This window comes from Borostomias antarcticus (assembly GCF_949987555.1).
Source record: "Borostomias antarcticus genome assembly, chromosome: 6".
Lineage (NCBI taxonomy): Eukaryota > Metazoa > Chordata > Actinopteri > Stomiiformes > Stomiidae > Borostomias > Borostomias antarcticus.
Window position 1 is genome coordinate 19,718,646 of NC_140239.1, and position 72,089 is coordinate 19,790,734.

A 72,089-nucleotide genomic window follows, 5' to 3' on the forward strand; every position below is an offset into this window, starting at 1 on the left:
CTACGTGTGTAAACGTCCGCACACTAGCAACATAAAAAATAACAATAGCTACCGTAAGTAGTTCCACTTCCTGAATCCCCTCTGCGGATTGATCTAAACATCTACAATGGTCGCTTCAATACAAGTCAATGGATTTCATAAAATGATCAATAAAACCCTACAGGATCCATACTTTGCAGTGCATTTGATGTCGGAACACCAACGGACACCAATTACCCCCTCGGTGAGCTTCTTGTCTTTGAAATTGAGAGTTTAACATGTTTTTGAAAGATTTTTCAAGGTGCCCACCCACATCCATTGTATGACCAAAACGGTGGTAGAGCAATTATCAGACTTTCTCAAAAGTCCTAGTTTTGTCAACGTTTTGATCTGAACCATTGTATATGATCATAAGTAACCTTAAAACAGGGCTAAACATGATTTTCCCCTTTCCTCCTTTAAGTCAGGGGGTATCAAGTCAGAGTTTTTACCATTATCTAAGGTGTTCCACAAGGATCTATATTGGGTCCTATACTTTTTATTATTTACATTAATTATAGGCTATTGTGTCTTCTGTTATTGGCTGTCATATTCATCTTTATGCTGATGACACTGTTACTATTGTGTTGCTGATTCTGTGCAACTTGCTGTGGAGAACTTGCAACTGCTCTTCAGGATGCTTTTATCAAGCTCAAATTGGTACTTAATTGAAGTAAAACGAAATGCATGCTGTTATCTAGAGCTAGTAGTATTGAGCATAGTAAACCTAATTTAACTTTTTTTTTTAAAAATCTGTTAGACAATGGTGACTATATAGGCCTACATGCTGCTGCTTCTACTCAGAAACCTTTAGACGGTTTATCATTCTGCTCTCAGATTTATCACTGGCAATATTTATAACACTCATCACTGTTCATTGTACTCTAAAGTAGGTTGGTCTTCCCTTGAGGAAAGGCGTAATATTGGTTATTTTTTAAACACTTGTTGCTCTTGGATGCTCTTCCGAACTTTGCACAGTTTAAAACCCTGGTCACTAACCACTGCACTTTAACTTGTAATTGTTTTAGCTGACTCGTTTTATATTTTATCTTCTGACGCTTGTTTTTTTATTGTATTTTATTTTAATGTTTTATCTTTTTAGCTCAATATTTTACCTGTCTATTTAATGTAGGCTATGTGATCATGTTAACCTTGTTTTATCTGCTGTTACTTTTACCCCACTCGTCGTCACTGCAAATGAGGGAAACCCCAGTATAAATATTATATAAAAATATATAGTAGGCTATAAAGGTTGAAAAAAGAAAAAAAAACTAATGGAAGTCACATTGACCCAACTAATGGCAAACAAACATAGGACATGGCTTATTCTCAGCTTCCATTCGAAGCTTACAGACATACTGTGCAAACACTGTACAGACGCACATACACGCACACCCACAGTGTGCAACCACCTCTGAGGCCGCTCGCTCCTCTCATAGTTAAATAAGTGAGGTCAGGTCAGTGACCGTCTCCCTCTCTCTCTCCAGTCAGAGTCTGATAACCTACTTACTGACAACCCTGCGCCATTCCTCAGTCCAGGGCTGTAGACACACAGGCCCCGGGTAAACAAGGACAAAGTTTACACAGGGACATGTCACCCAACGGTTGACGCCCCCCCCTCCCCACAGCCAGCCCGAGACTGATGTTGAAACCCATCTGTACCCCTGGGTGACTGGCAGGGCCGGACAGGGAGGGGTGTGTGAAGCTGTCCGGAGCCGGGGCGCTGATGGACAGCTTTGACCTGCGGCAGTACCGGGTTCCTGACCTGTGTCCGAGAGCGTGAGTATGAGTGAGTGAAAGACCGACGGAGAGAGGGAGGGATGGAGGGGGAAAGACAGGGAGGGAGGGAGGGAGAGAGAGGGAGGTGGGGTGCTTGGCATCCCCTGGAGGAATTCCTGCTTCACTCTCACACCGTGTCATATAGTTTCACTGTCCATCTCATCAGCGCCAACATCTGCCTGGGCCGATCGCTGGCTGCGAGCGGGGGACGCTGCTTCTCTGGGAGAGCAGACGCATAAGACGGCCCGCCGCTGAGTTAGCCAGGCCTCTCTGGCGGTAATAACAGCTGTCTAGGACCGTACAGGCTCATTCAGCAGCGCCTGTGTTTATAGGTGTAATTACGACCCAGTCTGCTGCCGTGACTCACACAGCCTCCGGAGTGTGTGCGCGCGCGCGTTCTGCTTACAGGGCCTGGCCTGGCTCACAGACCACCGGGGAGATCTGGAGAGGTAGCCTACAGCAGGCGATAAGAAGGAAACACGGAAACCACAGAGGAAGAGTTTACTTTCAGCTAATCATGTCCGCCCCCCTCCCCTCCCCTAGTCCTGCGAGATACGATGGATAATGCTTTTTCTAGTCCTCCTCCATCCCAAATTCCCCCTCCCCCGTTTTGATCCCGCCGTCTGAATGACTCGGCAGTCCCGGTCGGAGGTCCTGCGGGGTGTATTTGTTTGGAGTGCAGCAGTCCTGACCAGCTTGGAATGCAGTGCAGGCTCTTGGGGAAAGAAACATGCAAGGGGGGGGATAGAAATCAAATGTTGCCGGGTGTATGAGCTCAGCCCAACTCTGCTAAGCTGAGCCCAGCCCCTCTAACCAACAGCCAGGCAGAGCAGAACCAGAGCAGACGCCAGCGGCACAGACAATTAAACAGGTGTACCATTCGTTATTTTAAAACCTATCCTTTGAACAAAGCCCCTCAAGATTATTTTCATCTCATACTCTGAGTGAATGAGTTAGTGTGTGTGTGTAATGGAAAGAAAAAACAGACAACGTCATCATGTTTAAATTACTTTATAATCATACAGTACATCTTTCATACGGGATCTGAGGCCTGTGGCAGCATGAAACACATGAACTTTAAAGTCGCACAGAAACGGACGTTTGAGATCTAATTTCCGTAGTTTGACGTATTTCCGACGCAAACAAGCTATGAGGGTGGGACATGCGTTTAGAGGAATTTGGAACATTGACAAGTGGACGGGTTTTAAGAACTTCAGACAGATTGGATAAAAGGATAGCGTTGATCAACGGGTGGATGTCGTGAGATTATTGGCCTAAAATCTAAGGTAGGCTACCTGTTGTCATTGCACGTGACCTACCGTTTTCCAGGAAGTAAGAAATGATATACTGTATTTTGATATAATACAACAAAAGTAGAATTTTGTAATTTTTTTGGGCATACATCGTTGAATAGGTAAACACTTTGACCAATTATGTGAACCAAAATGGGACAGAATGCTTTTTTCATTTCAGTGCGACTTTAACAGAGGACGGTGTCTTCCAGAACCAAGACAGCTGCAGTGGTTCGCCAGTATTTAAACTGCCCAGGGCTGACTTAACAGACTGTGTGTGTGTGTGTGTGTGTGTGTGTCACATATATCTGACAGGTCACGCAGAGTATCACCTGGTGAATAAAAGCAACATGCTGGGTCATGATTTCACACCAGACACATGATGAGGCACTTGGCCACCAAGACATCCCGAACGTTTTGATTGCACAGGGACACTGTTGCACACGATAACTTAACATGGTCAGACACGGTATATTCTTTAGATAAGTCTCTGTAATAATTGTCTCTTTACTGTCAACATAAACTTTCAGATGAGGGGTTGGAGTTTATTGCGAGAGCAGGCACATTGGCTTCAGTTTTTGGCACGTTAAACTCGACAGAATTGCACTTGACTTTCAAAGTCCTGTTAAAACAGTACAGTTTCTTAGGAGAGGCAGAGGACGCCCTCGCCTTTATGGGCTTCTGTTTACACTTTCTGACACCATCTTCCCGCGTCGAGGGGGTGGGTTCAGTCTTCTCCTGGCTGCCAGGTATCGTCGTGGCCGCAGACACCTGATTGTCCACACTTCGATCACTGTGAGAGTTCGCCGCTTTGTCCCCCACTCTGTGTGTCTCGTGGCAGGTCATGGAGCGGCCAGTGTGTGTGTGGGTCACGGTACCGCCCATAGTGGGTGCGGACTGCGAGGGGCAGTGTGACTGGGCAGTGGGGCTGATGCTGGGGTGGACCATGGTGCTACAGGAGCCCCCACCTCTGTGGGTCTCCTCTGGGCCCGAGGCGTCCGTGTCTGGGGCAGCTACAGGCCGCTGGTCCCTGGGCTGGACCCCCTGATGGGAGGCGCCGGTGTGGAGACAGTAGCTCTGGAGGTGGCAGCCGTGGGGGGGCCCTGACCTGGGGACTCTGCCCGGCGAGCAGGGGTGGAAGTGGGTCGGGGGACAGTGGACGTAGTGCATACGGCACTCCACGGGTTTGTAGACCGGGTCTAGAGTAGACAGCAGGGCCTGGCTTTTGCCCCCGGTGGCGGGGAACGGAGGGGCCTGGGAGGCGGGGGGGGAGCAGGGGAGCGGGGTCCACGGCACGGCCACGGACTGCTGAGGAGGAGGAGGATGATGGGGAGACGGGGGGTCCCTGCAGCTGCAGGCGGCGTTATGGGGGTACTGGCAGCAGGGCGGGGCGTCCGAGGTAAGCAAGGCCAGCCCGTTCTCCTGGCAGGGCGCCCCCCCTCTCCCGGCCTCGCCCTTGTGAGGGACGCGCGGGCAGGGGGTGGTGCGCGGGCCACGTCCGTTGCACAGGCGGGCACGCGCCTCCGGGTCCTTTGCCGGCTTCTCCTCGTTCCTGGGCCCGGAGGCCAGGGGCTCCAGCTCGTAGTGTTCGTGCTCCACCTCCCCGCCCCGGCTGTCCAGCTGGTACTTCCCCGCCGCGGGGCCCTTGCCCTGGGGAGAGGGTGCGCCAGACGAGGTGCCCTCGGCAAACGCCTGGCACTGGAGCCTCTTGGGTAGGGGGATCTGGCCGCAGCTCCCCTGGGGCCCCAGGCAGCGGCACATCACCTGGAAGAAGAAGGTGGCGAATGCCCAGCTGATACACATGATGAGCATCATGAAGGTGCCCAGCTGGGTGTAGGCCAGCACCGTCGACGGCATCATCATCGCACCGGCGACAAAGGTGGTCAGCGCCGCCATGGCGATGGCGGAGCCCATGCGGCCGAGGGAGAAGACCACCTTTCCCTCGCGGTCGGGCTCTGGCGCCAGGCGGTACGCCACACCGTAGTGCACGGCGAAGTCCACCGACAGGCCCACGGCCACCGAGATGGTGACGGACTCCAGCACGTTGAGCTCCCAACCCAGCAGCACCAGCGAGCCCACGGTGACAAAAATGGTCCCAGCGATGGAGAGGATGGCGTAGAGGCTGATGATGATGTTCCAGGTGGTCAGCAGCATCACGCTGAAGGCCACCACCACCGACAGCGCCATGGCGATCAGCGTGCCGTCCGACAGGCTGTCCTGCAGGTCGTAGAACTCCAGGTTGCTGACGAACCAGCCGTGGTTCAGCCCGGTCGGGGCGTTCCGCAGCTCATCGCGGACCCAGGTGTCCACCTCGCTGTAGAACTGGTGCATCTTCTCGTAGGCCAGCGTGAAGAGGTAGGTGCTCTGGAACTCCAGCACGATGGCCCGGATGGTGTCGTTGATATCAAAGCGCGGCCCGGGGGTTTTGCTGTCCAGGTGGTAGATGGTGCTGCGGTCGAGCTCCATGATGGCCCTCTTGATGCACAGCTCGAACACCTCCTGCTTGTATGGGAAGGTGGACTGGCTGCAGCAGGGGTAGACGGAGGCCTCTTCGCAGTCCTGGTTCTCCATCCACTGCTTGAAGGTCTCGATGAAGCAGCTGGTGAAGTCCTGCTCCTCCGACTGGAACACGAAGCTCTGGTTCCTCAGCTTCTGGCAGAAGTTGAGGATCCACAGTTGGGAGGCCGGGCTGGCGATGTTGAAGGTGCTGTCCAGCATCAGCTTGCCCTTATTCTTGGGGTTCAGGGGGTCCCCGCTGTCGATGGGGGTCACGCCCCAGATGATGGTGATGGGCATGTGGAGGTCTTCCCCGTGGTGGACCCTCTCGAACATGAAGAGCTTCTTGTACTCAGCGTCGTAGCGCTCAAACGGGTGAGAGGACCGGAACACCTGGAACTCGGAGAGCTCCAGGGACGGGAGCTTCATCTTGGGGTTGACGCACACCACGTAGGCCCCTCCCACGGTGAAGGCCAGGAACCAGAAGAGCCAGAGGTAGCGCAGCTTTATGACGATGCAGGGCAACACCTTTTCAAAGAAGATCCTGGAGGCCTCGGACACGGTGAACAGGCACTTGTTGGCCCTCTGACACAGGCTGTACCAAAGGGAACGGGTGCAGAGCCCCCTCTGCTGGGGGGGAGGTTTAGTGCAGGGGAACAGGTTGGGCAGATATCGCTCGTGGAGCACCACCACCGCCGGCAGCCAGGTGACCATCAGGATGTAGTTGACCAAGATGGCGGTTCCGGCGTAGACGCCGAAGCAGCGGATGGCGGTGATGTTGCTGACGTAGTTGGCGTAGAAGGCGGCGGCGGTGGTGAAGCTGGTGACGAACATGGAGAGGGCGGCGTGCTGGAGCGTGATGCTCACCGTCTCCGACAGCTCACAGTTGGGCTTGTCGAACTTGGTGTAGTTCCAGACGTCACAGAGGACAAAGGCGTCGTCCGCCCCGATGCCCACCAGGATGATCAGCGCCGTCAGGTTCATGAACGGGAAGAACTGGAAGTTGAAGACCATCCGATACAGGAAGTACGACACGGTGAGGGAGCTGATGATGGCGATCATGGTCATGAACGTGATGAACACGGACCGCGTGTACACGCACATGACTACCAGCACGATCACAATGGCGATGCCGGGATACACGGTGTCTGTGAGGAGGTAGTCCTGGAAAAGGTTGTGTTTGATGCCGAACTCGATCCCCGTGACAGTGGTGACTCCGTCCGAGGCGTTCCAGTTCTCAAAGTTATCCAGGTAGATGTTCATCATGGTCTCGCCTTTCTCCGTCGGCGAGAACAGCATGCTGTATTTGAGGGCAGGGGGGAGGTAGTCCGTGTTCTTGGGACTCAGGAAGTCCTTGTCCACCAGGAAGTGGAGGATCTGGTAGACGGCGTTGTACTTGGTGCACTTCCTGGGCACGTTGGCACATTTCAGCTGGTCCTTCCTGCGCGTGGTCATGTCCCAGCAGTCGGGCCCCAGCGTGCCGTTGTGGTAGTATTTGGAGCAGGAGCGCAGGATCTTCAGGGTGTGGGAGACGTCGCGCTCTGTGATCTTCTGGCATGAGGACTTGTTGGTGAGGACGGCGATGTAGTTGCCCAGCGTCCAGCTGGGGCAGCAGGAGGCGTCGGTGGTGCGTTGGCACAGGCTCCAGTACTGGGGGTGGGAGCGCACCTGGACACACACACACACACACACACAAGCACACACACACACACACACACACACAAGATTAGGTCAGTCGAACATGAATTATTTGGAGATGAGGTTACATTTCAAGGTATTCAGCTACTCTCCGACTAACTACATGCACGGTTGTTGTTGCCGTAACTGTGTTCTCTTACCCGGGTGTTGTCCAGATTGCACATGGATTTAATGGCTTGTATGTTCCACAGGTTCTTCCCCTCGGCAGAACTGAACACGAGTCTGGAATATCTGTCACCTGCAGAGAGAAGAAAAACGTCAGTATTTCAGGATAAGACAATTAGACCAATACTAGAGGAGAGGAGGCAACATATTGGAGGCAACAAATTCCCTCCTTAAGGACATTAAAGTTTTCTAAGTCTGAGTCTAAGAGGAGAGGAGACAGCATGTTTGTACCTGGGATGTCACAGAAGAAACTGTCTTTGCTGAAGTCCCATTCTGCTTGTCTTTTATCTCGGTCAAAGTGCTCCTCAGCCCACCTGTCCTCTTGGTGACTAGAACCACAGAGAAAAAAAAAGCATGTTTAATAAATACTGCTCAAGTCTTATACATATACAGTACACTAAATGGTAACTGGACTGCCTCTCATTCACCCACTCACACACTAAAGGCGGCAGCTGCCTGCAAGGTGTTTAGCCTGCTCATTGGGAGCAATTTGGGGTTCAGCATCTTGCCCCAAGGACACAGCCGGGATTCGAACCGCCGACCCTACGATTAGTGGACGTCCCACTCTACCTCCTGAGCCACAGCCACCTTCCGCCTGGAGTGTCGGTAGTATACATGCAGTAAGTGTCTGACTGACGACATTATTGTCTGACATGTTGTGCGGCACTTGTCTTTTGAAGCATAAACTGGTCTTTACGATTAACAGTTGAAGTCCACCCATAGCCTACAAGCAGCTATGATTTATCATCACTTTGACATTTTAGGGCCAAACAGAATGGAAGTGCGCTGAGGGAGGATGCTGAGGGCTCAGCCTCACAACAAACGAAGGAAACGACTCCTGGAAACCCAGGAAGTGATGACAGAGAGCCCATGATTGTAGACCAATGAGGGAAGAGATTACTATCATACTATACTCATCATACTACACAAATAGCCCTGGCTGTGATGAGTAGAGGGAGGGAGGGAGGGAGGGAGGAAAGGAATGAGGAGTGCAGACAGGTCTCCCTCTCACAGAGACAGGAAGTGTGTTAAATGAGGACCCCGGTCAGGGTTAGACACTGAGGGGTCAGAGCAGGACTCCCAGACTGACTGACTGACTGACTGACTGACTGACTGACTGACTGACTGACGCACGCACGCACGCACGCACGCACGCACACACACACAGATCTGGCTTTGATTACTTGCTGTCCAATCCCAGTGATGAGGATAGGTAATGGACTGACAATAGAAGGTAGAAGCTTTCTCCCTCCCTCCCTCTCTGTCAGCAACCCTCCCTCTAATCCTCCTCCTGCTCACCTCCCTTCAGCAGAGATTAGCATCAATCTAACCATCTCTCTAGGGGACTGGGAGAGAGGACATCTGATGGCCCGGGTTTGTGTGTGTGTGTGTGTGTGGGGGGGGGGGGCTACCTCTTGGCCTGCTCGTCAGCATATTTGAAGGGATAGTTGGCCAGTGTGGCTTTGTAGCCCGTGTTCTTCACCATGTTGTTCCATGTGACCAGGCGCTGGCCAATGGCGGTGCCCCGAGGCTCAAAACCCTGAGACAAACAAAGCGTTGGAAAAGCAGTCATTTTCATGTCTGAGACTCAACACGGCTCTATAATAAAAACACCCTAGCACCAGGACGGCCCACTGGGCCTGGTGAGCCTCACCAGTAAGGGGTCAGAGAAGTCCGGCAGGTCTGGAACCAGGATGCCCACCAGGGCACACACCACGATCAGCACCGTACACACCCCCAGCACCACCACGGGCCAATCCGCTATCAGCTCAGCATAGCTTGGGAGGAAGAAAACATGGTTGGTTAATCAAACCTGTACTGATATGTTAGGCTATTTTAATAGCCAAGGATAAATACAGTGGATTACTGGGTGATGACAGAGTTTTCGTCAGAAAGGAACGCTAAGATTATTCAGCTAGCTAACAATAACAGCTAGGCCTGTTTGCTTTTTGCACCCATAGGTGACACAGTGCCTATAGAGCTATAGGGGCCCCTCCAAATAAAGTGTTGCCAAATTATTTTCCTGCTCAGGCTTGGAGAGGGAATAACACATGCAAACAAGTATGGAGCCTTGCTAGCTGTACCAGAGAGGATTGTGGGAGTTGGTACAGTGAGACATTCTCCGCATTGATAATTTTGATGACTCACTCCTCAGGAATGACAGTTCCGCGGGAGTTTGACGGACGGACAAGAGGGGATGGGAGAGAGCTTTCGCAACGTACACACACACACAGACACACACACACACAATCGCATGCACACACACACACGACAGAATGAGAAAACGATTTTGGCAGGTCTCACCTTTTGGGGAACCGAAAAGGCCTTGCAGGGCTGAAAAACAAAAAGAGATAAATCGGGTTTACATTTGGAAGTCAAAGCAACAGCCAATCAAAACCAGATTTGCCCCAGCTGGTATCCGTGCGAGGGGGAACATGTTTTTTCATGAGGCATTTCTCCTCAGAAGCGGCAGCAGAAACGCACCTTCTTCTGTGGAACAACTGGCTCTATTCAGACTGACATAGCCAGGGGGATCACAACCTCTCTCTTCCCTCTCAAAACCCCTTTCAGGTGAGTCAGCCCAGCCATCACTCAAGGCTGTGTTTCTAATATACGGAAACACACTTATACACAGGCACACAACACACACTTACACAACACACACACACACACACACACACACACACACATACACACACACACACATACACACACACACACACACAGGCACACACACTGCCAGTGCATGGGGACTGTGAGGCTAATCATTTTTTAGGCCGATTAGTGAGTTCTCTCTCTCCTGCTCTGCCAGAAGGGGAGAAAGAGAGAGTAGGAACCTGGCCTGTCAGATGGGGTGGGTCCCTGGGATCCTGGCCTGTCAGATGGGGTGGGTCTCTGGGATCCTGGCTGTGTCAGATGGGGTGGGTCTCTGGGATCCTGGCCTTTCAGATGGGGTGGGTCTCTGGGATCCTGGCTGTGTCAGAAGGGGCGGGTGTCTGGGATCTGGGCCTGCCGGGTGGGGTGGGTCTCTCCCTCCACTGCCATTTGAAGCCTTCAGCTGCTGGGGATTAGTCTGGGCTTCCCATCAGCCGGCCTCCCCAGAACAGTGGGGCGTCTGTGGGCGGAAGGCCGAGCACGGCAGCAGTACCCAGCAGAGGCAACCAGATACAACACTGGATCACACACCAGTCAGTCAGCCAGCCAGTCAGCTAGCAATCCAGTCAGCTAGCCAGGAGCGGTGGGCCGCCATCATTCATGGCGCCCGGGGACCAAGTCCAAGCGCTCAGTCCAGGTCTTGGTCAGGGACTGGACTGAAGAGCATCTTCTGCATGTTTTTCATATTGGGCTCTTTTGGGAGGAAATCCTTGGGAACACGGGGAGAATATGCAAACTCGGCACAGAAGGGCCCGGAGACCTTGCTGTGGGGCGACAGTACTAGGTACTGCGCCACCGCGCTGCACGTGAGGGATTTTGGGGTTCAGTGTCTCGGTCAAGGACACTTTGGCACACTGCCGGGAGCTGGGATTGAACTGAGCACCTCCCCCAGCCAGCCGCTCTACCTCCCGAGCTACGTGCCACTCTGTCTTCATACTCTTGTCTACTTCCACAGACAGCAGATGACAGAGGTGATTATGTCCAGAAAAGAGATGCCTCATCCAGAAACATTGCACTATTGCTGCCTGTAGCATCTAAATTCTGAAACTTACAAGAATATCAATCTTCTGCAAGTATGTATAACTAAATCTGTGCCCTACCAGTAAAATAACTTCAGAAACGCATTAAATAGACTGTTTGAGATTGCCACCAAGCAACAAGGAAGTCAAAACAGCAAACAGGAAGTGAGCTCAGAAGACTCTCTCCCCCAGCCAATCGGTGCGCGCACACAGGATATTTGTCTGTGATTGGAGCAATATGGCCGAGGGGCCAAGAGGTCGGCTGTATTTTTCCCCTTTAAAGGGAATCCATGGAATGCTGTAATTAGAGGTTGCCATGGTAACTAGAGGCACATATGAACAAAAGATATTGGCAGGAATTCTTCACCACAGGGGAACTTGTGGGGAGGCAGTAAAGTCCTCCAAACTTCTTATGGACATGTTGATACGACAACCAGATGTCGTAGGGCACGGGCCTTTAGAACAATCTGTATACATAAGGTGAGGGTCATTAACGCTTGCAAAGAGACATGAGGAGTCCTGTTCTAGAGGGTCATAAACGGAGACAGCCACTCACCTTTCAATAGGGCTGTCTGCTACTCACCGACAACACCTAATGAAAAGCACATTGGACCATTCTTTCTGAAAACTTGATATTGTTAGCCAAGGAAAAATCGGTAAGTTAATTTATTGCTGTTCGCTGTGCTCTGTCTGTTGGGTTTCCTTGTATGGGCCTCGACCTGAGGAATTTGGGACGGAGATATGGTCCAACGTGGAGAAGCAGAGTTATGGGGAATAGTTGGACTGGATTCATACAGCATCCTCAGTTCAGTTCTCAGCACTGAACCATCAGAAGGAGCGCGGGGGCCGATCTATCTGACCAAAGGTCTGGTTTGGATTTGTTTGCAACTTTCCGATCCATGATTACATTTCAGAGTGTAATTTAGAAGATCCATAAAGCAGAGAGGTAGTCACCGCACTTTCGATTTATGACAGGACATGGGGAAACCTCGGCTACTATTTCAGCTTTTGACAAAACGGAACTTCATAAAAAAATCCATAAAAAAACAAAAATCCCCAATAACATTTTCTTGGCGACTGCAGATGTTTTCAAACCAAAGATCAATCTTTCTTCAGGTCATCACTATAGAAGACATTGTGTTCCTAATAATCGAGCTAAGGTAACATTAAATAAACATGAAAAAGGCTTTGTGGGTGACCTCTGTCAGAGCCCGTCTGTCAATGGCAGCAGAAATATTAAGAAACACAGACTCATGTCCTTGGGAAAGACTAGAGGAGGAGGGCAAAGGGGTGTGTGTGTGTGTGACTGTGTGTGTAGGGGGGTGGAGGGGTATGCTGGGGAGAGCAAGCAGCGAGCAGCGTTGACTGATGATCACACAAGCTCTAAATTCAGCAGGATGACAACCCACAGAGTCAAGTTTCCTCCCCCCCCCCCCCCCCCCCCCTTCCCCTGGTCTCTGATCACGGTCTCTCTCTGCCCAAACCGCCGGACGCCTCTATGTAAACTTACAACAGCTACTACTCTCCTGGCTGTTATTCTATTTACCGTGGGGAGGCGCTTTCTGGATCACTGGGTTAATGAATAAGGTAAATAGAGAGAGGCAGCAGGTCAGCACACGACACGCTGATGTGTGAGGGGGGGTGGGGGTGGGGGGTCAGAGGTCAACACCGAAGGGGTAAACTGCTAACAGACGTGCAGATATTTCAGTAATAAGGTGTTCGAGTCGGGGCAGGAGCAATTACTGTCAGCTCTGTCAGACTCACCCCTGTGATGGAGCCTCTCCCAGCACCACTGCACACAATTACAGACTGGACCGAACGGCGAGATCTACCCTGACTGGAGAGATCTACTGACGGGAGAGATCTACCTGACTGGAGAGATCTACCTGACTGGAGAGATCTACTGACAGGAGGGATCTACTGACAGGAGGGATCTACCTGACTGGAGAGATCTACTGACTGGAGAGATCTACCTGACTGGAGAGATCTACTGACGGGAGAGATCTACCTGACTGGAGAGATCTGACGGGAGAGACTTGCCTGACTGGAGAGATCTACTGACTGGAGGAATGGTTCAGGGAGTTACCTAGCACTGTGCCTGGGGCCCTGCGAATATATTTAAGCAATAACACAGAGTGACCGCTACTAGGGGCCACACTGTTCAACCCTTATCTAGCTAACGTTAAGCTAAAAAAAAGTTACTAGGCCTACTACCATGGATGACATTGCTACATCTATACTATAATGACACTACCTAACCACCAGAGGGCGATGTGTTTATGTTTATTTTGTTTGTTGCTAACGGTTAGCTTAAGATACACTATCAACGATCAATGCTACTGCTTGGCTCCATATCAACATCGCAACATTAAATAGACAAGCCAAGCTACTGTTACTTGTTTCCATTGAAAGTTAAATTTAAGCAATGTAGTAATGGTAGTAGCCTAGTACACTTTTTCTTTCGCCAGCGAATTAGCTATAAGTTAACTAGATAGCAACAGTTGAACAGCCCCTAGCAGCGGTCACTATTGCTCAGTTGCCCTTCGGTCGGTCAGCTATCCAGAAATAACTGACTGGTAGAACGTGTTACTTGAGTATTTCAGACTGCCGTAATCCCTGGGTGGAGGTACAGTACACCTCTGCAGTTCCAGGGGCTTTACAAGGTATCACTTCTTACAAGCTCCTAATGTAGCCTGAGCAGAACAGGCTGGTTTCTCTAAGAATGGGTTTAACAGAAGGCAACAAGCACCTTTCCAAAGTAGGTATTGCACATTAGCTCATACCGTGACTAACTCAGTCTGGATGGGCATACTCTAAACAGGTGTGTGTGTGTGTGTGTGTATATATGTGTGTGTGTGTGTGTGAATACAGTATGTTTATATACAGCATAAATGCAAATGTGTGTGTGTCTGTGTGTGTAAAAGCGAGAAGTGTGTGTGTGTGTGACGGAGGGGATTGACATGACCATGGACAGCTACATCCCCCAGTGTGTCGGGTCCAGGGGCCACACCTGCCATCTCCACATTCCTGGCCCTGAAATACGGGCGTGGACGGATTCCACACACACACAGGCTGCATTTCAACACTGTAACCAATAGTTACAAGCTGTCCAGGAGATGTCTTTGTTACGGCCCGGTTCACTCTGCCTACAGCAGGCAGATTAACCCCCCAGTCCTGCTGGGACATGGAGCTTTACTGCAGCCAGCACTGGCATGCCAAGGGATCATCTCTGTCCGCTGGATGGGAGGAGTGTGTGTTTGTGTGTGTGCGCGTGTGTGTGTGTCACCAAAGCCAAAAGCTAAGGCATTGAAAAAATTCTGTTGGATGTTATGTGAAAATCGCCATATATGGAGGAGACGCTGCTTCCTGTGAACTGAGGCCGGAAACTTTGTTGAGATTCCCAAAGCTTGTGCATCTATGATTACAATCTAATTATTTCTTGTAAAATGTGAACACAAAGATATTAAAATGTGTGTGAAGCCATTCGTCACAAGATCTTAAGTCTGTGACTGCATGTCATCTTCTTGGCCTGATAGAATGACGACATGAACGTCTAGGGACGTATGATTTCCATTCTTATTCAGGTCTTTATGACTGCCTGTCTGCCTGCCTGTCTGTCTGCCTGTCTGTCTGCCTGCCTGCCTGCCTGTCTGCCTGCCTGCCTGCCTGCGTCTGATGAAAGAAAAACAATGATATTAGTGCAGAAGGATTTTCAAGGATTTTTTTTAGGGAAACTGCAATATAATATGTGAAATAGGAATGTGAATAAGTTCCACCCATATGCTGGACCCATTCAGATCGGTCGTCTCCACTAGCCCGTCCCCGCCCAGAGCAGAGCACACCTCCGGCAGTGGAACCAATGTGTTTCAGCTGCAGCTGCTGCTGCTTACACCCCCGCCATCACCTAGCTTCACATGCGCACATCTCCTGCAGCGCTTCCGTTCGCTAGATAGGGTGACTGCCCTTCCTGCAGAACCAATGGCTAGCAGCTGTAGTAGCCCCCCCCCTCCTCCCCCCTACACCAGCTCTATGAAGACATCTCTACTAAGCTGATGAGGACCTGGACACTGGTTGCTCTGGGCTCTGACAGGCCAGCCATGTTGGACCCACAATTAGGTTTGGTGGCTCCTTTTCAATACTAGCCAAACCACTTAGCAATGCTCTCTAAGAAATGTGCTGTGGATTATTAACACACCGACTCACAACCAGTTAGAACATACCACTTGGAGTGAATCCATACACCAGATGGGACTAGTGTATGTTGGAACATGATGGTACCTGGTGAGGTGGCCATCGTGGGCCGGCCCACCTCCTTCCTCACCGTGCTGTCTGTTGGGCCGCGCGTCGGGGTACGCCCTCCATTAAGACCTGAGATAAGGTGCACAGCTGGCTTGTCTAGACATAAAGTCAGCCCAACCCTAAAAACACACGCACATGCACATACAAAGACCCATACAGGCACACATACGCGCACCGATCCCCCCTCCCATACACACACACGCGCACACACTCTTTGTTTACACACAATATCCAGTCGCACGCTCAAAGGTGCCTGGAGTCTCTTTGATCCGACACGCCACTGTTGCTGCCTCTGTCCTGCCTCTGCCCCTCTCTATGTCTGTCTCAGTCTGCCCCCACCCAGACCACAGCCCCCCACCCCACCAGGGGCGGCTGTAGCTCAGCGGCTGTAGCTCAGTTGGTAGAGTGGGTCGTTCAATGATCGAAGGGTCAGCGGTTCGAATCCCAGCTCCGACTGTCCACATGTCAAAGTGTCCTTGAGCAAGACTGGTCTGGGCACACAGACAAACACGCCAAGTACTGTAGGTGCTTCATCAGGGAGATGTTGGCGCTCTGCGGTGCCTGGGGGAAAGGCAGAACCCAGGGATGATGCTGCCATCAAAACCTGTCCTCCCTACACTGCCTGTGGGTGTGTGTGTGAGAGGAAGAGAGAGAGAGAGAAAGAGAGAGAGAGAGATGGAAAATTCCAACTGTAAACTTCACTAAGTCCACGAAGACGGGACATGTGAGAAAAAGCAAAGAGGTGATTCATAACCTCACCTCTATGCTGTGAACTTGGTTAGTTAGTCATACACCACTGCCCGACAAATGCAGTTGGAAATGCAACACCTTCCACCAACAAACCAACCAAGCAAGCAGTCAGTCAGTCAAACAGCCACACAAGCAGCCAGCCTACCAGCCAGTCTACCAGTCAGCCAGTCAGTCTACCAGTCAGCCAGTCTTCCAGTCAGTCTACCCGTCAGCCAGTCTACCAGTCAGCCAGTCTAACAGCCAGTCTACCAGTCAGCCAGTCTACCAGCCAGTCTACCAGTCAGCCAGTCTCCCAGCCAGTCTACCCATCAGCCAGTCTACCAACCAGTCTACCCGTCAGCCAGTCTACCAGCCAGTCTACCCATCAGCCAGTCTACCAGCCACAGCCAGTCTACCAGCCAGTCCTGCCAGGCTGAGTGCTCCTGATCCAGCAGAAACCTCCATAGAAGCTGGGAAGTAAGGAGCCCAGCTAATTCTAAGTTATAACAGCGCTGTTCAGATCCAGCTTTGATCCTGCTTTACAGGATAGAGTGGGTCTTTGATCTGGGGAGGGCACCTTTATGGGCTTTACCTCCAGGAGCCCAGGGCCCAGAGGGCAGGCACTACAGTCAGGGTAGAGCACTATAGAGTAGGGTAGAGCAGTATACAGCAGTATAGAGCAAGGTAGAGCAGGGTAGAGCAGTAGAGAGCAGGGTAGAGCAGTTCTACCCTACAGTTCTATAGAGCAGGGTAGAGCGGTATAGAGCAGGGTAGAGAAGTATAGAGCAGCATAGAGTAAAGTAGAGCAGGGTAGAGTAGTATAGAGGTTGAGCAGTATAGAGCAGGGTAGAGCAATATAGAGCAAGGTAGAGCATTATAGAGCAGGGTAGAGTGGTATGGGGCAAGGTACAGTAGTATAGAGCAGGGTAGAGCAGTATAGAGCAGGGTGGAGCGGTATAGAGCAGTCAGGCAGGTCTCTGTGTTCTTATAATGCAGGTAGAGGAGTCCGCTGCCTCAGCTCCCCTCTCCCCCTACCTCCCTCTGTCCCCTACCTCCTCAACCCAAATCCACCTCTTCAGTCTGGGGTAAAACGAGGGCGAAGGGAGCTCATGAGAGTCAGCTACTGCAGCCGCCTCCCCTCCTCCTCCCTCACTACACCCCCACCCTCCCTCCCCTCCTCCACCCCCCCTCCACCCCCCCCCCCCCCCTCAGCTGTGAGTCAGAGCCGGCAGAGTACAGAGGGTTGGGTCCTGCTGTGAGGCTGCAGGAGACTCCAGAGCCAAGTTTGTCCTCGGTGAACTTCCACTCCATCATTCATCCTTCACAGAGGTATGAGGAACACCGCCGCCTCTCTCCTCTCCCCCTCTCTGCCTCACACTGCAATCTGAAAAAGCCCAAGGCACCTCACCTGTTGAAATGTTTGCCATTTAACAACATGTAACACAGACCCTTAAATTGGCTTTCCTAGTGTAAAAAGGGGGTCTAAAATCAACAGAAGGGGCTTACAAGCGTTTAAAGAGGGCCAGATCGCCACCTTCTCCCGCAAATTAACAGCGGAGCTTACGGGCCCATCGGGTCCTATATCTCCCTTTTACAACAGGCAGACGTGTCTCCCTGTGTCAGGCCAGGTGATGGAGGGGGGCCTCTGGGGACAGGAGCCCTTTTCGGGCCCGTCTCTGTCGGTCTTGCGGAGGTATGTGTGAGGAGAGAACGCAGCGTCTGACACAGCAAGCCTGTTAGCCTGGGGGCACAGAGGGAGAAGTGTTGACCCGGCTGTCAGAGACGCTCCGCCCTGCTCTCGTAAATCATTATCACGTACGCACACACGCACACACACACAGATACACACACAAAGGTATGAACACACTCATACACAAGCGTACACACACGCATGCACACGCACACACACACAGGGCAGAAATGATATGATAGCGACTCGATTCTGATTCGTACCGGATAGATCAAAGGTCTGCTCTGAAAAACCAACAGGGTTCCTCCAGAGAGATTACAGACCTCTCTACCCCTCTCCCTCCCTCTCCCCCCGTGTGGTGTGTGTGTGTGTCTTAGGGGGGTACCGTGTGGCCGAGCCCTGTCTCTTCCCCCTGATCTCCCCAGGGATCTTCTCCGGGAGACAGGGCAGCAGACCGGGGCTGGGGGAGTGATGGATGTCTCTTTATACCGGCTAATGGGGCCATGTGGATACAAACTCCGGCGTGAAGATCCTCCCTGGACTCCCCAAGGGCTGCACTACTGGGCTACTTCGCACGGGTTCACCCGGAGGTCCGCCCTCGGCCCAGCCCGGCCAAGCCTAGCTAGCCCCCCCCCCCCCCCCCCCCCCAGCCCAGCCCCTCTCAGAAAGCAGCAGGCGTCGCAAACAGTTGTTATTCTTGATAATGCGCAAAGCCTTGTCAAACTGACACCCTGAAATCCAGAGCGCCGAGATCATTTTCAGAGCGGCTGGCCCGTCCGGGCTTGCAGCTGTCTGCCAGGCAGCCTGGGGGATCCGCTAGCGTCTCACTGGGGAGAAAGATAACCCCGGCAGGATATGGGAGTGGAGGAGAAGAAAGGCCACGGGGAAACTGAGGACAGATCTTGGAACGGCCTCTCTCACGAAGTGTCGGGCCAGATTAGCGTTGTTTCTTGAACGCTACGCCGCTCGACGCCCTGTGAGGTCAGGGCTGAGCTGATAAGAGCGGATGAGTTACGACGTGACGAGAACCCCGGTCCGAAAAAGAGACGTCGTGTTTTCTTACGTGTTCCCCCCACTCCGGTCGCCGTGGAAACCACCTGCCTCCGCCCCCAAGAAAACCCCCAACAACCTTGACCTGCCAGAATCAGAGAGGCGTGCGAAAATAAAAACGAACCTTTCCTCAGAGACGGGGAGAGTAGAGGAGGAGGAGGAGAGGAGGGGTGTGAGGAGAAGAGGAGGGCAGGAGGAGAGGAGGAAGAGAGGAGGAGAGGAATGCCTGCTATCTGAGAAGCCACTGGAAGCAATCCAAACTTGTGGCTAAAACAAGAGGAATGCAGCGGCGGTCCACGCATGGCCAGGAGCCTCGTCTCAGGGCGAGTGGCGTGTGAAGAGGGGTGGGGTCTCTGGGGGTCGTTGACCCCGGGGGAGGACGGGGCTCGGGGGCCGCTTGAGCCAGCGCAGCTAGAGCTTTCCTCCCAGAGAGCAGCTGTGGCTTCAGCCGCCTGAGGCTTCCCCTAAACTCTCACTAGACACACAACTACAGGCTTCCCCTAAACTCTCACTAGACACACAACTACAGGCTTCCCCTAAACTCTCACTAGACACACAACTACAGGCTTCCCCTAAACTCTCACTAGACACACAACTACAGGCTTCCTCTAAACTCTCACTAGACACACAACTACAGGCTTCCCCTAAACTCTCACTAGACACACAACTACAGGCTTCCCCTAAACTCTCACTAGACACACAACTACAGGCTTCCCCTAAACTCTCACTAGACACACAACTACAGGCTTCCCCTAAACTCTCACTAGACACACAACTACAGGCTTCCCCTAAACTCTCACTAGACACACAACTACAGGCTTCCCCTAAACTCTCACTAGACACACAACTACAGGCTTCCTCTAAACTCTCACTAGACACACAACTACAGGCTTCCCCTAAACTCTCACTAGACACACAACTACAGGCTTCCCCTAAACTCTCACTAGACACACAACTACAGGCTTCCCCTAAACTCTCACTAGACACACAACTACAGGCTTCCTCTAAACTCTCACTAGACACACAACTACAGGCTTCCCCTAAACTCTCACTAGACACACAACTACAGGCTTCCCCTAAACTCTCACTAGACACAACTACAGGCTTCCTCTAAACTCTCACTAGACACACAACTACAGGCTTCCCCTAAACTCTCACTAGACACAACTACAGGCTTCCTCTAAACTCTCACTAGACACACAACTACAGGCTTCCTGCCTCTTCTTAAACCTGTTGAGACATTGTAGCAGGCTACGTGAGAGAACCCAACCCGAGCCAGAAAGCGGACAGCTCAAGGACACACACCCAGGACTCCTGTCATGACCAAAAAATATATATTTTTAAAACATCAGCTGTTGTGAAGGATAATCTTTCGTTTCTGAAAATCTGAATGTGTCTACCAGGCAGACAGCAGAGAAAGACAAAGACAGATACATGAATAGATCCTTCCACTGTTGAATGGTTCTGCTAAGTCAGCCTTTCCGCCCAAAAATCTGGATCTCAATCGTTAGCCTACTTTCACAGATTCCTGTCCCGGTTCTTCCAACAAGGAGATATCTGGACCAAAAAACAACAAATGGGATCATAATCTCAGGAAAAACTCTCACCCCACAAACGTGATACTGGAGTGATACTGGAGTGATACTTAGTGAGACGGAGAGCAGAAGCATGGAAAGAGAAGACAGACTAGGAAAGAGTGAAAGGTTATGAAACACCGACAACAGCCCTCACACCAGTTTTACATCTCATCACATGTACTGTATGTATGTGTGTGTGTGTGTGTGTGTGTGTGTGTGTGTGTGTGTGTGCGCGTGTGCGCACGCGTGTGTGGGTGTGTGTGCGTGTATAGGAGGCGAGTGCTGTGATCATACCAGTAATCCCTTGCCTAATCTCCAGGATCAGAGCCTCGGGGAGATCAAAACTGATATTTGACACGATCTTGTCTGACTGCGTAACGTTACCCTCAAATTACCCAGCGATTACACCCCCCCCTCTCTCTCCTTCAACCCCCAGCAGGACGGCCAGGAGCGGGAGGGGGGAGGCAGTGGCAGTCTAGCCGCTAGACTACCAGGAGAGGAGAGGAGAGGAGGAGGGGAGCAGAGGAGAAAGAAAGAGGGGAGAGGATAGGAGAAGAGGAGAAGAGAGAGGAGGGGACAGGAGAGGGGGGGGGGGGGGAGCAGAGGAGGGGAGGGGAGAGGCCTAAAACCCCAGTGTCTGCGAGCTGACGAGTGCATGTACCAGAGTTTATCCTCTCCTCGTATCTCCCCATCTCCGGTCTCTCTAGAGACGTACACAATACCAGCATAGAGAGACCAGGCCGGGGGTACTGAGAGCTGTAATTCAAACCTGTCATCACCCAACAAGAGAGACCTGTTTACCAAATAAGAAAGCGCGGAACATGAGAGGACCGGGCTCGCGCACATCTGCTCCTCATTCACACCAGGAATGAGAACGAGGGGATGAGGGGGGGGGGAGAGAAAGAAAGAAAAAGAAAGAAAGCCAAGGGTGCCAGCAAACGCCTCGACGCGGGCTCCAACGCCCCCCTGGCGTGTCCCGCTCTGGCCGTGGGCCGCGCGTGGCTGCTAGTCCGTCAGCCAGGGGGGATCTGCGTGTACACCCCCCCCCCCCCGACCACCGCCCCCCCACTCCCAGCATCCCCCGGGCGGAAGGACGGACGGACGGACGGACCTGACTCGATTAGGTAGGAAATTTCCACGCAAAAGAAGTAAGCAAAAATATAGTCTTACATAAATCAACCTCCCCGCAGCGACTGGGCTACCATGGAGAGATGTTGACATGGGTAAATAATTACAACGGCAACATTTCTTTTTCCGCCGCCTTTCGGTCCCGCACTCTGGCTTTGGTGATAAATATAGGATTACTTGTGTGATTATGCAAGGGCATTAAACACGCCCCGTTTCTAACATGGCGTAGTCCTGTGGTCTGGTGGAGAGGGGAGAAAAAAAACACTTACTAAATATGCCTCAGTCAAAAAAAAAACGAAAACAAATGAGCTCAATGCCAGCATCCCATGCTCACTGGAGAACCCGTGGCGGGCGTGCGTGTGTGTGCGCACGTGTGTGTGTGTGTGTGTGTGTGCGCACGTGTGTGTGTGTGTGAAACGAGTCCCTGTGGTTTTATTAAAAGCCTTCATCTCTCAGCTCAAATGCTGTGGAATAACTGTTTTGAGGCCGCTCACAGCACAACAACCATGAGCTGGCTGAGAAAAGCTGCTAGAAAAACTAGAACAAAGCTGTCAGACACGACTGAGGACAGTGGAGACGACACCCTCGGGAATTTAGTCCAATTGGCACCGAGTATTGATACGCTTTCCTGAGAGGCCTCTCTTTCTCCTCTGTTTGTTCCTCCTCCCTCTTTCTCAACACACACACACTCACACACACACACTCACACACTCACACACACACACTCTCACTCACACACACTCACTCACACACACTCACTCACACACTCTCACACACTCTCACACTCTCACACTCTCACACTCTCACACTCTCACACACACACTCTCACACACACTCTCACACACACTCTCACACACTCACTCACACACTCACTCACACACTCACTCACACACTCACTCACACACTCACTCACTCACACACTCACTCACACACTCACTCACTCACACTGGATATGCTTGTGTAGTCGATCTGGCCTATCTGCGTGAGTCCTGTCTGTATTGTGTTTGCCTGGGAAGAGGAGAGACCGACCATCAAACCTTCAGCGCCTCTCCTGTAGGAGCCTTCCTACCGATGAGCCAGGAGAGGGGAGGCTAGGAGGGAGAGGGGGGGCTAGAGGGAGGTTAGGGGGGAGGCGGGAGGCTAGGGGAGAGGCTAGGGGAGAGGCTAGGGGGGAGAGGGGAGCCTAGAGGGAGGTTAGGGGGGGAGAGCGAAGGCTAGGGGGAGGTTGGGGAGGAGAGTGGAGTCTAGGGGAGAAGCTAGGGGGGAGGCGGGAGGCTAGGGGAGAGGTTCGGGGAGAGGCTAGGGAATAGGAGAGGCTAGGGGGGAGGCTAGGTGCGAGGCAGGAGGCTGGGGGGAGAGGAGAGGCTAGGGGGGAGGCAGGAGGCTGGGGGGAGAGGAGAGGCTAGGGGGGAGGCAGGAGGCTAGGGGAGAGAGGAGAGGCGAGGGGGGAGAGGCGAGGCAGGGGGGAGAGGAGAGGCTAGGGGGGAGGCTAGGGGGGAGGCAGGAGGCTAGGGGAGAGAGGAGAGGCGAGGGGGGAGAGGAGAGGCTAGGGACGAGGCAGGGGGGAGAGGAGAGGCTAGGGGGGAGGCTAAGGGAGAGGGTGGGCGGGGGGGGGCGGGAGGCTAGGGGGGAGAGGAGAGTATAGGGGGAGGTTAGAAGGGGAGAGCGGAGGCCAGGGGGAGGTTTGGGGGAGAGAGCGAAGGCTAGGGGAGAGGCTAGGGACTAGAGAGACGTGGAGTGAGACTAAGGAGGCCCATGGAGGCAGGGCAGACCAGGGCCCAGCTTGTGGAGTGACAGGGCGGGTTGGGCAGGGACAGCAGCCATGCTGCCCCCGGAGCTCTGAAAGCCCTCTTTCATGGGACTGGAGGCTGATATTGTGCTCCCTGGTTGAGTGAACCCATGTCCTCTCATCACCACTCCCCATCACTCACACAAACACACCCTGCATCTGTCGCTGTGACTGACCCTTGGACGACCCCTAGAGTTCATCTATCTGGGTGAACAATCTTGACCTTGACAGGCTGGCCTGGTACACCAGGCAGAGTTTGACATACAGTGTGCGTGTGCGTGTGTGTGTGTGCGCGTGCGTGTGTGCGTGTGCATGTGGTAAAGAGGAGAATGCATTTGCATGGGGACCCTGTCCTGCTCGAGGGCCAACTATGGCCTGTAAGACGAGTGTCGTATTTAACAGAATCATGGAGTACAGTGGCGGGTATACATACTCCTGATTGGCAACAGGCATGTTCATAAGTCACTGCCGGATCCGGCCCTAAGGTCATCCCTGAGCACCAAGACATGTTAGCAGCCATTCAGTGTGCAGCCGTAGGCCGGGGCCAGGAGAGGCCTATGAAAGGCCTTCTGTTGGGGGGAATGGGGTCCGAGGGAGGCCAGCCTAGCTAGAGAGGAGCTGGCTGTACGCTGAAGGGTGTACACACACACGCACACACACACAGACACACACACACAGGCAATCGCATACTTACACATTGGCCAGAGAGCACGAGAGAGGCTGTGAGACAGACGGACAGACAAATACAGAGATAAAGATAGAGAGACGGACAGACAGACAGAAAGAGAGACAGACAGAAACGCAGACAGACAGAGAGACAGACAGACAGAGACGCAGACAGACAGACAGACAGAGAGACAGACAGACGCAGAGAGACAGACAGAGAGACAGACAGAGACGCAGACAGAGACGCAGACAGACAGACAGACAGACAGACAGACAGACAGAGACGCAGACAGACAGGAGCGTGTGGTACCTCAGGCCGGGTCCGTGCGGGGGGCTTCCGGGGGGGGGGTTCTGGAGGTGCTCCTGCCAGCAGCGCTGTAGGCAGAGGGATGGGGGCGGAGACGTCTGCAAGCAGCAGGTGCAGGGGGAGGGGCCCGGCTGGAGGGCGGGGCCCTGGAAGACGCGGCACTCCTGCTGGTTACCGTGGCAGCAGAGAGGGGGGTGGAAGGGGCAGCGGTGGCAGCAGGGCGGGGGCGGGGGCGGGGCCGGAGGAGAGGGGGGGGAGGAGGAGGAGGAGGAGGAGGAGAGGAGCTTGGCCTGCCTCTGAGCGTCCGTGAGGTGGGGCGGAGCGGCGGTGGAGGAGGAGGAGGAGGAGGAGCTGGAGGACACGGAGGAGGAAGGCGGGGGTCTGAGGGAGCCGTTGTGTTTGACCCTGCCGTTCTGGCTCGCCCGGGACCTGTGGAGGAGCTCCCTGGCCGGGGCGGGAGAGTGAGACCTGGGCCGCCGGGCCCTGGGGCTGGAGGGGGCGGCGGCCGTCAGTTCACTCTCCGCATCCGGGCTGCGGCCGGGGGCGCCGAGGGGCTCGGGGCTGGTGGGGGCACCGGGTGGGGGCGGGTGACCTCCGTTGCTGAGGGCCAAGGGGTCACCGTTGGCATCGCTCAGGGCCATGGTCGCGTCCCTGCTGGCCTCACGCCAACTCTGCCACTCCTCTGAGAAAGGGAGAGAGAGAGGAGAGCGGTTCAGCTCAGCCTTGGGCGGCCATGTTGACATTCAGTTGAACATTGAGTCTATTCACACAGAGCTGGTGGCAGCGCTTGGAGAGAGGAGAGGGAGAGAAATAGGATGTACAGAAGAGATGTGTCAACTTGGTGCCGTGAGTGTGAAGAGAGAGATGTCATTATTACACTGAGTTTAAAGGTGATATAGATAACATTTCTATGAGGCCTACATTTCTATGTAGACTAATCATTCAAAAAGTCACATGAAAAAACCTGAATCACATAAAAAACAAAAACACAAGGCTTGTGAGACAATAGTATTACAACTCCCGATCGCTGACATAGAGATACCAAATGGTACTATTGTAATACTATTGGCTCATGAGCCTTGTTAAAGGTGTGAACCAAACCTCAGACAGAGATAAACACAATTTGCCTCATTCACAAACAAAGTTGCAAAGCTCTTAAGAAGCACTTTCTTCTAAAACCCCACTTACACCGCTTTCACTAAGATTCTGGCATTCACAAATGTTTTCACGTGGGATTTGTTCATAGCTAAGAACAGAATCTATGAATACCAAAGAGCAGTTATACAGCTCCAAGTAGGCTACAGGAGTGCGGACATATTCATGCGAAAGACGTTCGTGCAAAATCATTGGTGATTGTGTTTCAATTCTACAGTTGTATAATATTATAGGATTGGGATAAAATAATATTTGTAGCATTTGTAACATCTTTTAATATTGTTTTTCATTATTTTACGAAAGAGAGTGCTGCCTTTCCAATTCTAGCCCCGATGTGCTGGTCCAGCTCAACTGCTGTGCACCCATCTCCAGATGCAGCGTTCATGGAACGAAAATGTTATCTAAATGCTATCTATATCACCTTTAAAATGGTTCCAACAGAATGAGAAGAGGCAGAAGACTACAAGTCTCAGGCTGCGTTCTGAATCGCATACTTCCATACTATATAGTATGCCAAAAAAGGATGTGGTATGTCCCAATACATAGTATGCCACAGAGTATGGAAAAAAATACCAGGATGTCCTACTACATCCGGTCGTATTTTAAAGTATGCAAGCCAGCATGCTTTTCTGGCTATTCTGACACTAAATCCTGTGCACAGCAGGAATTACATCTGACCCACAATCCTGTGCGCAGCGGAAATTACATCACATGTACGAGCCATGACAGCTGTGGATGAATGTCGCTTTATAAACTGCGACGGATGTGGGCAAATTTCAAGGCGCAATGTTAATGACAAAGTGGTATGTCCCAATTGTATACTGAGTGCAAAGCACGTACTTTCTAGGGGCAGCTGTAGTACGTACTGGTAGTAAAAAGTAGAAGAATGCAATTTGGAACGCAGCATCAGAGTTGACAACCCCCAGAACCTTCATCCTCTCTGATAGGCTAGGAGAGGTCACATGACCTTGGTCCTGCCTGATAGGCTAGGGGAGGTCACATGACCATGGTCTTGCCTGATAGGCTAGGGGAGGTCACATGACCTTGGGGAGGTCAAATACTTTCATTTTAAAGAGGGGGGAAAGACCGGAAACCGTGTCTGTGGTTTTGGAATGGAATAAAGCAGTGCTATATGTCAATATTATATACTACTAGTATAGATCACATTCAGAAAACATGTTTGCTCCTTGGCTTGGTAAAAGCCACGTTTCCTTGTTGGCATGGTAAAAGGCATGTAATGCAGCTTATGTGAGCGATGTGTTCTGGGTGCCTCAGCTTGAGTGAGGGGGAAACATGAGACTGACAGCCAGCAGGGTCGGGGCAAGGGCAAGAACAGGGGGGAGGAGGAGAGGACAGGAGGGGAGGGAAGAGGAGAGGAGAGGATGAGAGGAAAGGAGGGGAGAGAACAGGAGAGGAGACGGGATAGGATAGGGGAGAGGAGGGGAGAGGATAGGAGAGGGAAGAGGAGGTAAGAGGAGAGTGAATAGGAGAGGACAGGGGAGAGAGAGGACGTGAGAGGAAAAGAGAGGAGAGGGGAGGAGAGAGCTTCAACCCTGAGCTGCCTGGACAGCCTCATTGTTGTGGAGAGACAGAGACAGAATTAAGTGCTCAGTATGTCACAACTGACGAGCTCCAAAGCAATGGTCATGAGAAAGGTTATGAGGGAAAACAATCCGGTAGAAAAGCGATGAGGTATAGACTTTTATTGGTTACTTTAGGTACTTAGAAATAAAAATAAAACATTCCAGTCAGATTAAAATCAAATCTGTCTGTGTCTGTCCACGTCTTTCTTCTGCATTGCTTCTTGGGCCAGAGGAATTCAGCAAGCCTGTGTGTGTGTGTGCGTATGTGTGCGTGTGTGTATGTGTGCGTGTGTGTGCGTGTAGGCACACCTCGACCCTGAGCATTGACAAGCAGGTGAGACTTCTGGGGGCAGTCTGTCTTAAGACAGGGTTCTGTTTCTCTCAGACAACTGACATACAGATACATCACCAAGGTCAGTGTCTCAGGAACGGAAGATGAGGTCTGTAGAGAAGGACTTGAGAATAACAAGGAATGTATGCGCTCTTCTGCCTCTCCTTTCTCCTGCATGTAAAGTTGATGATTATGAGGTGAGACCTTCGGCAACTGACAGATACGGGGCAGGAGGTGAGCTACCTCATCCCTTTCATTACAACTAATAGACCGTCATTATGCGGACTCAGACAAGACGGTTAATAGCTGCCGACTTATAACAGATTTTTTCCTGTCAGCTATCCAAGTCGAGCCGCACGCCTGAGAGAACAGACGGGTTGAATAGTTTTCAAACATTCATATTCGTCGCAGGTTGTCTGACAAGCCTGACATCGTCAGACCCATTTTCACAGCAGCCTTTTGAACATCCCGATATGAGCAGCCGATAGCTCCAGGCCATGCTGCGCTGTCTCAGACTAAATTGGCTAAATAACTCGGTCTGCCGTTCTAATCACCGCGTCCCCCCTCGCCCCCTCAACAATCACGTACAGCTGATGAAGTAAAGCAGCACGGTTATTTTTCCCCCTCACATCAGACCGTATATTTACTGTGCCAATGATTCAGACCAGAATTGTAAGACGATGTGTAGGCTTAATTATAATTACCACGGAGTTATCAAATACGAGATAAGAGCTGAGCCTATAAAGCATATGTTGCATTTAACAAGAATAACAATTCTTTCCCCTTAAAAAAATAGTTATTCTTTGTTTCTTTCTCTCTCCCCAACAGCTTTCTCTGTTACTTCATGGTCTACCGAAGACACCAACAACTTAGGCTACTGTCACGCAGAGGATCCTCTCAATAGAATACAAGACACTTATTGCTCCGAATTTGCTCAATTAGTGTAAGAAAGTAGAATACTATCATTTAAATTAGTTATCCCCGGTGTTTAGTAAAAGTATAACCCCAATCCCAGAAATACCACTTGCATTTTCAGCGGGTATTCCTTTGCAACAACGGAGACGCAGTCCGCTATCCTCATCATATCATATCCCTGTTCCGAATTCCCAGTTTTGCAAAGCAGAGGACCCACGATCACGTTCACGTTAGGCTATAGTAACAGGCCAAGAATAATCAGTAGGGTTGATTCTCTTAACAACGTTGATTTTCAGATGATCAAAGAACCCTGCTTGCCGGAGAAATAAAAAAGCAAGCACGGACAAAACATCTCAGAGGTTACCATTCTTACCGGGATGTTGTGTGTCTGTATCCTTGCGTTATGCAGTCGTCAAAGTTACCCACAACATGCATTCACCGAAAAAGATTTCCCGTTCGGAATTTCCACAACAAAAACACCCCGAAACGGAGCAACAGGTCGCGGCGAAAGCAGGTCGTTTCTCACGGGGAAGCGGACTGCTAGAATGACAAACACATGCGCCGTGTCTCGGCCAGGAAAAGGCAGGGCTCAACTGCGCACTAGCACACTGATAGGGCAGTCCTGATGCTTCGAGCCTCCACGACTTAACCCACTAGCTGCCTGTATCCGGCTCACAACAGCTGGATGAGGGCCTACTTCTATGAAACCTTAGTGGGTGTTGGACTATGGGTCCGCTAATAATTCGTACTATAGCGGTCTTTCATCCTAACCACACACACGCGTACACGCACACACAGTAGTAGTGAAGTGGTAATACTAAAAATGTCCTACAGATGAAGCTACAGACATACGATTTATTTACAAAGCAATTAAAACGTGAAAGAGCTTTCCTCTCTTTAGGAATTCAAACAGATATAATATTCTACACTGCAAAACAGCATAGCTAGAGCAGTTTGAATTGAATCCACTTTCAGCCAGTTGCACCACGTTTACAAAACATATTGACCTATAGAATGAATGTCAACAACAATCTACTTTTTACATTTATTTATTTGTATTATTAATTTAAAAGTAGGCGACTTATCAAATCGCTACTAGCTTCAGGGATCAATAGGCCTGTACATTTTCGCCTTGGGGCCAACCTCAAAACCCTGTGGTCATTATGCCCCTCCCACATCGGGCCTGTTCTATTCCTAATTAGAGATTGTAGTCCAGATGTTGAACAGTGTTGGCTGCAGCTGCCCCTTAAAATACCCTCTCACCACGCTCTCGCTGTCCACAGCAGCTCTCCACCCTGCATGGCTACACACAAACCCCTTGAAATAACTGTGGACTCAGTGGTTTAATTCTGAGCTCAAAGTGGACGTTCACCCTGCTGATAAAACTCAACTCAACCAACAGTTTACCCACACAATTAGACGTATACCATACCCTTAAATCTATTTAAAATGGGTTTTTTTGTGGGTGTGTAACATGTGCCTATAAAAAAAGGAGAAAAATATCAAAACCTCTCCCGCTAAGTATAAAGCGGATGAAGAGGGACATCATCTTCCTCATCATGACATCATCCCGTGGAGCATTGTGGAAGTGTGTAGTAAAAGACGGGGTGTGTGTAGTACAGACGGGGTGTGTGTGTAGTACAGACGGGGTGCCCTCTGCACGTAACCAGTGCTCTGCTCAGCAGGGGGGCTGCTTTATCACAGGGCATGATGGGAAAACGGAGGGCTGTACCTGGCTTTAATTTCAGCTGTCCGCTAACATCAGGACACAGTTCATACACCATAATCTCCTCTGGCAGGCCTGTCTCCAGGGACAGGAGGCTAATACTGTAGCTAGGGTTACTAGCAGTTAGTCCTTAGGCTAATAGCTACCATGGCCATGGAACACATGTTGTCTTGGGGGCTAAATGTTATGGCATGTTAGAGCAATAGTACTCTTTAACACAACCACCTTATCAATATGCCGTGAGGGTTACATTACAGTCTTGTTATGGATGAATAAAGGGCTTTAGGGATTGAAGCTGCAGGAAGACAGAGAGCTGGCCCCAGGATCAAATCTCTAGGGCAGAGAGAAGAGAAAGAGAGAGAGAACGAGAGAGGGAGAGAGAAGAGAGAGAGAACGAGAGAGGGAGAGAGAAGAGGGAGAGAACGAGAGAGGGAGAGAGAAGAGGGAGAGCGAGAAGAGGGAGAGAAGAGGGAGAGAGAAGAGGGAGAGCGAGAAGAGGGAGAGAATGAGAGAGGGAGAGAATGAGAGAGGGAGAGAATGAGAGAGGGAGAGAATGAGAGGGAGAGAGAAGAGGGAGAGAATGAGAGAGGGAGAGAGAAGAGGGAGAAAACGAGAGAGGGAGAGAGAGAAGAGGGAGAAGAGCAGAGCTGAAAATTAACACCCGCCACCCGCCAATGGTGGGTAAAATTTCCATTTGGCGACTAAATTTTGGAGGCTATCCACCACGCTCGCGGGTAAATGTTTGTACCAATAGAGTCATGTAATAAATGATGCGTGCGACGTCGCCACATTCATGCAATAGACTGTGCGCGTTCTGTTTGTTGTGTGTTGCACTTAAATAGCTCCCCCGCTGCACCAAATAAAGTTTTCAGTCACATGACTGTTGCGGAGCCTCGCGCACTAGGAGAGACGAGACTGGTAACGCGAGGCTACTCGCGCACAGAAAATCGTTCCCATTTACCTCAGAGGACGCGCGCTACTACAGTTGACACCTACAGTAGATGTGTACCATACTGTCTCTGGGCTTCCATAGCATACCAAGCCACTGTTTCTCAGAAGGGATGTCTTTGATCGCTTGTCATGTAGCTTATAAGCTCTGAAGACAGTACTGTTTCCTCCTTGACTGACTTCACTGGTCATCCAGCTCAGGTTTAACTTTACATGATGACAGGCTGTGAATATGTTACAATGTATTTTGTTCATAAACACAAAGACCATGAGGTTAAGGCTTGGATCATTTATATCTCATATTTGTGTAGGGTTAGGTAGTTATGGATAATTCCACACCGTGGAAGTGAATGGAAATTAATAATTGAATTTCTATGAATTGCAATATTTCTAGGTATCGAATTAAAGTAATTTATTTGGAATTTCACTTTGGCCTCTTCCTTAAGCATGTATTCAACATAATACTATTATCTGAACGAAAAGTACTAAAACAGATGTATAATGTGAAACAAAAAAGGCAATTTATTATTTTGGCCGGTAAAAAAATATACTTGGCCGGTGGACTTTTTCATCTACCAGTCCCCTTGGCAGGTGAGCCAAAAAGTTAATTTTCAGCCCTGGAGAAGAGGGAAGAAAGAGAAGAGGGAGAGAATGAGAGAGGGAGAGGGAGGCAGACAGCAAGAGAGAGAGAGAGGCAGAGAGAGACAGAGAAAGAGAGGGAGAGAGAGAGAGTGGGAGGGGGGGGGGATTATCACACCATGTATCAGTATCCCGCCAGGCGGGTGGTGGTCATGTGGCTGGTCAGTTCAGGTCATGGGGAGTAGGATGAGGATGCCCCCTTTGAAATAACAAGAGACTGCCAGGGGCTGAAGGGTCGCGCGCACACACACGCACTCACACACACGCACACACACACAACTGGTGTATGGAGGCCAGGGCCCAGGTCAGGGCCGGCAGGAGGGGAGGAGCCCACATCAAAGGGCACAGTAAGGGGATGAAGACCTAATCAAAGCCTACTGCTCCCTGCACTGATCACACAGCGCTCATCAAACTGACAGGGTCAGCCGGACACAGGGAAAAACAGAGGGGGGGAGGGAGGGGAGAAGAGGGGGAGAGCGTTGTTTCCACAGAATTCAAGGACTTGGAATGCAATGGTTGCAAGGAAGAATTGATACTATTCTGGCCTCCTCTTCAATGTCAGCGCATGCAGAGAAAGCACCCCGATGCTGGTCTCAAACAGCCCGAGCTTCCTGTCCCGCGAGGCGCCGTGACAACAGCAATCAACCGAAGAAGTGGAAGATCACAAACCGGGAGAGCAGAGAGAGCAGTAGAGAGAGAGACCAGAGCAGAGAGACCAGAGCAGGGAGGCTGGCTCGGGCAGGAACCGATCGGGTAACCCTAGAACCCCGAGGTGCTTAGCAGCAGCCCTGCATGTGGTGATAGCTGGGCGAGGGGCGACGAGGGAGGGGAGGGGAGGAGAGAAGGAGCGATGGGTGTGTGTGTGTGGGGGGGGGGGGGGGGTATAGAAGCGTCATTCCCGAGGCATGGCTCACATTGCCATGCAGCTTCTGTGCGTCTGGGTTTTAGGAAACCCGGGGAAACCCTATCCCTCTTACCAACGGAGTGAGGACGGACATCCCCCAGCCCATTAATATCGCCCTCCGGTCTGCGGGGGCAGACAGGGGCTGGGACTAGGGGCTGGAAGACCGGGGCTGGGACTAGGGGCTGGGACTAGGGGCTGGAGGACTGGGGCTGGGACTAGGGGCTGGAGGACCGGGGCTGGGACTAGGGGCTGGAGGACCGGGGCTGGGACTAGGGGATGGAGGACTAGGGGCTGGAGGACCGGGGCTGGAGGACTGGGGCTGGAGGACCGGGGCTGGGACTAGGGGCTGGAGGACCGGGGCTGGGACTAGGGGCTGGGACTAGGGGCTGGGACTAGGGGCTGGAGGACCGGGGTTTGGGGCTAGGGGTTGGGGCTGTGGGTTGGGGCTGAATGCCAGAGGCCAGATCCAGTGAGAGTGTCGGAGGAGCAGAGTTTATGCGATGGTCCACGACAGCAGACGTACGCAATCTTACAAAATTCCAGAGGTGAGGTGTGAGACACAGATCTGTGAGTGACACCTCAATCCGACATTACAAAAGTGTCTGGCTGACATAATTTTTGTCTAAGACTGCATGGTATGACACTCATCTCTCCCCACCACTAAGAAGAACTACAGTATCTTCACCTTCAGCATCGTTCTCTGCTGCCTCCCTGTCTCACCATCTACCCTACCTACATCTACCATCTATCTGGGACTCCAGATGAAAATGAGCCAGAGGCTAAATCTGTTTACAAAGCATCTCCTCCCCCTCGCGGGATTAATGCCTTTTGAATACTGTCCCTGCCTAATAAACAAAATAAAGTAAAAGTACCCGTCTCATCATCCCTGCTGCCTACAGTACCTGTCCAATCGTCTCCACTGCCTACCTGTCTCACCCTCTACCTGTCTCACCATCTACCCGTCTCATCATCCCTGCTGCCTACCTGTCTCACCCTCTACCTGTCTCACCATCCCTGCTGCCTACCTGTCTCACCCTCTACCTGTCTCACCATCTACCCATCTCATCCTCCCTGCTGCCTACCTGTCTGACCATCTACCCATCTCATCATCTCTGCTGCCCACCTGTCTCACCATCTACCTCTGTCACCATCTACCTGTCTCATCATCTACCTGTCTCATCATCTACCTGTCTCATCATCTCTGCTGCCTACCTGTTTCACCGTCTGTCCAATCATCTCTGCTGCCTGCCTGTCTCACCATCTACCTGTCCAATCATCTCCGCTTCCTGCCTGTCGCTGTTGGGAGGGAAGTGAGAAGAAGTGAGGGGAACTGTAGGGGAACTGTAGCTGGAGAACTTGCGCATGCTGCGGCCATATGACCTGCCTGCTTCTTATCAAGTCCCCGCAGGGAAAAAACAAAATAAAATACATAAAACCCCAGGAGAGGAGAGGAGGAGAACTTGGCGCGGCATTAAAGAGATGCGGTGTGATGTAGTGGTGTGATGTAGCGGGGTGATGCAGCAGGGTGATGCAGCAGGGTGATGTAGCGGGGTGATGTAGCGGGGTGATGTAGCGGGGTAGGCGTCATGAGGAGGGGTGGGAGGTGCGGATGAGATCACAGCCACACGCTCCATCGGCTTTGATTGACTGGTGTTAAGAGCCAATGAGAGAGGCACTGTGGTGATTTCCTGGTCAGTGATTGGTTACCTTTCTTGTGATATAGGCCTTGGTTGTCTTTGTGCTGTTCAACTCCTAAGCAGTCAAATAAATCAACACCCTCTTGTTTCAAGTGGGGAATAATTGTTGTTATGATAAGCTAGAGGTTCATTTTTATATCCCCAGGGAATAGCACAAACTAATATAACTAGATTTGGCGTTAAGATGACAGAAAAATGTTTTTAAAGACCAATTAAAAACAGGTCCTGCAACAGAGCTGCACCAGACGTACCACCTGCACCAATATACTGTACACACACACACACACACACACACACACACACACACACACACACACACACTCAATCCCTTTGGCACAAAAGCAGAGGCGCTGCCCTCTAATTACAGTTGTTTTTATAAAGGATTTCTCATGGTGTCAGGGCTGTGGAGCAGCATGAGCAGGCCTTTGTCCTCCACTCGCTACACTCCTCTCTCTCCCTGCTCTCTCTCTTCCCCTCTCTGCTCTCTCTCTCTTCCTCTCTCTGCCTTCTCTCTCCCTCTCTGCTCTCTCCGCCCTCTCTCTCTCTCTCTCCCTCACTCTGCTCTCTCCGCCCTCTCTCTCTGCTCTATCTCTCTGCCCTCTCTCTCGTCTCTCTTTCTGCTTGGCCCCTCTCGCTCTCGCTGCTCTCTCCTTTCTTCCTCAAGTGCCAGTGCCTGCAGACTTCCTTGTATGTTCAGATCAATCAGAAGCATGGTCTCTATGACCTTTCAGAGAGAGAGAGAGAGAGAGAGAGAGAGAGAGAGGGAGAGAGAGAGGGGGAGAGAGAGAGAGAGAGAGAGAGAGGGAGAGAGAGAGGGGGAGAGAGAGAGAGAGAGAGGGAGAGAGAGAGGGGGAGAGCGAGAGAGGGAGAGAGAGGGGGAGAGAGAGAGGGAGTGAGAAGGGGAGAGAGGGGGGAGAGAGAGGGAGAGAGAGGGGGGGAGAGAGAGAGGGAGAGAGGGGGGGAGAGGGAGAGAGGGGGGGGAGAGGGAGAGAGAGGGGGGGGGGAGAGGGAGAGATGAGGCAGACAAGACAGAGAGAGGTTCTAATAGAGAGAGGTTCACTGAAAGGAGTTAGAGAACAGGACAGCAAGATACTGCTGGAGTAGGGTCACACTCACACAAAAAAAGAAAAGAAAAAAGGACATTCAGAAGAATATCTTCATGCTTATCTTCTGTTATTCTCCAACAGCAACCGGACAGAACAGGACAGGAAACAACAGAACAGGACAGGAAAGAACAGGACAGAGAAAAGATGGAGGAAGGAGGGAGTGTGTGATGTGTGATGTTAGACTTGCAGAGATACTAGCGGGAGACAGAGACAGATAGTGAGGAGGTTCTATGTACAGTAGACAGAGCGGTTCTACGTAGACACAGGGAGGTTCTATCAGAGAGGTTCTATGCAGAGAGAGTGGTGTCCAGTAGAGAAGGAAACACGGAGGAGGAGAGCGGGAGAAAAGGGTAAGGAGGAGGGATGGGTAGACTGGTGTGTGTGTGTGTGTGGGGGGGGGGGGGGGGTAATGGAAAAGTCCTTCTTTGAGGAGCTCAAATTTAGCGTTTGTTCATCAGGTCGGCTGAACCTTTGAGCAATTGCCCAAACACACACACGCAAGCACACACACGCTCCCACTAGCGGAGCTTTCCAGAGTCAATCCTCCCTCTCGCCCCTGCTCAACAAACATCAACCGGGGGGGGGGGGGGTCCTCCTCTGGCCTCCGAGTGGGGGGGAGGAGGGGGGGGGCAGACTCCGCCCCCCTACCTAGTGGGACAGGGATGTCAAATGCCTCTGGAAGTCTCTGATTCCACAGAGGGTGAACCACACTGGGCCGGACGTGGGCAGGACCAATCACGAGGCAGAACAGCGGAGGTGTGAGATCACACACTGCCGTCATCGCACTCACTGGCGCACACACACTGTCCGTACGGCACACACACACTGCCCGGCTCGCAGGGAGGCGCGCGCAGAGCGGAGTTTTCATCGAAGTTTCGTCGAATCCCGTCTGTTTTTTTTTTTTTTGTATTTTCCCCCTCTGCCGGTGTGGCTGAGTAGCAGCAGAGGAACCGACCGTCCCTGCGACAAAGCGGAACCGGGCCAGAGCTCCAGGGTGGCGGACGGTCCCTCAGCCCAGATGCAGCCTGCTCCAGGAACACAGGGCCCCCGTGCCAACGCAAACCGAGTGACTTCACTCTGTGTCATCTTACTCACTCCGGGAAGGGAGGAGGGGTGTGTGTGTGTGTGTGTGTGTGTGTGTGTGTGGCTGCTGGCATGCGGACCAGGTCCTGCTCCCCCAGGAGAGGACTGAGCCAGAGAGCAGCTGCTCCCCGGGAACTGACGAGGGGGTGGTGGGGGGGGGAGGACAAAAAAACCTGTTGACATTTTAACACAATGAGCGTTTCACATCTCTCTCACTCCCTCCATCTCCCTCTATCTCCCCCCTCCCTCCGGTCCTCCATCTCTCTCTCACTTGGCGTTTTTTTACACGTAGAGTGCAGGCCCAGTTATTGGATCTGTTCACAGCTCAGTAATAACACTAATATACACCTTAAGCCCAGAACAGAACGCAGCATTAAGCCAGGCCAGAGTGAGTGAGTAATGACACTGAGCTAGGCCAGCTCCTTCTCGGTTCCCCTCGCCTCCTGGCAGCTCACCAGCCAGCCACATATGCTGTTAAGAGGGAGGTTGTGTGTGTGTGTGTGTGTGTATGTATGCGTGTGTGTAGAAAATGGCAGCTAGTGTCAAAGGCTGGTCTCATTACGTTTTTAAAAGGCACTCAAAGACAGTTCCCCTGCACTTTATAACTGGACACAAGCCCAAGGGGAATTATTTACCATTCTCTCCAAAACAAGCCAGTTTTTGCAGGTGAGTGTCTGAACTGGAAGCAAGCTGGAGCCACCGAGGGAAGACCGGCTCTCTCTGGGTTACCAGGTGTACTGCAGCTAACAACCAGCATTGAAGAAGGCTTCTTAAAACACCAAACAAACACAAACTATTTCCTCTATCATTCAGCTGCCTGCAGCCCAGTCAGTAGAGCACCAGAAACTTTTAAAGCAATACATAGCGTTTTCTCAAGTTTTCTCGGAACTGCGCCCCCACAGGCTCTGCGAGTAAGTGCACTGTCGTACTGTCGTAAAGTTATCAGATTGTCTTTTTCTGGCTTCCTCCTTGATGTTTCGCTTCGGTTTTCTCACCTCCGGCATAATATCATTGAGCTAAAAAACGCATGATATCCATAGACGCCGGAATAGTTAGCTAATACTGTGTTTTTTTAAGCACAACGTTGCGCATGCGCACTTCGACTGAATGCTGCGTTCCGGGGGGCGCAAGTTTTAAAAGGTAATAAATGTCAATGTAGACTGTTTGGAGGATTCAGCTTACTTTTAGTAAATCTAATTGGAGAATTAGCACCAGATATGTTTGTAAAGGTCCAAATATCGCGACGTATTGCTTTAAAGGACACATCAAATGCAAATTTTCAACAATTTAAAATCAGTCTTTGGGGTCCCCAATACATGTCTTGAGTATTTTACCAGAAAATACCACTCGGATTGAGTGTTATACCAAGCCCAATATGCCTATTTTGAGCTGCGCTCCAAACCGCCAGGATTGAGGGTTTTGTTCCTATGCAAATGAGCTGCCCTTCCCCACGCCCACTCCGTGATGTCATTCCATTGGGAACGAAAACGTGAGAGAGTGTAGCTACGATACTGAAACAGTTTTGCGGTGCAATCATAGTTTGCCAGAGCAAGGCGAATGTTACACTAGGGTTAGGCTACACAAACACAATATCATTAGGTGGGCTAGCTTGCAGAAGCTAGCCCAACTTGTGATATTCCCAGATTTCTTTCTTTCTTTATTCTAGTTCTCCCCAGTTTTTGTCTCCTTGAAGGAGTAGTAAAGGGAAAATGCATGTTTAGCCCTGTTTTAAGGTTACTTATGGTTCAGATCAAAACGTTGACAAAGCTAGCATTTTCAAGAAAGTTGATAATTGCTCTACCACCGTTTTGGTCATACAATGGATGTGGATGGGCATCTTGAAAAATCCTTCAAAAACATGTTAAACTCGATTTCAAAGACAAGAAACTCACCTAGGTGTTAGTGGGCGTTCTGACATAATTCGCCATAAAGTAAGATTCTAGTTCATCTGGAAAGACTTTTTTAAATATTTAGCATATAACTATTTAGTCGCAGCACATACGTGTAAACTTCGCAAACTAGGTAGCCTAGCAACATAAACAATAACAATAGCTACCATAAGTAGTTCCGCTTCCTGAATCCCCTCTGCGGATTGATCTACACATCTACAACGGGAGCTTCAATACAAGTCAATAGATTTCATAAAATTATCAATAAAACCCTACAGGATTCATACTTTGCGGCGAAATTGATGCCAGAACACCAACGGACACCAATTACACCCTCGGTGAGCTTCTTGTCTTTGAAATCAAGAGTTTAACATGTCTTTGAATGATTTTTCAAGATGCCCATCCACATCCATTGTATGACCAAAACGGTGGTAGAGCAATAATCAACTTTCTCGAAAATGCTAGCTTTGTCAACATTTTGATCTGAACCATTGTATATGATCATAAGTAACCTTAAAACAGGGCTAAACATGCATTTTCCCTTTACTACTCCTTTAACTACTTCTTCATACTTTGTGCTAGAAACTTCATTCAAACTTTAAAATGTTCATGATGTTTAGCTCTTTAACGGATCCATTACGATTTTTGATATTTTTTATAGTTTTTTTTAGAAATGTAACTTTTAAAACAATTTTTTGTCCCATTGAAACTGCTTTTGGAATGTTCAGTAACTTTATGTTTTTAGAGTGGTGGCAGCAGTTGCTTTGAAAATATTCACATTTTGTAAACTGCTGTCACTCCTACAGTTTTGACAGCTCACACACATATTATATATTACAATGTTCACACAACTGTGCTGATTCGTACAATGTAAGTATCTAAGCTGTGTGACGTGATAGTTTTCACTGTGTGACGATTTGTTCGGCAACTGTGCTCCCCATTGAAACGTATGGCGAGTGAATCAGTGAATTCTGTGTGTTCTGTGCTTTGGTGCTGTAGAGCTGCTGCTGCACTGTGGCTGCTATGGTGACAGTTCACAGGAGAGAGCTGGAAGGTATCTTAAAGGTGGGTGCATGGAGATTGCCCCTGAGTGGGCTAGAGACACAAGGTCTTCACTGGTGAAGGCAGGTGGGTGGCCCGGATTGGGGTACACTGTCCACGACTTGCTATGACATGAGAGGGCGGAGTCTCGCCGTCACGCCACTAACCACGCCACGGACCCTGAGTGAGCTAGAGACACAAGGTCTGAGCCGGTGGGTGCACGGAAATTGCCCGGAGGTCACTGAAATGCCCTCGACCCAGTGTGATCCGCTACCATCCACGCCACGGGACCCACAACTCAGCCCCTGAGTGGGCTAGAGACACACCGTCTTCACCAGTGGGGACTGGTGGGCAGCCCGGAGAGGGGTACACCCTCCCCGACTGGCTATGCCCTAAGCAGGCAGAGTCTCATCACCACGCCACGGACCCCACAATTCAGCCCCTGAGTGGGCTAGAGACACACGGTCTTCGCCGGTGGGTGCATGGAAATTGCCCGGTCCGTAGTAGTCCTAGCAGTAGCTGTTACATACAGCTGCAGCAGCTAGCCCACCTCACATTTTCTCCAGGAAATGTACTTTATAGTTTAACATAGAATCCTTACATTTACTTTCACATTTGCTGTCTAGCAGTCCAACGATTGCAGCTAGCCATTGGACCTCAGGCAACTGCAGTCGACAGGCTAAAGAACGAGGACTGTTGACGACGCTATGCTACTAAAATGATCAATATCTAACAAAAACATAACGTTAGCTGGCTAGCCTTGACAATCTCCTCTCAAATTCCATTGTCCTCTCCCCGACTTGACACGATCGTGAACTCCCATGATCTGCACACAGTTAGCTAGCCTAGCTAGCTCGATACCAGGTTAACGTTACACCATTCGACTCCAAACAATGAAAGCTAGATTCTGATCTCTGATGGCCGAGGAATCCGATGATGTCCACATCTAAACATTTGATCAATTTTACTAACCGCTAGATCAACGATAAGCCTACCCATGTCCTTCACTAACGTCACATGCATCTGGGGTGAGGCTAACGTGTAGTTGTTAGCTAGCTAGCATTAGTACTAGGCTATAGCCTAGACAAAGAGAAACAGCACAATTACTTACACTTCCTGCATGATTTCCGCGGACAGTAGTTATAGCTTTATCATCCAGGTTGAGATGACTTGAAAATGCTGCGTTGTACTGACCCAGGTTGACAAAGCAATCTGGCAAAAAATGGTGAGCACAGACCAACAGTCTTTTAGGAACTTGAGCGGGTACATTGCCATCAAAAATAAACTCAGCTCTTTTGTCCACTGAGGTTGGGAGACGATGTAGTTGTAATTTATGTTTACACCCAAGAACAGATTATTTACTGTATGCAGACATTATGCTAGCATGCGAGGCCGGCAACACCGCAAACCTTTATAGCCAGGTGAGGCAGGTAGGCGGAGATATTCAAACGAGGGCGGGGTTATTATAATGAGTCTAAGCTTCTGACGTCAGAAGCATAGATCGAATTGAGTCGCCCGCTGGGAGCAGGGTTTTCTGCATTTCGCCAACCACAACAAAATGAATGGGTTGTAGGTTCGAGCCACATTGGGTGCAGCTAAGCATTTAATGGTACCCGTATCATGTAAATATGCAAGATTTATTTATTTAGACCAACTTCTACCAATGCACAGCTCAGAGCAGACTAAGTCATGTTAAGCTCAAAGCAGACTAAGTCATGTTAACCTAGCTCAGAACAGACTAAGTCATGTTAAACTCAGAGTAGACTAAGTCATGTTAACTGAGCTCAGAGCAGACTAAGTCATGTTAACCTAGCTCAGAGCAGACCATATTAATTGAGCTCTGAGAAGACTAAGTCATGTTAACCTAGCTCAGAGCAGACTAAGTCATGTTAACTGAGCTCAGAGCAGACTAAGTCATGTTAACTGAGCTCAGAGCAGACTAAGTCATGTTAATTGAGCTCAGAGCAGACCATATTAACTGAGCTCAGAGAAGACTAAGTCATGTTGGGAACGCCTCTGTCATAGCAAGTTTAGCTCAAATGTCGCTTTGTCCTCAATGAAACCGATCCGTACACACCAACATTTAACCGATCCATGCAGTAGTAAGCTAGCTCCTTTTTCCTCTGTGTGCGCACCCCCTTTATAATATAATAGGTCTATGGGCCTCTGCTAAAAACTATGATAAACATGCATTTTCAAGACAGGAAGCGCCAGGAAGCCCCTTACCGGTCTCAGTAGAATGTTGTCTTGTGAAATGAATCACCATCCCCATGTGTTGACGTGTTAGGCATGGCTAGGAGGATGTAAACAATCGTCTAGCTTTACCACGGCGGAGGTTTACAGTGCGAAAGGTATGGTGTAGTGCGTTCGGTGAAATAGTTCTGGCTCAAATGGAGCTTTTGTTTCAATATTCAGTTTGAGAATGCGATATATATTATTTCACATGACAGCATAATGACACCGGTAAGATCACACCCTGCGCTTCCTGCCTTGAAAATGCATGTTTATCATAGTTTTTAGCAGAGGCCCATGGACCTCCATTATAAAGGGGATGCGCACACAGAGGAAAAAGGAGCTAGCTTACTACTGCATGGATCTGTTAAATGTTGGTGTGTACGGATCGGTTTCATTGAGGACAAAGCGACATTTGAGCTAAAATTGCTATGACAGCGGCATTCCCCTTTAACCTAGCTCAGAGCAGACTAAGTCATGTTAACTGAGCTCAGAGCCGACTAAGTCATATTAACTGAGCTCAGAGCCGACTAAGTCATGTTAACTGAGCTCAGAGCCGACTAAGTCATGTTAACTGAGCTCAGAGCCGACTAAGTCATGTTAACTGAGCTCAGAGCCGACTAAGTCATGTTAACTGAGCTCAGAGCCGACTAAGTCATGTTAACTGAGCTCAGAGCCGACTAAGTCATGTTAACTGAGCTCAGAGCAGGCGCCTGAGATAGAGACAGAAGGAGACCAGGCCCAGACCAGAGGGACTGGCTGTGATGTCTCACTCACAGTGATTTGTCTTTGGTGAGTGCTGCATTTTTCATGGAGTGTTCCTGTGTGTGTGTTTGTGTGTGTGTGTGTGTGTGTGTGTGTGTGCGTGTGTGTGTGTGTGTGTGTGTGTGTGTGTGTGTGTGTGTGTGTGTGTGTGTGTGGAGTACCAGCAGAGAGAGAGAGAGACATGAGAGAGGAGCGGTATCCAGCGGGTTGCATGATGAATGTGTGCTTTGACAAATGGATCCCATAAACGCTCACACGTGTGTTCTTCTGCCTGTCACACTCACATGTGGCTGGGATACTGCAGGTGTGACTCAGTGTGTATGTGTGTGTGCATATTTCTGTGTGTGTGCATGTATGTGTGTTTTGTGTGTGTTTGATGAGGTATGAATAAGGTTCGGGTGGATGGTGTGTGTGTGTGTGTGTGTGTGTGTGTGTGTGTGTGTGTGTTCAATGAGGTATGGAGAGGCTTCATGAGTGGATGAACAAGGGATAGGTTAAACATCTCAAAGTATCTATTTCTTGAAAAAGAAGAGAGAAAAAAACAGGGTGACAGAGAATGGCATCAGAACCTTTTCCTGACAGCTCGTCCACTTAAGACAACATTTGAAACGTCTGTGCCCTCAGGCCCCAAAACCAATAACAAACTTTACATCAAAAGAGAAGCTGACATAGTACCAGGAGCAAAAGAGACAGAAAGAGAGAGAGAGGAAGAGAGAGGGAGAGAGAGGGGGAGAGAGAGTGAGAGAGAGAAATATAGAGGGAGAGAGAGAGAGAGAGAGAGAGAGAGGACAGCCAGGTCAGGGAGAGCTACAGGTGTCTCCTCAGCTCTCTCTGCTTGCCTGCTCACCAGAGCCCGACCATCTGATCTGCTCCCATCGGGGCGGGCCGGGTGTATGAGGGCGTGTTTGTGTGTGGAGACAGGACATGCACACGCATACTTATAGGGGTGAAGGTCTGTTTGCAATTTTTAGTCCCTCTTTTTACGTGATAAAAAAAAGCTGTTATTATTATTTTAACTCAAAGGGTGGGTACGGCTTTTTGGCATCCAAAACAGGGGACTATATAATGTCTGAAAAAACGGAATAACTGCAAAACTGTCCAGGCCCCAGCCAGACCTGTCTCTATTAGGGGGCTGTATATGTGCATAAATATTTATAAACAGGGAAATATGGCAGTAAAACTGGGCAGGGAAAACTCCCCGCCCTGAAAATGATGGGGCCCTGGTAGAAAGCAGGACGCATCGAGACCTGTTAAAGAGAAAGGGAAATGATTAGTGACAGGCTTACAGAATTACATCATGCCACGGGTCAGCTGGCCTCCCCCAAAAGACATCACAACCAGGGCACAGCTTTCTCCTTTTCATAAACTCACCATGTAGGTACATACACTCTCCTGCTCTGTGACAAGCCGTGCGCACGCGCACACACACACACACACACACACACGCACGCACACACACAACTGACGGAAAGACGCCCTTAAACCTCATGAACTGCTTGCTGGCACAGTCTCAGGTCGAAACACACACACGCACACACGCACACACGCACACACACGCACACACACACACACACACACACACACACACACACACACACACACACACACACACACAGCCTCAGGTCGCACCCCTCCCATTAGGCTCAACAAGCAACACAGCCAACACGGCCTTAACACTGCTTTAACACGGGGGGGTGGGGGGGGGCAAGCTGTTGATTCTCTCGGTAGTTTGTTGCATCATTATAAATGTTGATTTTCTTATTAATTTGAACAAAGGCGTATTGTGTGAAATGAGGTTGTTGTGGAGGATTTCAGATTGTTGTTGTTGTTGTTGTTGTTGTTGTGGAGGATTACAGCCCATAATGACCCCTGGTTTCCTTCTATATTCCATAGGACACACATGATCTACTGATGCTGTGCCACAATCCTAAGAACTTTACTCCTAATACACTCCAAACAGGCTGCGCTGGGCTTCACTCTGAGTGAAAGTTCAGTTGGCAAGGATCTGCATCCGTCACGTTCATATGTTAGTTATCCGATCTGCAAATGAGCAGTTCCCTCTCTTGATCCATCTGCCAATGGAAGCTATGGTCTGTCCTACTGTTGAGAGGCACACAGCCCCCCACCCCCCTCCCTCCCCTCCTCTCTCTGTCTCTCCCTCCTCTCTCTCTCTCTCTCTCTCTCTCTCTCTCTCTCTCTCTCTCTCTCTCTCTCTCTCTCTCTCTCTCTCTCTCTCTCTCTCTCTCTCTCTCTCTCTCTCTCTCCCTCCCTCCCTCCCTCCTGTAGTCCTGTGGCAGTGTTAAGCTGTAAACGTGCCTGCCACAACGATCCAGAGAGAGGAAATAGAGGGGGCCATGTTGCTGTGTGTGTGTGTGTGTGTGTGTGTGTGTGTGTGTGTGCGCGCGACACGCACGCATGGTTGTCATCCATTCATCCCCGGCACAATGCGTTTTGTTGAAGCGCTTCGCACCTTTGGACTACTAATTATAACAGTAAATTACCAGGATTTACGAGTTACAGTAAATCACTGAGTTGATCTGGACAATACGCCTCCTCTCTCTCTCCTCCAGCCCAGGGGCCTGCCCCCCAACGCTGTGCCCAGCGCCAGGCCTCCATCCTGGGCCATTAATGTCACTCAGGATGGTGGCGCTAGGAAAACAAAGACCTGCTTTAAGACCCGGCCAGTGGAACCTTTAAAGGCCTTTACACAGCGGAACCCTGCTTTGAACGTGTGGGCATTAATTGTGATGTATTGTACAAAGGTTTACAAGCCACTAATCTCACGTAGGAGAGAAGAGGAGGAGTGAGGGAAGGAGGGAGGGAGAGAGAGAGATAGAGAGCGAGAGAAGGAGGGAGCGAGAGGGAGTGAGGGAGAGAGAGAGGGAGAATGACGAGCGTATCTAAAGGAAGGCTGGTTGCTTGGCTTGTAAAGTAAGAAAAGAGAGCATCTCTCCTGCCACACACACACACACACACACACACACACACACACACACACACACACACACACACACACACACACACACACACACACACACACACACTCTCCCCACACACACATCCCTCTCTCCGTTTCCCTCTCACTCACATACTAGCACTGATGTGATTGTGTGTGAATGAGAATGTGTGTGGTTTGTGTGTGTGTGTGTGTGTGTGGTTTGTGTGTGTGTGTGTGTGTGTGTGTGAGAGAGAGAGAGAGAAACAGAGAGAATGATGTGTGCCATAATGGAGTATAAGTAGTTTCCCAAACAGAGCAGAGCCCTGCTGACTGAAAAAGATCTCCAGCAGCTCAAGGAACTGGAATATATTTAGATTAAGTCCTTTCTTTCCCATGGCTGTGCTTAGGGTTAAAGGGATAGTTCACTCAAATGTTGTTTCTATTTGTACTGCCATAAGGTCCAATTCCTATGGTAGTCCCTGCTCTGTCCTTAGTCTGCATCAGTGAAACCAAATGCTCCTCTACCCTCTATAGCCTCCACAACCAAGCCTCTAGCCCCTAGCCTCCAGTACCAAGCATCCGGCCTCCAGAACCAGGCCTCTAGTCTCTAGCCTCCAGAACCCGGCCTCTAGTCTCTAGCCTCCAGAACCAGGTCTCTAGTCTCTAGCCTCCGGAACCAGGCCTCTAGCCTCCAAAACCAGGCCTCTAGCCTCTAGGCTCCAGACTCAAGCCAGCTTGAGATCTGAAGAGAGTATTCTTCTCCTCAGGGTCGGCCATTGTTGAGCGGCCTGCTAAATATTGACTGTTCCCAGCTCTCAGAGAGGAGGGGAGGGATGAGAGGAGGAGAGGGATGAGAGGATGAGAGGGATGAGAGGAAGTGGTGCTATGGAGAGGTCAGGGAGACACAGGCGTCCTTCCTAGAAGAAGCATTCTTTATATCCTCCCTCTTTACCTTAAGTTAATCCATTTGAATAAAGAGAGAGGGGGGGAGAGGGAGAGAAGTAGAGACAAAAGGAGAGAGAGAGAGAGAGGAAGAGAGAGGGAGTGACAGAGTGAAGGAGAGAGGAGAGAGAGGGAGAGACAGGGAGTGAGAAGGGGGGACTCTAAAGAGATGTTTACACGGACCACCAGCAGAACTGACACAAAAATGGACCAAAGCTGAGCCCCAAAGCAGCAGACTGAGGAGACCAGATGACCAGGGTGCTGGAGAGACCAGAAAATTAGGAGGCTGGGGAAACCAGAGGACTGGGGGGCTGGGGAGACCAGAGGACCAGGGGTCTGGAGAGACCAGAAGATTGGGGGGTTGGAGAAACCAGAGCACTGGGGTGCCGGAGAGACCAGAAGATCAGGGGGCTGGAGAGACCATAACCAGCGATCTGGAGAGACCAGAGCTGGGGCATGAATACATTCCCATTCATCTGGAACCCCGCTCACCCTCAGGGGATATCAATGAACGCGAGAAATCTGTCACTAAAAACAACCGTCGATGAAGAGAAAGGAAGCCGGAAAATTATCTGTGGAAATAAAACAGGACAACAAAAAAAACAGAAGAGGAACCAAAAGCTCTCGAGTCGGAGAGAGCAGCAGCCCCAGAGTTTGGCTATCTGTTGCTGAACAAATAAACCCGCCCCATCGGGCTATGACAGGACCAGGGGGTGAGGTGTCAAACCCAGATGACTCCACTTCCTCCTCTGTCTGAGGCTGCTGTCGGCCGACCAGAACGAGTCCTCCTCCACAGCCCCCAGCACACTGGGAAACATTCACCCAGGAGAGACTCGCTAGCTCCTGGCTGTTTGGGTTTGAATGTGTTAAAGCAGCGAGTGCCGCTGTCGACAGTGTGTGTGTGTGTGTGTGTGTGCGTGTGTGTGTCAGAGACATCTGAAGCCTTTTAACACATGACTAACTCTACTCAAAACTATTCCCCTAGATCAGAAAACAGGTGAGATGAGTTCAGACACCCAAGCGTGACAATAATAACCTGAAACTTTAACAGAAAAAGTACCCCGATTCTAACCATCGCAACTAACGTGTTTTGGCTCAATGGTCAAAAACAAGGGTGTTCCCCATCCATTCCGCCAAGAAACCTCATTGTAGAGAATGTTATCAAAACTAACAAATCATAAACTTTAACTGCAACATCTGACACTCATCTAGACTCTGGAGGGAACAAAGAAACCACAGAGTAAGACCTCTCTCGATCTCTCACCCCTGCTCTTTCTCTCTGTCTCTTTCCAGCCCTCTCTCTCCATCTCTCTCTCTCTGCATCTCTTTCTCTCTCTCTCTGTGCCAGGAGGATTGTTCAGCGCTGGCATCAGACTGCCCAGAGGGGAGCAGACTGGTGTGTAGATAAACATCCAACCCTTCATTAGTGTAAAGCAGTGTATGACCTAAGGCCGTAGGTGGGGACAGCACCAACACTTTAACAACTCTGACATGATCAAAGCAGCTCCGCCCTAGGGGGGGGGTTAAATCAGAGCCTCTTTCTCTATATCTCTCTCTCTGTTTCCTTCCTTGCTCTCTCTCTCTCTCTCTTATTTTCTGTCTCTCGATCACGATCACCACTGAGTGGAAGAGGGTTGGTCGTGCTCTATTGAATGTTAGTTGGTGACTTACTGGGATCCATGTTTGCCACTCCAAACACACACACGCACGCACGCACACTTTCTCACACACACACAGCTTGGTGTTGGGTATGCGGGCCTTATTAGCGCAGACTCATTGCAGCTGTGCAGGAAAAGAGGTGTGGCGTAGCGCTGGCTGAGTCTGAATCAACACCAGACTCTGTCCTACCCTACAGACCCAGCTGCTCTGCCTCACCCCACCACACACAATACTGTCACGCACACACACAAAACACACCATAGCACGCACACACACACACACACACACACACACACACACACACACACACACACACACACAACACACAATAACACACACACAAACCTGTTTGTTTGTCTGAAACATTGTATGGAATAAAAAGAAAGTCAAAGCAAGCTGTACTAGTCAGCATCTGGCATGACCCCTTCAGCAGGTTAAGCTAAGAATATCTACTCTGGGGGATAGAACTGTGTGTGTTTGAGTGTGTGTGTGTGTGTGTGTGTGTGTGTGTGTGTGTGTGTGTGTGTGTGTGTGTGTGTGTGTGTGTGTGCATGCGTGTGTGTTTTGAAGGTGTAGAGCAGAACAGACAGCGTGACCAGTAGGTAAACAGGTTCACCTGGTGCTTCTCATTGACCCAGTTGTAGCAAAAGGAGGAAAACCATGTTGAACTTTTCCTGGGGGCCTGTCTGGGCACGCCAGCAGAGGGAGGGATGGGAGGAGGAGGAGGAGGAGGAGGGGGAGAGGAGGGCACGCCAGCAGAGGGAGGGATGGGAGGAGGAGGAGGAGGAGGAGGAGGAGGGGGAGAGGAGGGCACGCCAGCAGAGGGAGGGATGGGAGGAGGAGGAGGGGGAGAGGAGGGCACGCCAGCAGAGGGAGGGATGGGAGGAGGAGGAGGAGGAGGAGGGGGAGAGGAGGGCACGCCAGCAGAGGGAGGGATGGGAGGAGGAGGAGGGGGAGGAGGAGGGGGAGAGGAGGGCACGCCAGCAGAGGGAGGTATGGGAGGAGGAGGAGGAGGAGGGGGAGAGGAGGGCACGCCAGCTGAGGGAGGGATGGGAGGAGGAGGAGGAGGAGGAGGGGGAGAGGAGGGCACGCCAGCAGAGGGAGGGATGGGAGAGTGGAGGACGGTAGGGAGGAACGCAGACTGCGTACACATGATAATCCAGTTCAAGAATACGTCGAATCATTTAATCTTACGGAGGTCATCCAATTACACTGTTGATAGCTGCATGGTTGATACAGTAAATACCACATGTTTTTCTTGTAAGATTGGAAGAGAAAGAGAGAAAGACAGCTGTCTTACCGGTGGAATGATACGGGCCAAGGTCGTGATGTCGTTCATGCGTTCAGTTTGAAAAGATCTTCACCCCGGGTGAGCTGTGTTGAGAGAGACAAAGACACAGGGAGGACAAATGATGCACAACTGTTTTTCCGAAGGGAGATATGAGAGGTCTCGGAGCGCAGCCCCGCTGCAGACCTCTCTCTGGCTTTCTCATCAGCGCACGGCGGAGTGGAGTAGCTCAGCTGGCTGATATACTGGACTCTCTCAGCTGTTTGAACCTGATCCTGCGGCACGATGCTTTATGGCTCCCCAACGCCAGACCTGAGCTGAGCAGGAGTAGTACTGTCCGTCTGTCTGTCTCTTTGTCTGTCTGTCTGTCTCTCTGTCAGGCCGCAGACTTTATAAAGAGCTATGTAGAGCGGGTAAACATGCTTCAGCTCAGATCGCAAGTCTCACATGCGACCTCGGCAACAGAAGACGACCTGAAAATGGTGTCTCAGTCAGGTATAAAAGGGCGGCTCAAAACATCTTAACGATTATAGCAGGGGGGGCGGAAAACAAGTGAAGCCACGCAGGGCTGAAAAAACGAGCCGAGCAGGAAAACACACCGTGACGAAAATCTTTTTAATTGGGGGTCGACGCAGCGGAGAACAAACGTGACATTTCCTGGGGGGGGGGGGGGTTTCAAAAGGTCATCAGAGCTCTCTCTGTCCTCTAATGGCTGCCCAGACCCCCCCGCCCCCAACAATGAACTTCCACTTGCTTAAAAAAAAAAGCCTGTGTGTCCCTGTATGCTACGCAGATGACACGACAATACATGATATATGCACCCACAGTTAATGAAATCACTGCAACCCTCAACAAGGAGTTGCACAAAATACTAGAATGGGTTACTACTGTCGCAACAAACTAGTCTTAAACATATTAAAGACTAAGGGCATTGCATTTGGTACAAAATAAATCATTCTTTGAGATCTAGTCCTCAGTTGAATCTGATGCTGAACAATGTGGCTGTTGAGCAGGTAGAGGAAACAAAGCTACCTCCACCCCAGAGACAGCGCATGGCAAGAGGTAATGTTTTTATACAACAGCTACTGAAGTTCCAACTGCACATTGTGATTGGACAGGAGGCGGGGCCATGCCAATAACCACAATATACGAAAGGATAAATCACCGGTAAAAGTATCCCTCCACTTTGATACATTGTATCGATGTGATAGGGATTGTGAGCAATAAACATACTAAAACTGGAAAGGTTTTATTTTTTTAGTTGAAAGGGGACAGACACTTGGGGACACACTTTTATAAAGTTTATATTAGCCGGTAGCTAGCTAGCTTACTTGGTCTGTTTACGTTGTGGACCAGTCCAACTGGCATTAAGTTGCCTATAGCAATAGTAAACAATGGGGAACTATTTTGAAAGTAACACAATTTAGAGAAATTGAACACTACTAACCCATATTTTTCCAGTGCTGTTGTATAAAAGCAAGCACGAAATCGAGCGCGTTATTGCTTTTATACAACAGCATTGCACTGTAAAACAAAAAATTGTGACAAAGATGGGTTTGTAGTTTTCAATTTCGCTAAACTGTGCTGCTTTCAGCCAGCCACCATCCAAAATAGTTCTCCATTGTTTACCGTTTCTATAGCAACAACGCCAGCTGACAGCGTTTATGGAGTTATACCTTTATGGGTGATTTCCCCATTGGTATATCGTGGTTATTGGTATGGCTACGAATGCGTCTTGCCCTATCACAATGCGCGGTTGGAACTAGCTGTTGTATAATGCCTAATTGTAAACTGTCATGGACAACGCATATGATTCTCTCGTTGTAAACATGGAGAGGAATACAGGCTATCTGTTATAAAAAGGTGATCTGCTTTTCTAACACCACACTTGACAAAAACAATTCCTGCAGACTTGAGTCCAGACTCAAGTTTTATCTCATCTAGACTGCTGCCCAATGATATGGTCAGATGCGGCAAAGAAGGAAGCAGGAAAACTGCAGCTGGCTCAGAACAAAGCAGCTTGTCTTGCCTGTCGATGCCCACTGAGGTCTAATGTAAACAACATGCATGTCAATCTCTACTGGTTGAAAGCTGACGAGAGGCTGACAGCATCTCTCCCTGTTTTTCTTAGAAACATTAACTGTATAGAAAATTCCCAAATGTTTATGTAGTCAACTAATAATACCTTATTCAGCTCTACATGCATACCTACCCCACTAGCCATGCCACCAGAGGTTTATTCTTCAACTCTAGAACACAACTCTAGCGCACAATCAAAGCAACGCACAGTATGTATGGTGGCATGGAACTCACTTCCTGCTCAGATTGCTAAAGCACACAACAAAGCAAGCTTTAAAAAACATATGAAGCACCTAATATCCATATGAATGTAAACTCATTTTGTACATTTTATGTATTGAATTTCTTTATTGACAGTGTACTGGTTTACTGCTATAGGAATAACAATGAATATGTAATCTGTTTATGAGAAATAACATTGTGAGTCATACTTTTATGGTTTTTATTTTCATGTGGTTGTTTTGACTGAAAGTGTTGTCATGTTTGATGTTTTGTGTGGACCCCGGGGGGGTATTCCAGAAGGCGGGTTTAGTGAATTCAATTCAATTAAATTAAATCTCTGGGTGAGCCAACTCAGAGTTTCCACTAATGCTGCCTTCTGGAATACCCACCAGGAAGAGTTGCTGATGTTTTGCATCAGCTAATGAGGATCCTAATAACATCCTAAAATCCTAAGAGGAGAGGGAAGGGAGGACAAGAGAGGAGAGAGGAGGAGAGGGGAGAAGAGAGGAGGAGAGGGTAGAAGAGAGGAGAAGAGGAAAGGGGAGGGGAGCGGAGGGGAGGAGAGGATGGCGACAGTGCCACAGAATGAACAGAGAGCCATTGAAAGCCAACATATGGTCCACATCACCAATTACCTGGGTGTGCGGAGATACAGAGAGATGAAGGGTAAGGAGCTGGCGAAGGAGAAGAATGTGATGGGGAGTGACTGATGGGGAGTGTGTGTGTGTGTGGGGGGGGGGGGGGGGTCATTATAATGACGTCCGGTCATGTCAAGGCGAAGTCTATATTAGTCAGAAAATGGAAAACAGTCCTCAAATCATTAAATGCTCTACATAAGACAGCGGGACATGTTAGGTGACAACTAAATCATTCAAACATGTGCTCAAAACAAGTCTTTAAGGCAAAGCCCCCTCTTTGGGCCGACAGTGTATCTACTCATCTCTCTCTCTCTCTCTCTCTGACATGGCCACCACTCTCTCTCTCCCTCTCTCTCTGACATGGCCACCACAATCTATCTCTCTCTCTCTCTCTCTCTCTCTCCCTCCCTCTCTCTCTGACATGGCCTCCGCAAGGGGTGAATGTGAGCCCGAATTCCTCAACCCTAATAAGTTGTTCAACATGAGTCTTTATGGAGCTGAGATATGGTTGGCAGTGTGTTCCAGGCATGTAAGCGTTTACTGTGTCGTCCATGTGGTGTGTATTAGGACCAGGAGGAGGGAACATCATTAGCGGTGGCCCAGGCAATAAATCTGACTCCATCAGTGAAGCAGACAAGCCCACGGTACAGAAACGCACTGGTCTGATGAATAACCACCTGGTGTTTGTGAAGGAACGGCGACTTAACTAGTGAGCGTTTACCTTCTCGCTTTTAATCAAGTTTAGGCCTCTCTACTACCAAAGAGCTTTACTATATCCAGCCCATAGCCCCCAGCCTCAAACCCAGTCCACAGCCTCAAACCCAGCTCGCAGCCTCAGTCCCAGCCCCCAGCCTCAGTCCTCAGCCCCAATCGCAGCCCCCAGGCTCAAACCCAGCCCTCAGCCTCAAACCCACCACCCAGCCCTCAGCCTCAAACCCAGTCCCCAGCCCTAAACCCAGCCCCAAGCCTCAAACCCAGTCCCCAGCCCTAAACCCAGTCCCCAGCCCTAAACCCAGCCCCAAGCCTCAAACCCAGTCCCCAGCCCTAAACCCAGCCCTCAGCCTCAAACCCAGCCCCCAGACCCAGCATGGTGCAGAGCCAATTACAGTGATGATCCTGGGTTGGAGTCTCAGTCAGAACTAATTTCCAAAGGAGTCACTCCAACTCTGCGGGTAAGTTGGAAACCAGGGGGGGAATCTCCCTGGACACATATTTCCTCAGAGAGAGCGAAGGTTATTCATAGTGAATGTGAAATAAGTTACCAGGTTGTCTGTTTTTCCTACTATCAGGCTAGCATTCTTAAACCAAAAAGACCTCGCCAAGTCCTTTTCACGTTTCCAGCCCAATTCAGGGGGAATCATTCCTGAAGAAGAGAACCTGTTGAAGCTTCTGTCTCCCTAAGCCTGTGTTTGCTTTCCAGATGACGAAATAAGACCAGGAATGCCAGCAATGTGGCTGCAGCCCGTCTCCTTTGAGTGAAGGGCATCCTCAGACGCCAGCCAGGCTTCTTTATTCCCGCGCCTCGGGAACTGTAGGATCCTCTGGCCACGTTAAACACTGGCATTCCTCCGCCACAGGGCTCTGTGATCCTCACACACACACACACACACACACACACACACACACACACACACACACACACACACACAGACTGCATGCACATACACACAAACACAAACACACACACACACTGACACATTTCTCTGGCATCGCCTAGGTAACAAAATCCCAAGAGGAAAGGAGAGGATAGAAAAATAACAAATCACCCTGTCTAGAGGGGGACAGGGGGGGGGTTGGAAAACAAGCAGTGGCATGAGAAAACCTTCAATTACTTCTGAATCATAGGAGCTGCTTACACTGGAGTCTCCAATCGCCTGAATAGATAATAAGATACAAAAACACCCTTTGGCTCTTTGTGTGAGGATGTCCCATGTTCAGTCCTCCTGCCCAACACCACCACCAGCCCACCACCACAACCCCACCACCCCTGCCCAACCCCAGCCTCAATACCACCCCTGCCCAACCCCAACCCCACCACCACGCCTGCCCAACCCCAACCCCACCACCGCTGTGTAAAGATGTCAGACAAAGCAGGGTGAAAGCCTTTCTGGAAGCCAAACAAACTATAATCCCACTCCTGCTTTCAAAGATAATTTCTCCATTTTTGCTTTACCTCTATGAGTCACAGCTCATTGGGTTCCTGTTGGCTTACTGTCTTATTCTATTCCTGTGGAAGTCTATCTCCAGCACCTGCTGTAATGTAAAAAACTCTTTCAAGTTCTTTTCAAGTTTAAAGGAAACTCCACAACAGAGCAATCTCCACTATGGGATCAGCTAGCCTATACAGAGCGCTAACCCAAGACTGCAGCCTTGAGAACCTCTGCCATTCACTACAGGATCCATGCCAAAAATGAGTCCAGCACTTTGCATTTCAAGACCCCCCCCCCCTGGCCTGAGCAATGCTTGGCTGTGAATGTACATGCAAAAGAAACTCAATAATTCGGAAAAAACTAACATACACATGAAAGAGCACTTAGGGATGCCTTTTCCTAAAGCGCTTAACAGACAAGGACAGTGAGGGGGGGGGGCGGGGGGGGGGCGGGGGGGGGCATCCAGAGCAGATTAGGAAGAACCACTGCCAAGAAGCATCCCCCCCCCCCCCACCCCCTCACCCTTCTGGAGTCCTATTACAGCTGTTCGATTTCATGCTAGATATGTAAATTGCTCCTGAAACTCACACTGTAGAACCATATGGGCCTCGCTTTACCGAAAGGAAAAAATAAGTGGCTATCATATGACATGGGGATATCAACATGGGAAATCTCCAGTGATGAAAGCTAGTGAGGAGATGGAGGGAGAGAAGCAGGAGGCAACAGCCAAAACAGGCTGAGGTAATCCACTCTAAACAAATCAAATAATCTCCAGGGCTACAGCGGAAAGGAATAGAGCCGGCATTCTGGGTAGAATCAAAACCTCGCCTAATCCCCGACACATCCAAGACATGGCACCCAATCTGTGAAGAGCTTCAGACTTCGGAAATACCTTGACCAAAGAACACCCAACCCCAACGCACACACGCACACACACACACACACACCTGTCACCTTCATTCCTGCACTGCGGGAGCAGCGATCAATCAAAGTATGGATTATGGCGGTAGATAAAGGAGTGAATGGGGAGCGAGCAGACAGGTAAACACCGGCTCCGACAATGAACTCGCTATCAGGAAACATCGAGACTGTTTCAATGGACGTTTGGGGGAGAGGTTCATTCAGGCCAATCGACAAACCTTGAGAGATATGACTCATAGGGAAGCTGATGTGAGCTTCCAGCCAGTGCGCTGGGTGGGCTGGAGAGTGAGGGGGATAAAGATTGGTAACATAACAAAGCTCGATCTGTAATCAGTGACCCCTTGGCACTTCCTGATTTCTCACACCGCCGGCGCCAAAACCCCTCCTCAGAGAATCTCTCCTTCGCATCGGGTGGTTATAACGACTTGCTACTGTAGGTGTTTGGGGGCGACGTGGCTCCCCGGGGCCGCCGGTCCGGGGCCGACCCCGCAGCTGTTCCTGTGTGCACACGTCCTGTCGCTGTTTGTGTTCCCAGGAGAGAGGGACAAAGCACTTCCAGGTCGTCCTCCAGCGTGCCTGCTCATTACCAGGGGTCGGGGGTCTGGTGACCCCCCCCCCTCCCACCTCCGCTCCCTGGGAGCGTGAGGGAGGGGGGGAGAGGGGCCTGATGACGGAGGGGGAAAGAGAGAGAGAGAATGGGGGAGAGTGAGGAGGCTAGGGCGGAGGAAGAGGAGAGAGAGAGAGAGGAGAGAGAAGGAATCTATGGGGGGAGGGAGGGAGAGAGAGAGACTGTTTGACCAGAGGTCTTCACCCTGTCCCATCTCTCAGCCCTCACTTTCATTTGGCCTGCTGGTCCTTCTTCTGACCACGAGACCCAACACTCTATTGTGACATAAATCCCCGTCTGGATAGTCGGGCACTTACTGGGGGCACTTGCCAGGCTTTTAAAACGCCAGCATTAACACATCAATTCCAGATAAGTGGCCCTTGATAAGATTGAGTGTTTTCCTTATTTCCATGAGGTGTGAGGCTGGCATCTGGTACAGGCTTGGGGATGAGCACTGAGAAGACCAGGCGTGTGTGTGTGTGCGTGTGTGTCTGTGCACACGTGTATATATGTGGGTATGTACAGTATGTGTGTGAGGGGAGGAATGCCGATACACTGATACACTGCCATGGATAAGGCCAGGCCTAATCATGACTTCCTGTACTGGAGGAGAGAAGGAAATCGCTAAGGACGACGGTGTGGAGGGTGGTTCTATCTGACGACGGTGTGGAGCATGGTTCTATCTGACAACGGTGTGGAGTGTGGTTCTATGTGACGACGGTGTGGACTGACGTTCTATGTGACGACGGTGTGGAGTGTGGTTCTACGTGACAAAGGTGTGGACTGACGTTCTATGTGACGACGGTGTGGAGTGTGGTTCTATGTGACGACGGTGTGGACTGACATTCTATGTGACGACGGTGTGGAGTGTGGTTCTATGTGACGACGGTGTGGACTGACGTTCTATGTGACGATGGTGTGGAGTGTGGTTCTATGTGATGACGGTGTGGACTGACGTTCTATGTGACGACGGTGTGGAGTGAGGTTCTATGTGGCGACGGTGTGTAGTGACGTTCTATGTGGCGATGGAGTGTGGTTCTATCTGTGGGGGTATTTAGCGGGAGTACAGTGTAAACCATTATGCTTGGGGGAGGGCGAGATGGAGAGGGAAGGGTGCCAGCATCTGGTTTCTGTAGTCCACGGCTCTCTGGTCTCTCTGACAGACTCGCTCTCTGACTCAATCAGGGATAGCACAGTGGCCACTTGGCAAGGCTGCTGCAAGGCCCCTAAACACACACGCACACACACTCTCTCTCATGTGCCTGTCCATCCCCTTCTCCTCCCTCTCTCCCTCTCACCTTCTTTGTCCTCTATCCCTCCTGCTTTCCCTCCATTCCTCCCTTCTCCTCTCCCTCCTTCCTTCCCTCCTCTCCTTCCTTCCTTCCTCCCTCCATCCCTCTTTCCTCGTTCAGGACCATGTGAACATTCCCAATTACCAGAAACCCGAGAGGCGCGCACGGCTGGACATGGACTTGGATATTCAAAACACCGGGCTAACGAGGGGCCATGCTAAAATGTGATTGAGTGCGTCAGCAGCTCGTTAAAGCCCCTCTCAAGATCAATGTCATTATGAGAGCATTAACACAACACCTTCCGGACAGAGCACAGCCCAGGCGAGGAGGAGGAGGAGGAAGGGGGGGGGGGTAGAGGAGGACCAAGAGTGTGTGTTTCTGCCGACGGACGGACGGAACCCCTTTAAATCAAACAACAAAGAGAGAGTGAGAGCGAGAGAGGGGGTTGGAGAGAGAGACAGAGAGAGAGAGAGAGGGAGAAAGGCAGAGAAAGAGAGAGGGGGGAGACCGAGGCAGGGGGGTGGAGGGAGAGCGAGACTGAGAGGAAGAGGAGTGGAGGTTTCCCAGCCCCAGCTGTCTTCCACCAGCTAGGACAACAAGCTAGACAGCTCAGAGGAAGGAGGATGTCAACATATACAGGCCTGCTCACGTGGTGATGATGCACCCCATACATCCACTCTGATAGGCTACAGTACTACAGCTAAAGGCTCTGATTGGCTAAAGTAGCATGGCTAAGGGCTCTGATTGGCTACAGTAGCACGGCTAAGGGCAACATAAATCAAAATAAAGGGGAAGTTGCTTTGACCTTGAAGCTTTGAAAATGTAATTTAACTGATCATTACAAAAACAAAGCTGTTTCTGGTTTTGAGAAGGATGGAGAGAGAGAGAGAGAGGGAAAGAGGGAGAGAGGAGAGAGGGAGAGGGAGAGGGAGAGAACGGCGGTAAGCATGGTGGAAGGGGGGTGGGGGTGAAACTGAAAGCACAAAAAAATAAGTTTTGGAGTCTCCCAAAAAATAATTGAGACTATTTTGTTTATTAGCTGTAGTAAGAGGAAGTTCATGTATCCAAACTAATGTGGTTGTGGGTGAATGGTGATTTATTATAATTGTTTTCCTAATAGACGGACCTTTGGATTATTGGGGAAAAAAGTGGTGGACCTTTAGGATTTGTATTTGAGTAGGGCTGGGTTTAAAAAATTGATTCATCGATTCTGAATCGATTCATGAATCCCAAAATCAATCTTTTATTTAATAAATGAATGAATAAATGAAGGAATGAATAGTTCATTAATTAATTAAATGATTCATTCATTCATTCATTTTTGGAAATCAGTATCGATACCCAGCCCTAGTATTGATGTGTTGCATAACTTGGCAGTCATGTAATTAAGGTTACAGCAAAAAAAAAGAAAAGGTTTTAGTAACACTAACCGGTCTAGAGACACTCATACCATCAGTGTCTATAACCAGCCTATGATCAAATAGGACACACCTCACAGCTCCCATAAATGAGAATGTGATTGACCCTGGAGATAAGACCCCACCAATCACCCAGGCCAGGCCCCAGAGAGAGCTCCACAAACCCAGCCAGACGGGCCCCTGCTGAAGCTTCTGAGGGCCAGAAACTCAGTGTTTAAACACCAGACAAGATGGCACAGCTAAGGACAGGCCTGGCCTGGTTCATTAGACAACTGACACACACCAGCCCAGACCGAGGTGTTTGTGTGTGTGTGTGTGTGTGTGTGTGTGTGTGTGTGTGTGTGTGTGTGTGTGTGTGTGTGTGTGTGTGTGTGTGTGCGTGCATGCATGCATGTGTGCGTGTTGGTTTATTCAAGTTCAAATACTATAGGTATATATACTTGTCATATATACGGGCTACAGGTACAATGTACAATCTGTGTGTGTGTGTGTGTGTGTGTCTACGTGCACATGTGTGCATGCATGCATATGTGTGTGTGAGAGAGAGAATGTGTGTGCGTGTGAAAGAGAGAGAGAGAGAGAGAGAGAGAGAGATAGAAAGAGAGTGTGTGTGTGTGTCTGCTTGGTAACAGGCCAGGTGCCTTGTTTCGTGGCAGCAGAGATGACTACATGCGTCCAGGTCTGATGAGGTCACGTGACCATGAGCTGCCAGAGGAGGGTGGGGTGGAGCCGACGTCAACACACACAATACTCAACCCCCCCACACACTCCCCATCTCCCAGATGGTTCTCGAAGCGCCCTTGACATTCTGTGAGAAGGCCATCAGCCGTATCACCAGAGAGAGGTGAGGTAAGAGTAAGACTACTGCCTCGCTGCCAAATCTGTGTGTCTGTCTCTGTGTGTGTGCGTGCGTGTGCCAGTAAAAAGCTGGCTGGCCACGAGCCCTCGGTTATGAAAGGCCTTTGTTTCAAAAGACAAAGAAAAAAAGAGAGGACTAAACTCTCCGACAAAGAGAAGTCATGAGCTATCTGAGGGGAGAAAAACGCCTTGTTGGACCAAACGTCGGGCCGTGGCTGTTCACTGTTATCAGCTACACAGAGCTGGGAGGAGCAAGCAGGAGAACAGCTGGTCAGAGTCACAGCAGACTCAAAACTGTTCCAGGGTGCATTTCTCAACGATTGACAACCTCTTAAATCCCGCCCCCTATACTGTCAACATGTCATCTACCTTAAAGGGTTCCACATATGCTAAACTCAATCGAAAATGTATTTTTCACCCTCATTTCGGTTTTTGAGAGTCTTACTGATATGCCCAGTCCCAATTCCTAACACTCGCTGCTCTCTCTGTAATGCCTGTGAGCGCTTTCCTCCCCTCCCCCCTCCTATCAATTGCTTCATTTTCCGGAAGTGGGGGCCCTGACATCACGTTTTTTGAGAATTTGCATACTTCGCCCCTGATTAGCATATTTAGATTGTTGCGTAGGCCACCTTATCATTTACCTAGCCTCGCGTCTCCAGTCTCTCCTACGAGGATGGACATTAAATTTGGTAAACGGTGCCATGTCCTTGGCTGTTCTCTAACAAACAAGCCTCTCCACTCCCTCCCACGCGATGAAAGAAAGGATAAGTGGTTGAATTTTATTTATAATTGTAATATTCCCGAAACCCTTCCTAAATCAGTCTTAGTGTGCGCTGCGCACTTTACTCGCGAATCGTTCATAAATCTCGGCCAGTTTGAACAAGGACTTGCAAAGTTCCTGCTTCTAAGGAACGATGCTATACCAACTGTTCGTGAAGACGCTGAAACTGTAAGTACAAAAATACCAAACTCCACGAGTTGTGCTTTGTGTGTGTGGATGGTGGCTGTTGTAGCCGGCGCGCTAACGTTAGTATTATTCTAACAGGCACTTAGATTGTTTACAGTTGGCTCGCCTATTTGCTATTTTGGTAATAACGTTAGGCCTATGTGACTGCTATTTTAGCCTCCTGGTTTAACTAAAAAGGCTCGGGTACATTAGCCAACAAGTTGCTGGCAAGCTATAGACCTTTTTCTGTGCAACGTCATCATCCTGTTTCGAAATTGCACACGCATCGCTGTAATGGCACCTGTCAATAGAATCGATGCATTTGATTGATGCACCTGGTGGCCACCCTAACCATAACGGCTGGTGGTTGTCGTTTTCTGGATCGCTAGGCGGGTCAAAATCGTAAGGAACCAAATTATCTGCCATCTTTTCAAAACAGCAAAGTGGGCGGTAACATTACCTGGCGGGAACTAATTTAAATAAATAATTAGCATACTCTGAATCAAGTCAATTCAGCCTGGGGGGGGGGGGATACTAAAATAGCCCTGATAAATAAATACATGTTTATTCAGACCAAAGGACATTGTAGAACACATTTTCGGGACCAAAGGTAGAGATAGAAGGTAGGTTAAATTAGCATATGTGGAACCCTTTAAAGTGTGAGGACTTTGTAGCACATTTTAGAGACAAGATAACTTACATTAGAATAAATGTCACCCAGTAAAGACCAAATGTTTTGCTTGATGACCCTCTTCCTCCAGGGAGCAGTGTTAATGAGCTCATTTACACTGGTTTCACAGAGATGTTGAGTGGTGTCACAACTTAAAGGAGTAGTAAAGGGAAAATGCATGTTTAGCCCTGTTTTAAGGTTACTTATGATCATATACAATGGTTCAGATCAAAACGTTGACAAAACTAGCACTTTTGAGAAAGTCTGATAATTGCTCTACCACTGTTTTGGTCATACAATGGATGTGGGTGGGCACCTTGAAAAATCATTCAAAAAACATGTTAAACTTTCAATTTCAAAGACGAGAAGCTCACCGAGGTGTTAGTTGGCGTTCTGACATATAATCCGCCCTAAAGTAAGATTCTAGTTCATCTGGAAAGGCTTTTTTAAATATTTAGCATAGAACTATTTAGTGGCAGCCCATACGTGTGTAAACCTCCGCAAACTAGGTAGCCTAGCAACATAAACAATAACAATAGCTACCGTAAGTAGTTCCGCTTCCTGAATCCCCTCTGCGGATTGATCTACACATCTACAACGGTTGCTTCAATACAAGTCAATGGATTTCATAAAATGATCAATAAAACCCTACAAGATTCATACTTTGCGGTGAATTTGATGTCAGAACACCAAAGGACACCAGTTACCCCCTCGGTGAGCTTCTTGTCTTTGAAATCGAGAGTTTAACATGTTTTTGAATGATCTTTCAAGGTGCGAGGTCCAAAGTAGGACTATGCCGCAAATGGCAGATGCAAGCCTTAAAGCCTTTTCTTTTTTTTTTTTTTTTTTATGTCCGTCCTTTTCCTTGTCGTGTGGATGGTGATATTTTCCATACAACGTTTTTATTTTATTTTTTTACCGGATGGGGGGGGATTTCTAAACGTTTTTAGAAATATCCGTGTTCGTGTGATGTGGCCTAAGGCATGGGGAGGCAGTTCTTATGCCCCCAGCCTTTGGAACACATGCCAGAGGACCTGAGAATGAGACCGTGGTAACTTTTAAGCAAGAACTTAAAACATACCTTTTTAATATTGCTTTTACCACACAGCTTTACTTGTATTCTGTGTTCTTAATTGGTATTCTGTTTTTATATTTTATATTCTATTTTATATTATTTTTTAAATTGTTAATTCTTTTAATTTTATTGTTTCTTTTAAATCTGTTATCGCTGTGTTTACAGTACATGATTCATGTTTTTATCCATCTCGTTTTTGTAAAGCACTACACATTGATTTGTATGTGTGGTGCTATAGAAATAAAATGATATTGACATTGACAGCAGTAGAACCTCAGCAGCCAGCACCTCCAGAGCTCCATTCCTTGCCATCATCAAGCCCCAGACGGAGCAGTATAATGGGGATTGAAGACCTGCCAGCACTCCAGAGAATCCCATTAGTAAAGGTCCTGGTGGGGCATACACTGGTGGGGCCCAACCAGAGCCCTCTCCTCTGTGCAGAAGCCCCAGCTCAGCGCCCTGGCCCCGCCCCCGCCCTGGCCATCGTCAAATCAGCCCATTCACTGGACAAGCCTGTGAGTCTCCAGGAATCCACAACGACAGAGCGTCCGGCAATGCTTAAACGTTGTACAAAAAAACAGAGAGAGCTTTGATGTCGCTGTTCGCCTGACGGCATCCCCGTTTATTCCCTCAAAACCATCAAGGAAATGCAAGCCAAATGTTGCCGTCGCACTGTGTGTGAGTGTGTATGTGTGTGTGTAGATGTCTTATCAAACCTGTATGTTGAGTGTGCGTTTCATCGATCTAAACATCTGAAATGGTTTCAATTCAGCTGCTAGACAGAGAAAAATATCTAGTTGTCCATCAATCTAACCATAAAACTCTGCAAAAAAACACAAATATCCAACTCACAGTAGTGAAATTAAACACACACTTTAAACCCACAATCAAATCAAATGCTTGAGCCCAGCACAAACATTGGCTACCACTATCAAAACAGTATTCCCTCTGAGGAGGACGAGGAGAGAGGAGAGGGGGGTGCGGATGTTAAACCGTTTGCTTGGCAGCTTCTCTGCTGCTTTTTTAGACCAAATTATGGATGGGCTCAGACTTCACAAAGTTCTCTTTCGAATGAAACAAAAGAAATGGATTAGACTGACCCCACCCCCCAGGGCCTCTCCATCCGTCCCCCCGTTCCACCTCCGCATGGCGACCCAATCAGCGGACCCTCAGGGGTCCCACGCCTGGGCCCTGTCCAAAACCTCTCTCTCTCTCTCTCTCTCTCTCTCTCTCTCTCTCCGCCCTCGCCATCCTCTCTGGTTTGTGTCAGTCTAATGAACAGTTTCTTATCCGTTCTGAGCCAAGCAGATGGAACTCTGGGAAGATTTACAACACAGAGCAAGGAGGGGTGAGGGGGTGAAATCCACTCTTCCAACTTCTGGCCAGCAAGAGAATAAGGCTTACATTTGCACATTTTTTCAATTTATCTCTTATTGAATTAAAGGTTCAGACTCTTGGACGCCTTTCAGTAGGAACGCCGAGGACTCGAGCGTTGCCATTTCTCTTCCTGGGCTTCAGCTAGAACATGATGAATGCTGGGAGGGAGCGTGACTATGAAAGGGCAGTTTCAGGCAATATGAGTCAGGAGAGAGAGATGGGGGAGAGAGAGAGAGAGAGAGAGAGAGAGAACAGGAAAGAGGGGCCGCAGGGTCAGGGCCCAGTCTGCGAAGGCCATCGTCGATCCAGAAGTCCACAGCCTCTGAACTCTAATCACTGCCGGTGTTCTGTCCATCTATGGTATCTATCGAGTGGTCTTACCTACCATGCGTGTAAAAACCATGGTAAGTGTACTGTAAGAATATGGGGAGCATATTTTGATAACAGCTTAATGTAAGATTTCAGGGACCCTCTATTTCGATCGACCAATATCCTCATCAAATAATGCTCCCACTACAAAATGATTTTACAATTTATTTCATCACTACTCACTCTATACTGTATGAATATGGGAAGCATAATTTGATACTCCATTATACCATCTTCATGTAAGATTTCAGGGGTAGCATATTTCGATAGACCAAAATAATCTATCAAATAATGCTCTTTGCCATTGATTCGTGCTACGGTAGCATTTTTCGAGAAGGTAGCATAGATCGTCAGAACACCGGGTCAGGGGCGGGCAGCATGATCTCTCTAAGTGCTCTCTACAGAATCACCGTGCGGACAAACAGAACCATGCAAATAACACAGGCTGAATGTAGAGAGGTTGACGGCAATGGGTCTCCATAGACTATGTCAATTATGAGCACAACATTTGGAAGTTTATCAATTTCAGTAAGCCTATATTTTTTGCCATCTTCTAAACACTACTTCTCAAGAGACAATATTACTGGATTCTTCAAACTGGGCATAATGTAATAACAGCTATAGTCTAATGGGCTACGCCAGCTAATGCTGATGGCTGTTTTGGAGCTAGCCTAGCATATTCTTTGTTACTGTATTCATGACTCAGCATATTATCCCAAGATGATATATGCTCCGGCTAATTGTTATTTTGATAGCGGGAGACTCCAGCATAAGCTCCAGACAGCCCAGCCAGGGGGAGTGAGAACAGCAGCCTAGCCCAGCCTGGAGTCCGTCTGTCAGGGGCCACCATCTGTCTGCATGCCTGGGCCGGTGGGGCCCACAGGCGGGCTCTCTCGGGGCCTCCGTATGCCCACAGAGCTAGTCCTGACAGAGGCAGGAAGCCAGAGACGCTATGCAGACAATGCATCCTTGGCCCTGTAACCAAGCACCTGTTCCTAACATGCTCCAGCTGCCCTGCTGCATGGGAGGGGAGGGGAGAGGGATGGAGGACAGGGCTGCCTGTCAGGGAAGGGGAGAGGGGTGGAGGACAGGGCTGCCTGTCAGGGAAGGGGAGAGGGATGGAGGACAGGGCTGCCTGTCAGGGAAGGGGAGAGGGATGGAGGACAGGGCTGCCTGGGAGGGAAGGGGAGAGGGATGGAGGACAGGGCTGCCTGGGAGGGAAGGGGAGAGGGATGGAGGACAGGGCTGCCTATCAGGAGAGAGGAGAAGGATGGAGGACAGGGCTGCCTGTCAGGGAAGGGGAGAGGGGTGGAGGGCAGGGCTGCCTGGGAGGGAAGGGGAGAGGGGTGGAGGACAGGGCTGCCTGGGAGGGAAGGGGAGAGGGGTGGAGGACAGGGCTGCCTGGGAGGGAAGAGGGGTGGAGGACAGGGCTGCCTGTCAGGGAAGGGGAGAGGGGTGGAGGACAGGGCTGCCTGTCAGGGAAGGGGAGAGGGGTGGAGGACAGGGCTGCCTGGGAGAGAAGGGGAGAGGGGTGGAGGACAGGGCTGCCTGGGAGGGAAGAGGGGTGGAGGACAGGGCTGCCTGTCAGGAGAGAGGAGAAGGATGGAGGACAGGGCTGCCTGGGAGGGAAGGGGAGAGGGATGGAGGACAGGGCTGCCTGGAAGGGGACAAGTCTCTCTCTGACACTGGGCAGCTTTTTCAAACAGAGAAAGGACACATGCTGGCTGGGCAGTCGGCTTCGGGTTACTGATATTTTATTCACCCAAAAAACTATTTCCATTTAGTCATGTGAAGCAGTAAAAACCACAGGGCATTATCTCTGAAAAAAAACTATTTCTGGTTTAAAAGTTTGATGCTTTTGAACTTGGGGGGGGGGAGAAAAGAAAGGTAAGAATCCTTGAGCAAGCCAGGGTGGAAATGAGAGGTAAGGTGTTGAGAGGCCCAGGGACTCTGTAGTGAGTTACATACTCCATATGTCCACCATTACTTAACATTGGCTCCCAGTGATCCCTGCGGGGCCATGGCCTTTCACCGGTCTCAGCTAATGGACTGTAAGAGAGCACAACTACAGAACACCTTTTCTCTATGCTCCACCACTCCACTGAGAGGGAGGGAAGGAGAGAGGGAGGAGGAAAGTGTGAGAGTGTACGAGGCAGAGGCAGGGTGGAAGAAAGGGGGAGGGGGTAGAGAGGTAGAAGGAGAGGGGGAGAGAGTGCTAGAGGGAGAGATGGAGAGAGAAGGAGAAAGAGAGAAGGGGAGAGAGTAGGTGACAAAATGGAGAGAGTGTGTGTGTGAGTGGGGGGTGTTGGAGAGAGAGAGAGAGAGAGAGAGAGAGAGAGAGAAGGAGAGAGAAATGGAGAGAGTAGGGAGTGTGTCTCTGCAATTCCCTTCCTTTTAAGGCCAATGTCACTCACTTCTCCATCAAGACACAACCTGGGTCCAAAAAGCCTTCCTCTGAATTAATGACCGGCAGATTGGAGTCATGCAGGGCCAGCCAAATCCCTGGTCCAGCATTATTGATCATCACTCAAGAGTCACCTCGGCTGAGGAGCGAGACATGAATTTAGAATATGTCTTTGAGACATGGTGTCAGCCCTGTAGCCCTGTCCAGCCTGACGTCAGCGTCTGCTATTAACCTCCGTCTTCTGTTCACTTTGTCGTTCATATAAAGCAAAGTCAAATTTCTCTTAAAAGCATTATACTGTAAATTAAAACTGAGCCTCATTAGGGAGTACTCTCATCATAGATTTAAAGCTGCATGACATAACTCGTCACTTTGGCGGCCCCTCTGGTCAAATCGGCACTGCGTTTTAAGAACCACACTTCCCACAATCCCCCATTCACTGGCTGTAGTGGTGGGAAAAAATATGATACGTGTGTGGAGCTGGATTGGAAGATTGTAGCTACTTCAATGGACTTTCTGGAAGGATGTCTTCAATGCAAGTAAATAGCAGTGTATTTACAGGTAAATGCTGGTGTATTTAAAGTGTTTGTTGTCTTCCTGATATTATAGCACGCAAAACACGTCACTTCCGTTTCCACCACAAGATTTCCCACCAGTGTACAAGCCAGTACACTGAAATTCTAAAATAATAAATTCACAGGATCTCATGCAGTCTCATGTCACAAAAATGATTTTTGGGGTCTTGATAAGGCCAATTCATAAACTAATAGCAAGTAAAGGTGAATATAGAACTATAAAAAAGTTCTCATTGAGCTTTAACCATTTATTGCAACAAATTACAGTTCTGCTTGGCGCTGATGGCTCCGCTCTTGAGATGCTCTTTGGATTAGCCAAGCAGCATGCTAAGTCAAAACGTCAAGTCAAAAAAAGTGTGTACACAAGTGTGAGCCAAAGCAAGACGTACTGTAGAAGTCCAGCTGAACCTTTGAGCCACGCAGGACGCAGGAGAAAGGTGGAGGCCGGGGTGGAGGAGGCTTTGCCAGCAGCAGAGGTGAGTGAGGCAGCGTTGGTGTAGCAGTGTTCACTGTAGGAAGGAGTCAAGAATAGGGTTGAGACGGTATACCGTAAAACCATGAACCGCGGTATAAAATGTCCATAGTATTAGAACCGTGACATTCCCTGTGTTTATGGTATTACGTTTATGGCATTACACAATAATGAGCTGCTGAAACTTCACATTTCAAGTTGCCTACAACAGTTAATTTTGTAATTTAATATAAGCTTGCTATTAATATATAATATATAGTAAATACTTGTTTTTTTATGTGTGTTGGAGAGGTGAAATGCCGTATACTGTGAAATACCGTAAACCGTACCGTGTAACTAGATACCGTACCGTACCGTAATGCAAAAATCCATACCGTCTCATCCCTAGTCAAGAATAGACCGCCTTGTTCTTCACTGTAAGAAGCAGTCAAGAATAGACCGCCTTGTTGTGAGAATGGGCTGTGATTGGAGAGTGAATGACAGAAACGCTGATTCGATCAGCAGGCTGTCCGCTGATTACAGTGTCCTGCATGAACGAACGCAATGCTACATTTCTTCAAATCCTATGCCAGATCAGTGACATGTTTCTCAATAGATTTGTCATTTGAGCCATGGCGTGTGTCATGTTGTTCGATTGAGGAACATTGGCTCTCTCTCTACACCAGAGACGAGACACTGAGAAACACCAGCTGACCTAGGGGTGCCCAGATCAATCAGCCAGCAATCGAAACGACAGATATTCAGTAAAAATATGAGATCGGGGAATTCCAATATTGCTTTCTAGTCGCTGATCACGACAAGCGATCAGTGACGGCCAAGTCATTGTTAAATGCACGTTAACCCAAACAACACGAGCCAATTCACTGTCGCATGCGTGTTAATCTAAAACATGTCGGTGCTGCGGAACTACTACAACATGTGCGGGGGGGCCAGATGTAACACATGCCATCTGCAATGTCTGCCTTTGGACTCAATTTGATGGATGAAATGTATTTAAATGGAAACTGTACTGCTATACCAGCTGCTATAAATCGATCGGTATAGGCAGTGTATCAGCAGATATGGCTCATAGACGATCGGTGATCGTATCGGCCACAAAAAATGTGATCGGGGCATCCCTAAGCCCAACCCACCGTATGATTCACCTGTGAATCTGACTCGCCAGATGGTTCACTTCGCATTACCATCTGGGAACTCTCCATTGGAAACTGTTTGGAAAAGGTCAGGCCCTTTCAAAAATACTTGGCAGGGGATTGGATGAACCATTAGTCTATCACCATCTATCACACATTAACTTCAACTGTTCCTTGCTATCGTCAAACCTAAACCCGCCCAGCTGTTTGTATTTCAAATTACTCCGAAACAACGCTGGTTGGCGAGATCGTTTTCTGATCTGGCACAAGCGGATCTCGATGGACAGTGTCCATACTGATTTGCGAGAGAGAGCTTGCGAAATCAAGATGGTCTCACGAGGCTACACCCCTACCATCGTCATCACAAATCAAACCAGAACAGATAGATCCCTCTCTGTAGATGAGAAGGGGAGGCAGAACAGAACCAGAACCAGACCAGAACTGGCTCTGGTCTTAAGACGTGGCCCAGGCAGGGTTACCGTGTGAGCCAAATGTGACTGGACAAGCTGGGGAGTGGTCGATCGGGGCTCAGTTAGAAACATGTGTCCCAGGGAAAAGACGGGGGGGGGGGGGGGGGGGTGACTCTGTTTTTTGCTGCAACAAATCCTAATGAGATTTCTCTCCGTGGGAGAAGAAGAAGCCGCCCCCCTCCCTGTCTGCGGGGATTGGCCGGTTAAGATAAACAGCGAGTCGGTCGGTGCTCCACGACCCCGGGCCCCGGCCACGCTAGGGCCAGCCAAGCAGCGCTCATGCAGGCCAAAGAAAGACCGGGGGTAGAGAATGTGACCTCGCCGTCAGGGGCTGGATACTCGAGCCTGATAGGCTACCTTGTCATAACCTATGACCATGAAAGAAATAAAACCAGACGGACATGTCGAATCACTGATCAATGAGAATTTTCAAGTACGCCGATTAAGAATGAATAGAAAGTGTATTTGCCAGGTGTAACAAGGATCTAAGCATGCCTCAACTATGCCTGAAGTCATGAGTACGAGATACATTGAATCAATCCAACTTATTGAAAATAGCTCAGAGAAAGAAAAAAAAACCTGTAGAGTTTCAAAGAGATTCCCATCTGTCTGGTCTCTCTTTGAGGTCTCTCTGTCTGGTCTCTCTCTGAGGTCAGCCCACCTGAACCACCAGAGAAGAACGCGGTGAGGGTGATGGCTTGTAGCAATGGTCAACTCAAAAGTCAGATTGACATAAATTAGAATAATGTGCTCTGACAACTCCATTGATTCCAGTCCACATTTCTTAGGAAATAAAATAGTGGAACTAATACACAACACCTGTTTCTTTTCAGCATCCCCCAGTATATCAAATATACAAACACTGACAGCTGCAGCCTAGTCTGAGATAGCAGGGGCCGGCCCGGCCGACGCGAGAGACAGAGACGCGGTCTGTTCCCCCGGCCCTGCTCCAGCCTACGGACGCAGGTCAAATAGCTGAGAGCAGAGTGTAATGTTGGGGCCTGTAATATTTCACATATGACTTTTGAGGAGCACCATACGCTATCGATTTCTCCCATCTAAAGGCTCCGGATCCTGGGGGGGGGGGGGGGGGGGGGGGGCGAAGGAAGGGGCTATCAGGACGGGAGCCTGGATTCAATTACGGACTCCATAACGTGTTGTGATAGAGCCGACGTGACGGACGGCCAGAGAGATGCCAGGAGCCGTCCACGCACAGCCAGGCTAGGCTGACACTGCACAGGCCAGGACAGACAGGATAGGACCAGGACCAGGAGCTAGAACCAGGGGACCAGGAGTAGGAGGACCACACCAGACCAGACCAGACCACACCACACCACACCACACCAGACCACACCACACCACACCACACCACACCACACCAGACCAGACCAGACCAGACCAGACCAGACCAGACCACACCAGACCACACCACACCACACCAGACCAGACCACACCACACCACACCACACCAGACCGGACCGGACCGGACCGGACCATACCACACCACACCACACCACACCAGACCAGACCAGACCAGACCAGACCACACCACACCAGACCACACCACACCACACCACACCACACCAGACCACACCACACCACACCAGACCACACCACACCACACCAGACCAGGACCTAGAACCAGAACCAGATCAGACCACAACCTGACCTGACCTGACCTGACCTGACCTGACCTGACCAGACCAGACCAGACCAGACCAGACCAGACCAGACCAGACCAGGACCAGACCAGGCCAGTGCCCCCAGTACTCAGTAGACACTGGAGATCAGTCCCAGGACAGACCAAGGCCAGAACCAGGCCAGGCCCAAGCGAAGGCAGACCATATGAAAGGAGAAGCTGAAGAGAGGTCAAGGAGAGAGAAGGGATTCATAGAAGGCCCTGATATGGTGGGGTAACCCTCTGAGCCCACTGCTTTACTGCTGTGATGAGGACTACCCAAGAGAGGGGGGGGGGAGGGTGAGGAAGAGGGAGGGATGTCGTAAACCTCAGGATAGATTTGATAGAGGGATTAATTTTGCTGAAACCGGAGGTTAGACTGGGAAAGAGAGCAGCTGAGAGGATTCTGTAGTTCCTCTACAGTTTAGGCAGAAGGGGGGAGCTGGGTATAAAGCTGTCAGTAATGAAAATGTGCCTAGAAACCTATTCAGCTGCCTTCAACTGATTCAGCTGACAGCCTTCAAAATTGTAGGGTAGAATAGCAGCGCCTAACTCTACAGGCCTGGTATTTTCCCCAGGGTTCCAGGGGTTCACCTCCAGAGCCTTCAGCTTCGGGGTCAAGGGTGACGGGCCAGGGTCTGATTAGCCATGGCCTGAACACTATCCTATCCCCTAAAAAAAAAAAAACGTCTTTTACCTGACAGATGAACTTCTGAACAAGTCAAGAGATTCGCCTAGGTGTTTTTTGTCCAGTGCTGCTACAATAATATGTATAGTGCAGTATTGAGAAGCGTTGTCTTTTCCCACTCAGAAGGGGACCTATAGCTCTTAAATCACCAGAGCTGGCTGCCAGGTTAATCTGCGAAGCCCATCTCCATGCAGTGTCTGTAGCAGTTTGTCGTCCGAGACGCAGACAGTGAGATTAGCGGCGGCGGTACCGTGAACGTCAGGGTTCCGTGCCGTCACTCTCGCTTCTTCACATCAAAGCGTCGTCTTCTCCCGAGAGATATAGGTGGCGAGGGTGCAGTCCCGCCCCCTGCGTGGCGTCACACCCAGCCCGAGCTGATCATAAAGCCGTGCTACGTCACGCTCAGGAGGCCGGCAGGAGATGTCCTCCACAGTCGAACTACCGCTAAATAAACTAGGAAGTGCAGCACCGGCAGGACTATCACCTCAACAGCTGGAAAAGAGGCCTGAACTTGGGGCCGAACCTCTAGCTCAGCAATACAGTATGATAAAATGAGAAAAGACTTCATCCCTGGGGGGGACTTCATTAAACCCTGGTGGGGGGGTCGCTATAGCAGCAGAATGAACAAATGAAGCATGCGAAATAGGCCAACTACTACTCCTCTCTCTCATCGATTAGGCTAACCTTCACCATTATCAAAGACAAACCACGTCGATACAATAACACAATAATAAAAAACAGCCAACCAGAACCTTTCCCTAGGTTTCTGATCCCAGATAGAGCCTTCAGGGTGCCTGGTGTGTGTATGTTGACAGCACCAGAGAGCCATCGCAGCGGTAGCTCTGTGGT

The 72,089-nt window shown here is 49.9% G+C and overlaps 1 protein-coding gene across 1 annotated transcript; it reads right to left on the reverse strand.

Moving 5' to 3' along the window:
• Positions 1 to 2,859: 2,859 nt before the first annotated feature.
• Positions 2,860 to 49,216, reverse strand: disp1 (dispatched homolog 1). The gene is made up of 8 exons (XM_084439330.1): positions 49,211 to 49,216; positions 24,361 to 25,039; positions 9,753 to 9,782; positions 9,103 to 9,226; positions 8,861 to 8,988; positions 7,680 to 7,777; positions 7,424 to 7,521; positions 2,860 to 7,253 (listed from the first exon to the last, which is right to left on the reverse strand). The coding sequence occupies exons 2-8, from the start codon at positions 24,996 to 24,998 to the stop codon at positions 3,603 to 3,605; spliced, it is 4,767 nt and encodes a 1,588-aa protein (XP_084295456.1). The 5' UTR covers positions 24,999 to 25,039; positions 49,211 to 49,216; the 3' UTR covers positions 2,860 to 3,602.
• Positions 49,217 to 72,089: the final 22,873 nt, after the last annotated feature.

Excerpts from the sequence above, each read along its gene's own strand:
- disp1 (XM_084439330.1), bottom strand. The coding sequence starts at position 24,998 with ATGGCCCTGAGCGATGCCAACGGTGACCCCTTGGCCCTCAGCAACGGA. Across the intron at positions 9,227-9,752 it reads CCTTTTCGGTTCCCCAAAAG|CTATGCTGAGCTGATAGCGG; the intron begins GTGAGACCTGCC and ends CTTCCTCCCAAG. Across the intron at positions 7,254-7,423 it reads GCAATCTGGACAACACCCGG|GTGCGCTCCCACCCCCAGTA; the intron begins GTAAGAGAACAC and ends GTGTGTGTCCAG.